We start from the raw sequence: 72,089 nt of genomic DNA, 5'->3' as shown, positions 1-72,089 counted from the left end.
AAGATGGAATGTTTTTCTCAGAGACTGGCATTTCATCAAGAGCAAGGCTGACAGAAGGGTAAGACCTTCCAACACAATGGGAAAAGTAGAACTCACTCAGGAAGTTTTAAACATGATTATGCTGAAAATGGCCTACATTGGCTAATGAAGGTTGCATTTCTTATTATCTGAACACCTGGAAACAATCTACTTCCAATGCTTGGGTCCTTCAGATAGTGGAGACAGGCTGCAGCATAAAGTTTATCTCCACTACTCCAGATACAGGGATAATTCTTACGTGAAAACCTCAATGCAAAGTCAAGTTGAAGGTCCTGAGACTTGTAACCGATACACTTCTTGAAAAGAGGGCAGTGACACAAGCTCCACTGGATCAACAGGGAAAGGGAACTTACCCAAGAATATTTCTGGTAGTAAAGGTAATGGGGGTTCTACCTGGTCATAGACTTCAAAGAAGTAAACAAATGGATCCCTCACATCAATTTCCAAATGGAAATATTGCAGAAGATAATTCCCTTGATTTGTTATCTGAACTTTCTCACTTCCATATACCTGATGGATGCGTACTTCCACATCCCTATGGCTTTAGAACATCAGCAGTTGGAGATTTTGGGCCAGATGTAGGTAATCCCTGATTACCGATTCTTAAATACCGAATCATACCGATTCGGTATTTAAGAACTGGCAATCGGGATGTAGGTATATTTACCGAATTAATTACCGAATCGGTATGATTCGGTAATTAATGAATCGGTATTTACCGATTCTGTAATTGCCATTGATTCCTATGGCCCTTGAGGCCCATAGGAATCAATGTCAATTACCGAATCGGTAAATACCGATTCGGTAATTGGGGGAAACATTGAAGGGTGGCAGGGTGTCACTTTGACACCCTAATGCACCCCTCAATTGTGCATGGGTGCACATGTTGCAGACATACATGCCCTTAGGGCATGTATGTCTGCAACATGGCACTGTTTAAAAAGCAGAAGAAATGCTTTTTAAAGGGTTTTCGTAATTTACCACCAACTACTAGTTGGTGGTAAATTAAGAATTCTTAAACCCCTGTAGCACTGATTACAGTGCTACCTACATGTCAAAATACAGATTCGGTAATTATACCGATTCGGTATTTTACCGATTCGGTAAAATTACAGAATCTGTATTTTAACATGCCCCTACATCTCAAAAACCAATTACCGGTCGGTAACGGCTGAAATCGGCCGTTACCGACCGGTAATTGGCGACCTACATCTGGCCCTAAGTGTTTTTGGTACCCATCATCAGTTCTTGGTACTGGCGTTTGGATCAAATCTGCCCCAATGGTCTTCACAAAAATGATGGCTCCTCTGGCCGTTACCATCCACTTGCAAAGTCTGAAAATCTTTTTGTATTTAGACGACTGGCCCTTGGTGCCGGATTCAAAACAGGAAGTGTTGGATGGGTTGGATCTTATGGAGAAATATCTACACTCTCATGGTCCTCTCCTCAATTATGCAAAATATCAGTTGGTCCCATCTCAAGAACAGACCTATATTGGAGCGCTCTTCAAATCCCAGGATGGCATGGCCTATATCCCTCAAAACGGGGGCTCTGAGGTTGAGATACACTTTTACATATCTGTTACCAAGCAACAAAGCTCCAGTGAGATTATGGCTGAAAGTACAAGGGCACAAGGCATCATGTGTCTGTCTGGTTCCTTTAGCAAGGTTGCATATGAGACCACTACTGGCACATCTACTCAAGAGTTGGAATCCAGCATCCATGGAGTAGTAGACACAAATTACGGTGAGGTCTCAAATGTCATCACAACTTCTATTGTGGATGAAAAACTCTTCTCTTTTCAAGGTTTCCTCCTGAATCCCAATCCTCAGGTCCTTAGGTCGGATGCCAGTCTGTTGGGATGGGGTGCGACTCTGGGAGACATCAGAGCACAAGGACTATGGTCACAGATTCAGAGACATCAGTCACCCAATTGGAGATAACTTTCAGAAATCTGGGCAGCTCTTCAGTTCTTCCAACAACATCTTCTGAATCATGTGTTGGTGAGGAGAGACAATGTGTGCTAATGGCCTATATCAACATAATGGGGTGGATGTGGGGGTGGGGTGTCAAAGTTCACATCCCTCAATCTGGTTGCCATGAAGATAGGGAATTAGGTGGAACAATTCATCCCATCTCTTGAAGCCATCTACATCAAAAGAAAGGACAATACTCAAGCAGACTCTCTAAGCAGGAAGTTTGAGACTTTTTGAGATCTGTGTATTTCATCGCCAGTATTTCAGGAGATATGTTGACGGTTTGGGGATCCTTTCCTGGCTCTGTTCACCCCCCCCCCCCACCCCACCCCCGAGAGCTCTCAACTGCCAAGATTATGTTCTCAAATTCCAACTGCAGGAGCAACAGATGTGGATGCACTTCTGATTCCATGGCCTCCCAAAGTTCTGTACCCCCCTTCCTGTAATCTTTATATTGTTGTTGAAAATTCTGTGGGAAAAAGCAGAAGTAATAGTAGTGGTACCGTTTAGGCCCAGGAGATCTTGGTTTCCTCTGTTTCTATTAAAGTCACTCCAGCCTCACTGGAGAGTTCCCTCCTCCTCTGGTGTCTTTGGGGTCTCTCCCTCTGACCCAGCTATCTCTTCCAGCTTGGAAATTCAAGATAAGAAATAAGGCAAAAAGGGGTTCCTGAGCCCTTAGCTGCGATCATCCAACATTCGAGGCGTCCTTCCACATCATCTCATTATTGGAAACATTCAAAGAATTTTCAGAAGGGGTGTGATGAAAAACGTCACTCTCGCTCTTCTTGTGAATTTGGGGTTGTGTAACAATTTCCTTTTGATGGATTTCATAAAGGCTTGACAGTGGCAACTTTAAGATCTCAGTGGGCTGCTATTGGTGAATTTCCAGATAACAGTCTTTTGGCGTTCAGGCTCCTGAAGAGTTTTGCTAGCTCCAGTTCTGTGATGACATCCTTATGTCCTCCATGGGATCTTCCGTTAGTGCTCTTTCTTGTCAGGGTGTTTCCTTGAGCATCTTTCCATGTTTGAATTGAAGTGGTTGACTTTATAGGTTTTACACGCAAACTCCTCTGCTCAATTTTAGAGGGAACTAGGAGCATCACTGTGTGAGTTTCCAGGATTGTGGATTTTGGATTGTGGATCTTGAGAACTGATCCAGGTTTCCTAACTAAGTTTCCCATCATGGCTCACAGGGAGCAAGACATTTTTCTGTGCTCTTTTTCTCAATCTTTCATCAGAGGAAGATAGGTTGTTGCATTTGCTAGATGTAAGAGAAGCCCTTCTGATTTATATGGATTGGGCTCTAACTGTCAGAAAATCAGTTTTTTTTTGTTGTTACCTTTGGAGGAGCTAACCACGGTAGCAAGGCTTCTAGCCTTACAATTAGTAGATGGATTAGGGAAGATGCTTCTGTGGCATATGAGTCAGCCAAGCGTTCTCCTGCTTCCTCTATCCAAGGATGCTCAAATCAGGGGGTGGCAGCTTCCTGGATAAACTTCAAGGGTGGCTTTTTGCAGGAGATTTGTCAGACAGGCACATGGGCTTCTCACACCGTCAGGCACCACTACAAGATTCAGCAGGGAGGGTGTTGATAAGAATGATTTTAGTCACAAAGTTTTAGAATCATTTTTAGATTCTTGAAGAATCCTTGTGCTTCGTTTTTGGGGGATTTCCATTTTTTTGTCTTTGTTTTTCTTTTTTTATTACACCAAAGATCATTCTGGGCAGTATTACTGAGTATTGTAATTCTTCGGCCAGTGTTGGCATTGGTATTACTCACAAGTAAATCTCTGGCAATGAGGACATAGGGATAATGCCTCAGTTACTTATCGGTAATCTTCATTATGTTTAGTCCGGAGTCCACACCACAGTCATTACGGCCCTTCGGCCATCCCTGGTACTACTGGCCTCAGATAGCTTGATACATACAGAAGGGGAATGGGATCGGAGATAACATACCATCCTATATTGGTGCGACTAAGCCAAGTCCACTACTACTTCTTGGTGCACCTCATGAGTAATTGACTGTGACAAGACTCCACACTAAGGATAATGCAAATTACAGGTAAATAACCTGGGCATTAACACATAATATGGGAAGTTTACAAATGCTCGTGGAGTCGGGGCAAATAACTGCCACGTTTGTCAAGAATAGTACTCACACATTCATGTGCTTCTCTGTCCTCTCTTCTGTGCTCACTTTTATTTGTAGACAGGTACCATGATATCTTTTCTTTCTCGTACCTCCTAAGAAAAGTTCCAAAAATTCATACGGGCGGCAACTGCAAGTTCCCAGGGGACCACTTAACTTGCACAACCATTACTAGGGACAAAATTGCCATCCCGGTGGGGAAGAAAAAACAAACATATAGAAAAGGTCAGGATCTAAAGAAAAGTAAGTGCAGACAATAAATTAAAACTAACTCAGGGATATCCCATATCTATTTTATTCAGGACTCCCTTGTTAGAGCTAAAAGGTACGTATCTCCATACCCAAGGATGGTTGTGAGGCTAGTGAATTATGCACCATTCACCCCTCCATTCTGCAAAGAAGTCGACATGTTTCAGTCGGATATCGTGTCTCTCCCGGCTTCCTTCAGGAGTATTAATCCATTGTCTTACTCCTTTTCTAATATACCTAAAACTGAATATTGATTACTACACCTGTAATTTGTAATTTTATTAAGGTCCTGTAATCACACTCCAATTTGGATCTGTAAGTGAGAAAAAGTTTATGTACAAGTGAAAAGAAAACTCACAATCAAAACAGTTTAAATATCTTGTGTGCTCTTATGTGAAGAAGCATTACTATCTTTGCCCCCCTCAACCCATTTGGTGCGATGCGGCCTGTTGATCACTCTATGTTAAACACCGCTCATTGGGTATCTGCGTACAGGTAGCCTGTTGCAGAAGATACATTTTAAGGACTGGTAATGACATAGCATAGGTGAAAGGCATTCATAGTGTAAGTCTGTAGTGCTTACTGAAAATCTGTTGTACTTAACAGAATTACAAATTACAGTTGAAATCTGCACCCACATACAATGTTGTCCCATTTAGGCCAACAAGGTTCAGTGAGTTATAAATCTTAGGGTAAATATGCATCCTGAGTGTAGGTCAGCAGTTACTTTTGTCATATCTACAATGCTTATGGCACTTTGAGGATTTTCATATTTCCCAGGCTCAACCATAATCAGATTCCAGGGCTTTTTACTGAGACAAATGGATAAACCAGCTGGCCTGCAGGAGGAGCAAAGGGCTCCCCACACAAAAGAGCAATTAACATTGCTTGATGAAGTTTGTGGGAAAGGAAGGGGTGGAGAGAAAACCTGTATGTGTTAATTAACTCCACACCTGGGCTAGGAAAGCCCAAACCCATAGAAATAAAGGAGGAACGTCAGACCTCTGGATCCAAACAAACTTGGTGGGACGGGATTGTTCAGCTGTGTCAGTTGGTGGCAGAGCTAAGGCTCCCATCGAAGGTCTTTCAATAGACCACTTGAATATTGCTATCTTAAAATGTTCCAGAGCACTGTGCCGGAGGATTGGGGCAGGGGTGGACTGATGATGTGGCACCCTAGAATTGGCATGGGGTTCCTGGCTTCTAGAACTTTTCACCTACACTTAAAAGACGCTATGCAGGGGAGAGACACTTGAGAAGACAGAGGACCTCGGAATGACAACGGCGGAAGAATGCCCAGCTGGAACCAGATGCCAACTGATATCCCTGCCAGGATAGACAGAAGGACTTAAACTGTAGCTAGCTGGCACAGGACTGGTCTCACCAGAGCCAGTGGCACTGGCCCCTCATACTCTCTGAGGAACAGGTGGAAAGTGGGCCTGCAAGGGGACCCCCGCATGGTTCCCTTAGGACATCTGTGTACTGGCCCTTGCCTCTGCTAATACACAGATGCCCTTCAGGTAGCTATGAGGCAGTGGGACCTGTGGAGTGTGGCAGGAAGGGTGTTCTCCTTGTTGGCTTTGGAAGATATTCCCGAGCCATAGAGAGCACCAGGAGCCCATGCAGAGGACAGGTCTGGCACAGAGATACAGAAAATTAGGTTTCCAACAAAAAGTGTCCTTTAGTTGCCAGGAGGAGTAAAGAAAATACTCCTTTTGGCTAGGGCTCCACCAGGGGGTACAAAGCTCAAAACCGCAAATCAGCCCTACATTTTTAATAGGGCTGAAGAACAGGCCTGGGTTAGGGGAAGGCGGAGAATGGGGCACATGGCACTCCGCTATCAAATTTACAACTTCTCCTGGGGATCGGAACTACCTTATTTTGAATTATGATGGGGAAGGGGCAAGCATGACCCCTCATCCTTTGCCCCAAGAGCCTATCACCTGGGGTTCAACGCAAAGCAAGATGTCCCAGGCACCCCATCGCTCCCACGACACAAAAAAGTGCAGACCACGTTGCCCACCCCTATTCGCGTGTCCCAGGGCCAGGGCACAACATCATAATGCTCCTCCTACCTCCAGGTGGGAACCAAATACAAGCAGTTTCCTCCGACCAAAGCAGGAGAAGGAAAGAGCGCTGCTGGCTCCAACTCCGGCTCAACAAAGGGGGGGGGGGGGGTTGGCAAACGCTGCTGGGCATATAAGCTTCCACCGTCCACGAACGGATATAGGATACGTGTGGGTTTCAATGGTGGCACCTGGGCAACCATAACAAAAAATGAAGAATGTGGAGCAAGGCCGCAAATCAATGCAACATAAAAAAGAACTGTGGTGCAAGGCTGTTACTAACATATTCAAGCCTGGGGCTAAAGGAGTGCCCCAAAAGCCCCTGTAATGGCATATTATTTGTATGTTGGCAGACATGGGGCACCGCCAATGTTGTTTCTGGAGTATTTGGAGAGCTGCAGGGAGTGCAGCAGCCCCCAGAAATCTTCCCTCAAAAGCGGACCTAAGTCGCCCAGGGGTCTTAAGCCCTTATTCTGGGAGAGGATTTCCAGATTTCTTGAGTGCTCGTGGAGCTGGAGCTTTTGGTAATAAGTTCTGGAGTGTGGGGACCCCACTTGATTATACTATGGCTGTAGAGGGGGCAATATAAAAGTAGAAATGAGACTCTGAAAAACATGTTATTCAAAACAATGCTTCATTGATAATGGTGATAGTTGTCCATACAAAGTTTGACATTATAATGAACAGCATTAAATGCTGCTACTGACCCAATGATTTCAATGCTCTTGCAATGGTGAAGTATAAAATGTTGCGGTTTTTATTAACGTAGTGACACCCTGACAAAGCCAGTAGGCCTGACGCATTGATTATAAGACCACCTTAAACTGTAATATTGCTTCTAGTATAGCTGGGGGTACTTTGGTTATAGGGTTCTGGACTCACTGAAGTGTAACTTGTTATAAGTGTGTCACCAAAGGTATTTCCATCTATCTGGTCGTATATATTTTTAATTTAATGTATAGTATTTCGCAGTGTTGTGTACTAAACATACTTTTTATAAGAAAAGGCACTGATTGAACAATGATTTATTGAGTGTTGTTTCAAACCAGCGAGCTGGGTTTCTAATCCACACCACCTCCCCTGAATAAGTGTTGGACAGCTCTGCTTCACTCAAGTGCCACAATGAGGTACCTGCTTCCCAGTAAAGAGAAACTTGCACAATTAATACTTGTGACTCAAATCATTCACAGCTATTAACCAGTGCTTAGTTTGTAATGAAATGAGTGCAGGTAGCCAACGCTCTGCTGCGAAACTCACGTCTAGTGCAATTAAATGTCGGCACACCGAATACCAAGGCTTCATTGTCTTGAATTCACCTCATGCCTCTTTAATCCACTGCCAGAAACTCGCTGCCCCTTCATCTCACTCTTGCAGGCTCCTCCTTTTACCCTTTATGATGGCTTTGCCTTCTTTCTTTCTGCTTTGTTTGTTTTTCCATCTCTTGCTCTTTTTTGCAGAAAAATTAGCCCTGCTCCAGAAATAAGTGCCGTGTTCCCCCCACCAGTAACCACAGTTTCAAATTAAGCACTGTTACTAACCCAATTTCTGACAGAAAGAGATAATGTATGACTCCTTGTTATGGGAGACAGAGATGTGTCGCATCAAAACCCTCTTCTAACACTCTTCGACACCTATGAAACAATGAAAGGAATCCGAATAGACAAAGTATATTACAGTAGCTTTGTACAGCAACTTTGTGACATCCATCTGGTGCTCCCCTAAACATGTTGATGACGTAATTAGAGGAAAAGAAGAAACAGTCAAGATTTTGTCAGCAGCACATCAGCATGTAATATTAATGTACAACAACAAGAGAATATCCTTTTACTCTCATTGTGGCAGAGGAAATGTAAAACAATTGATGAAGTAAAACAGGCTGCAAGAGAAAATTTTATTGTACATGCAGCTTCAGCCAGCAAAGCTGTGATGTGAATGAAAAGTGATCAGTCAGATTGTCCTGATAAAGCTCTTTAATGTTTTGATTCATTGAGGGAAGACTTATAACATCTGGGTTGTTGCATAAATAATCCGCTGAAGACAGAAAAGCGGGACAATGGGAAGGGTATGCTCTTCTTCAATTCCTTTCTGATAAATATAGTATAATAAGGAGGTGTGGCAGACTAATGTGCTTATTTTCCTTCAGTCAGCAACTCCTACTTACAAGACCGAAAGCATTCTTGGGTTGAGGGGCCTCATCTAGTAGTTCAGGATGGACTGTTCCCAGGAGAAGCCGGGTCGGTTAAGATCTGCATGGGTCTCTGTCAAGAGTGGACGAAACGTGATGGATTGGAATACTACCCAGAGATACTTAGAGTTATTGCCAGTGGTGTAGACTCTAGACAGTTTGCAAGCATTCCTGCTTCGCCTTTTGTTTGACTGTTGAGAAAATATGCTACATGGAGGGTGGAGAACCTTTGAAGTGGCAGATGAAGCATGGTGGGTGCATGGCACATAGACAATGTGATATGGTGACTAGCCTGGAAGTGGAAACTATGTGATGTTACCCTGGACTATGAAAGGGATTATAGGCAAGTAAAGATGTAGAGAATGCTGTCACATTTGAAGAGAAGAAATGTTAAAAAAGTAATATTGTACAATACTTATTTGACAATTGAAAAACATGAGAAAATAAAGTTGAGGTGTGAGAGCCCACTGGTATTCCATCTTTAATTAAAGTGCTATAGAAATATAGCAGTGAACACCTCCAATATAACATTACAGGAGGCAGATGTCATCAGAGACCCGAAAATGCGCTACATTGGTTTGTAGGGTATACCACATGGGAAGTAAGTTCAGCTACTGAATACCCTTGCTCCCAAATCTATAGTGGATATTTCTTCAAAACTAGCTGAGGTACAAATACCATATATTGATTACACTGCCATTATGTTGCAGGGTTTAATTGAATATTAAAAAGGCAATTGCAAAGCTCAAGGAATTCTGCTAGAGCTCTAGCAGAATTTTATTTTATTGAATTGTGGCACACGTTGTATGAGGTTATTCCTTCTGTTTTCCAGACAATAAATCATATTACAACCCTGGAAATGTGAGAGCTCCAAAGAAGAAAATGAAGCAGATCAGGGCCAGTAATGGAGGGGGGAGGGGGGTGAATACCTTGCTTCAACATTACAATGTTTGTCTTATTGTTTCTGCTTACTTTTTGTTGGGTCATTTTACCCTGAGTGGATGGAATGTTCTAATGGCATTATAGCTTTTCTGCCTCGGTCTATAACGGTTGTTAAACGCCCTGATACAGCCCTTTGCAGTGGGTTATAATGCTAATTAATGTATTCATTGTGCAGGGGTAATATACACAAATTGAGAAATTTCAGCATATAGAGTACTTTGAAAGGTCATTATCAGACTGTGCACCTTTGAAATTACGCTGGTTCCCAAATGGGATTACTTCAATTACGATATGGTACTTGCAGAGTAAGGCTTTGCAGGAAAGACAGAAAATAATTAATGCTTTTACCATAATTTTTTTTTTTAAACTAACTTTATTGAAAACCTCAATTTGGATTCAATATGTCTTAGCGAGTACTTATGGTATTTTCGTTTTTGTTGTTTGTTATCCAAACTTTACCAATAACAGCTTTAGACAGACTTTAAATCACATTACATCATGTAGTATACCATAATAAAGTCATTACAGATTGAAGACATTCAATGTATAATATAATAAGAAAATGTGATTGCAGTTTGTACTTTAGAATTATGTTGCGAACTGAACTTCACCCCCTCCCTCCACCGTCTTCCTGGTCTGCTAGTCTTCCACCATCTGTCCAGCCTGGTATACTTAGTCTATTATCTTTGTCAAATCAAATTCAAAAGTACTTTATTCGGGTTTTTTATATACAAAACCATAAAACTTCACAGTACAATAAAAATAGCATTCCGAGCTACAGTTAAAAAACAGACAAGAAAAAATACAATATATGGGGAACCTACAATTCATGGTATTAAATGTTTTACTATTGCACATTGAAAGAGAAGCAACATGTTAGGTAGATTTGCTCTTAATTGTTCTCACATATCCAGACATTTCCTATATTTCATGGTACATTTTAAAAAACCCGCCACGTGGGGTATGATTACTGGGTTCAGCATTTGTAGATAAACTAATGCAGGCCATACTTGTACAAAGTTCATCCTTTTTAAAATGGGTTTAAGATAAAAGATCCTAGGGAATTCATAATATTTACAGAAAAACATGAAGTGAAGCAAGTCCTGTGGAGACTGGCGGTCGCAGCCACAGGGTGCTAACAGCAACCCCTTATGACATCCCCTAGGAACTGCCAGTAAAAGATGAAACATATTAAGCCTGAACCTAATTAGAAGAAAACGGTCATATGCTGGTATGGGCCAGAGTAGGTATTGTTCCTCCGCAGGTGAAATAATTGACATAAAATGGAGGCGCACACTAGGCTTCAGTAATTCCCTACCCTCTCTATCCAGCTTTTTGCGGGTAATGAATTATCTTTGTTCAATTCCATTGCTGCTGGTGTACAGTAGTCTAATCAATAGGGTCTGTTTGGGCTTTTGATTCTGTTATACCCTATTTGTCAGAGTTATTCTTGGCTAGGATTGACGTGTATGGGTAGGAGATCTAGCCGTTTGAGTTCTTCCAACATGATGTCCCATTCCATAGATATGGGGTGTTTTCGTAGCCCTCGCGCTTCTTCGAGTCGAGGCGGCAGGCATTGGAGGTTCTGCCCTGGCCTGGCTCAGCTCTTTTTTGAGCGATCGCTCACAGGCAGTCCACCTGGCAAACTTTTACTCCGAGGCCCGCGAAGTGCAATGTGGCGTTCCTCAGGGATCCTCTTTTTCCCCTCTCCTTTTTAATTTGTACATTTGTCCGCTTATCTCTGCTCTGCAGAGGATGGAGGTCACGGTGTTTAATTACGCCGATGACCTCCAGCTTATTTTTAACCTCTCTGACTCCCCTGACTCTATTTATAATTTTCAGTTGGTGATGGTCTTTATCAGGGATTGGATGAGCTTTAACCATCTTAAGCTCAACCCTGATAACTTCTTCTCACTGGCGGTAAACTCAACCCTTGGTCCCCCATTTTCTGGCCCCCCTCTGTTGGTCCCTCCCCCTCTCCCTCTCCTTCTGTCAAAACTTTGGGAATCTCTTAATCAAAAACTCACCTTACACTCTCAGATTAGCACGGTGGTTTCTTCCTGTTTCTTTACTTTGCGCACCATTCGAAAGATCTCACGTTTTTTTTCTTTTTCAGCCCTTAAACTGATCTTGATGGCTATGGTCCTCTCCCGGTTAGATTACGGGAATGCCCTATACAACGGTGCCCCCGCATACGCCATCTGGCGGCTCCAACTGGTGCAGAACCAAGCTGCCCGCCTGGCTTATGGTTTACCAAAATCACACCCCATCAGCCCCCTTCTAAGATCCCTCCACTGGCTCCCAATTAGAGAAAGGGCCCTCTTCAAGATGGGATGCATTAAGTTCCAGGCTCTGGCGGGAACAGCTCCATCTTTTATCACGTCCAAAATCGTACCCTACATCCCCAGCAGACAACTGCGATCTTCCTCTCTGTCCCTCCTGGTGGTGCCCAGGTTCAAGAAGAGCAGAATGGGAGGCTTTAAGTTCTCCGTCCTTGCGCCACAGTTTTGGAATTCTCTACCTATCCAAATGAGATCAACATTATCCTATCCGGAGTTCCGCAGCACCCTGAAAACCAATTTGTTTGCACAGGTTTTTAAAATCTAAACCGCTCCTCCCTCTTTACTCAGGCATCATTCTCCTCTACAGCGCCATGAAACCGCCTGGTGTACGTGCGCTCAATAAATACTTTTAAATTCAAATTCAAAAATTCGCATCTGAGTGCTGCGCTTTCGGCGCTGCCCCACTGGGCTACCTCATCCCGCCATGCTTGCGGTGAAGGGCTTCTATGGGATTTCCAACGCATAGTAATTGCTCTAATGGCCAAAATAAATGCAAGGTCCAAGAAACTTAAGTGGACCTTCAGGGCGCTAGTACGTTTGCGCAGACCCAATAGACATTCCATTATGTTGTCTGTAATTGTGAGGTGTGTAATCTCCCCAAGGGTAGTCTGGATCTTTATCCAATAATCACGGATATGGGGGCAGGCCCATATCAATGCTTTTACCATTATATAATACAATTGAATCAGCTGGAATGCTATGAAAGGTTTAAAGTTCACATACATGGACCTCTTACATGGTCTTCTGGCATGATTTGGCATATACAGTGACTAAGCTGGAAACTAAAATGATGGAGTTTTCAAAACAGACAACATAGAGGGCTGATGTCCAAGAGGTATTTCTGGCCAAAGAGAGAGAATTTTCTGAGGCAATGTATACACTGGCTAGCAAAATTGTTGGCGATACATGAAGAGACAACACAAGAGTGGGGACAAAGGCAGAAGGCTACTTGCATGGATAATAAACAGAGAGAGGGTCCAAGGGCATTAGTGCAATTAACAGTAAACAGGAGTTGGTAAACCAAACAGTGATCAACCATAGGTTTATGGAATAGGATGGAAAATTCTATACACACCAGAACCAGGGGTCCCCAATGCAATTTTGGCTGAAGCTAAATAGTAACAACTCATTTACAGGCGGGACCAATAAATGTGGAAGATATCAAATTGTCAATAAACAGTTTAAGGACTGCTTAGGCCCCATGGGAGTCTACCCATTGAAGTTCATACAGATTCTGTGGTATACTTAGCTGTATGGCCTTCTGGATATAATTATAATGAGGAGTTAACAAAGCAACGATTGTCTGACTCCATGAGAGAAGTGATTATATTGGTGTTTTCCAATTCAGGAAAGCTCTCCCACTAATGTGATACTCACAGCACTGTTGCTGCTAAAAGTCAACAATAAGGTGGTGGGAAAGATACAGGCAAACTGATTAACAAGGGTAAAACACACACATATTGGCTAAAGATGACCAAGAAGGATTTATTTGAGGGAGAAACACAGTCCCACATATCATACTTGCGTGCCATCTAATGGAATACTTTAGTGTTAACCAAAAACCATGTGCCTTACCTAGTATAGATTGAACAATGAATACTAAAAGGTTGGCTGTTTTTTAAGTAGAAGTCACTGCTTGGATACCAATTGAGTGAAGGTGTCGCACAACAAGACTCATCACTGTGTAATGAACTTGTGGTAAGGGTCATTACTAATGGTTTGATTTCAGAGGTGTGGATGACTGCTAAATGATATGATTTTGGAAAAAGGGGGTGGTGATGGACAGAGTTTCTGAATGATGCAGAATACTCTTACCAAGTCAAGAGATCATGGTTTTAATCCATCACCGTTTTTTAGCTCAATGCACCATCCCAGCTCAGAACCTGGCTATATGCAAATTAGTCTGTTCCTGTCCCAGTGCATGATGGGAACAGGGCAAACCAAACTACCAAGCCAATTCTTATACTGGGAAGGAAACAAGCTTCCGGGGACCGGTTTCTGGCATCACAGCCTTCGTCGGCCCGGCTTGCTTGAATCCTGATGGTGCAATGAGCAAGGGACTCACGTCTGAGCATACCCTCCCACACATAGTGTGGATAAAAGCGATTTTGGAAAAAGGGGGTGGTGATGGACAGAGTTTCTGAATGATGCAGAATACTCTTACCAAGTCAAGAGATCATTGTTTTAATCCATCGCCGTTTTTTAGCTCAATGCACCATCCCAGCTCAGAACCTGGCTATATGCAAATTAGTCTGTTCCTGTCCCAGTGCATGATGGGAACAGGGCAAACCAAACTACCAAGCCAATTCTTATACTGGGAAGGAAACAAGCTTCCGGGGACCGGTTTCTGGCATCACAGCCTTCGTCGGCCCGGCTTGCTTGAATCCTGATGGTGCAATGTGCTAAATGATATGATTCCATATGCCACGAGGCGCAGCCTTTTAAAAAAAATAGCATTATTGAGAGATAAAGAAACTACGGAGTAAATGAGAAGAAATCTAAATATTTCCTACTAAGAACCAAAACAGAGAGTACCCCCTGTGAATGACAACAAGAAAATTGTACGGGTGTGGAGTTCTTATAGCCCCACGCACAGGACATATTGTTTGGGGTCAAGGGCAACAGGTTTTCATGTTTATTTTGTCATTGGGACTACCAGGCCCAACCCCCTGCAGCACAAACACTTAGGCTGACAGATCACAGTACCACATCATTAATCAGGGAAGGGCATTGTCTGCAGTTAAGGTAATATTTGTGTTCATATGATAATGCTGCTCAAACGAGTATGTATGGTTCATTAATACAAAGCATTTATTATAAATGAGTGCTCTAAGGACATATTGAACGTTCAGACAGCACTACCGGCAGTGGTTCCAGTATAAAAAACTGTACACATGTTTGCAAAGTTTATGAGGCTACGTATACTGCTTCCAGGATGCTCTCTGATTATCGGTATGCCCAGATGTGGGTCCCGTGCTCTCCATGCCACTGGAGTCAAGCTATCCTGGCTGATGAGGGCTGAATGCCCGAAACTGTTCCTAGGATGCATGTTTCCATTCCAGGGAGGACCTGGACTGGCAGTTCGGGCTGGAATGTTCCCATTGGGAGCAAGGTCAAGACTGATTTGCATATGGCTGGGTCCAAACTGGAATGGCATGGTGAGCAAAAAAACGAATTTAGATCCAGATCTCTGTACTGGGGTGAATGTATGACATTGTTCTACATTCTGTCCATCAATTGTTCTTTTAGCATTTGCCACCCCGAGTGGGGTGAGTATGACCAGACATGGGTCCCGTGCTCTCCATGCCACTGAAGTCAAGCTATCCTGGCTGATAAGGGCTGAAAGCCCCAAACCGTTCCTAGGATGCTTGTTTCCAGTCCAGGGAGGTCCTGGACTGGCAGTTCGGGCTGGAATGTTCCCATTGGGAGCAGGGTCAAGACTGATTTGCATATGGCCGGGTCCAAACTGGAATGGCATGGTGAGCAAAAAAACAAATTTAGGTCCAGATCTCTGTACTGGGGTGAATATATGACATTGTTCTGCATTCTGTCCATCAATTGTTCTTTTTGCATTTGCCACCCCGAGTGGGATGAGTATGCCCAGACATGGGTCCCGTGCTCTCATAGCCACTGGAGTCAAGCTATCCTGGCTGATGAGAGCTGAAAGCCCAAAAACGGTCCTAGGATGCTTGTTTCCAGTCCAGGGAGGACCTGGCCTGGCAGTTCGGGCTGGACAGTTCCCATTGGGCGCATGGTCAAGACTGATTTGCATATAGCTGGGTCCAAACTGGAATGGCATGGTGAGCAAAAAAACTATGGATTTAGGCCCAGATATCTGTAGTGGGGTGAATGTATGACATTGTTCTGCATTCTGTCCATCAATTGTTCTTTTTGCATTTGTCATCCCGTGTGGGACAGGTAGTCCGGTGCTCTCCATGCCACTGGAGTCAAGCTATCCTGGCTGATAAGGTCTGAAAGCCCGAATCCAGTCCTAGGATGCTTGTTTCCAGTCCAGGGAGGACCTGGCCTGGCAGTTCGGGCTGGACTGTTCCCATTGGGCGCAGGGTCAAGACTGATTTGCATATGGGTGGGCCCAAACTGGAATGGCATGGTGAGCAAAAAAACGATGAATTTAGGTCCAGATCTCTGTACTGGGGTGAATGTATGACATTGTTCTGCATTCTGTCCATCAATTGTTCTTTTTGCATTTGCCACCCCGAGTGGGATGGGTATGCTCAGACGTGGGTCCCGTGCTCTCCATGCCACTGGAGTCAAGCTATCCTGGGTGATGAGGGCTGAAAGCCCGAAAACGGTCCTAGGATGCTTGTTTCCAGTCCAGGGAGGATCTGGCCTGGCAGTTCGGGCTGGACTGTTCCCATTGGGCGCAGGGTCAAGATGATTTGCATATGGCTGGGCCCAAACTGGAATGGCATGGTGAGCAAAAAACACGATGGATTTAGGCCAAGATCTCTGTACTGGGGTGAATGTATGACATTGTTCTGCATTCTGTCCATCAATTGTTCTTTTTGTATTTGTCAACCCGAGTGGGCCGGGTATGCCCAGACGTGGGTCCAGTGCTCTTCATGCCACTGGAGTCCAGCTATCCTGGCTAATGAGGGCTGAAAGCCCAAAAACTGGTCCTAAGATGCTTGTTTCCAGTCCATGGAGGACCTGGCCTGGCAGTTCTGCCTGGACTGTTCCCATTGGGCGCAGGGTCAAGACTGATTTGCATATTGCTGGGTTCAAACTGGAATGGCATGGTGAGCAAAAAAAAGATGGATTTAGGCCCAGATCTCTGTACTGGGGTGAATGTATGACATTGTTCTGCATTCTCTCCATCAATTGTTCTTTTTGCATCTATGCAAATATATGCATAACCTTGAAAGCAGGATAGATGATTCATTGCTTTCAAAATAAAATGTTCATTAAATTTCCAACTAGGAAAAAAAGTTTTGCTAAACTACTGTGAAATTGTAGGTACCATTTCTTTGAAGCATCATTTAGTAAAATCCTGTAACAAAATCCACTTGTCCCTTTGGTTCCATGTAGTGCGGCAAAAAATTATGGCAGGAATCTTATTATATAAGTTCTCTGATAATAGCCTCTCTGATTATGAAATAGCTCATACAATAGTAAGGTTTGAATACTAGCATGTCCCTTTTTTGCCACCTTTCCGCACATCTAAATGCAGGGGCTGGAGGTAGTGGTAAGCAATAGTTTGCCATGATTGCAATGTCCTTTTATGTCTGTGCAAACCTTTGGTTTTTTTCAGTGAATTTCTAAGGTTTTTTAATTCAATTTCCTAACTATAATGTCCCAGTAACATTCGGTTTTGTCAGTGAATTTCTAACGTTTTTTAAATTCTATTTCCTAACTATAACGTCCCTGTAACCTTTGTTTTTTTTCAGTGAATTCCAGCTTTTTTTAAAATGTTACTTTCTAACTATAACCTGTTGAGATTTAATTTCTGTGAAATTAGCATCATGCCAGAATGAATCTTCCTCTGCATATCTATCCAAGAATAGGTTACTGTTTTGTGCAACACCACTCCCAAACTTAAGCACTTGCTTTGTTTATAGTTTATATCTGTAAGTACTTCCCATTGAGGTTTAATTTCTGTTAATTGAACATCGTGCTAGAATGAATCTTGCCCTGCATATTTATCCAAGAAGACATCACCGTTTTGTGCAACACCTCTACCAAACTTAAGTACTTTCTACTGACTAATTAGGAAGTGCTACCCTGTTGCGTAAATGTATAGTGCATCTCCTACACTACAGCTTTGTAAAGAACACAGAGGAAACGTCTCCAATGACCTTGTCTGTCTGTAACTTTACCAATGTGATTGTTGTTGAGTGTCTTCAACAGATAACTTCACAAGGTGGATGTGAGACGGCGACACGGACCTCCCTACCCAGAGAATGCCCTCACCCACCTGTATCACCCTCCTTTCCGCGGGGACTGCGTCCCCACGAACGCTTCCCCAGGACAGTAATAGGAGTAGGCGCTACAACCATGACCAACGGAACTCCGCCCTCCTCTCTCTTGCAGGAGCCAACCAGAGACCTGCAATCAGAGGAAGTACAACCCTCTAACCCCGGAAGTCGCACCCCCGTGACAGCGTCAGAACAGGGAAAAGCCGAGACCTGGGAGAAGAACGCCGTTGGAGTATCGTGGCAGGACACTCGAGCTGGAGTCGTGGAGGAAAAAGAGGCGACCGAAGAAGACGTGTGGACGGAAGACTGGTAGAGACCCGAGGAGGTGGCTGAAGAGCGGCCGTGACTCACTGGAGAGTCACGGCAGACCATGTGAGTACCCGTAAACTCCCCCTCAGAGCTCGCTAGGTGCTCGTTGTAGAAACCGTGTAAATATCTGTCCTCCTAGTCACGAACGTAGTAGTGATCACACTGTATAATTACTGTAAAGCACCCTCACTGTGTAGAAAGCCTTCCCCTCCTCTCACGCCCGTACCTGACACGCTCTCGCTCCCTCCCTCCCTTCGCGATACCTCCCTTCCTCACGGTCACCCCTTTCTCTCCCTCACCACCCCGGTGACGGTGGAAGTATTCTCCCAGGAATCCCCGGCAGGACTAACATATCTCTTGTATCTCTTAATGCCCTCCGAGGTTCCTCCCCGACGTCGGACCCACCAGAAGACCCTGAAGAAAGGACCTGGACCCAAGCCCGAAGCAGAACCCGGACCCTCTTATGAGACTTTTGTTCTCACGACCACCCTCTTGCTTTCTGCCTTGTATATAAATAAACCCCGGCATAGCCCACTATATCCGGCCTCCTTGCCTGCTTTTCCAGCCTGCGGCACACCCACCACCACATCTGGTGTCAGAAGTGGGATCCGCTGGAAGCATGGAGGCCGTTGTGAAACAAATGACGGAATCCCAGGAACAGTTCGGGAAACTGATGGAGCAGTTTTTAAAGACCGCGGAAGATGACAGGGGACAGCTTCACAACGTCCTTAAAGGCCAGGGGGTAGTCCATGAACAAGCGATGGGTAAACTGACCGAAGCCATGGGGCAACAAAGGCCCATGACCTCGCTGCCTTCCGTAGTTCTACAGAAGTATGTCCCGGGAGAAGACGCGGACTACTTCTTCACCAACTTCGAGGGACTGGCCCAAGCCACCAACTGGTCGGTGGACCGATGGGGCCAATACCTCGGACCTCTTCTAACCGGCGACCTGCAGGCCGCCTATCAACAGGCCAATGTGCAGGGAAATACACCGTATGCGGACATAAAAAAATGCATACTAGAACGTCTTGGTATAGACGACGACACCTATAGGGTAAAACTGAGACAAGCGAGAGAGAGACCCCAAGAGAATCCCAGGGCCCTCTCTTTTCGTATCAAGGATCTCGAAAATCGATGGCTCAAACCCGAGGCCTCCACAAAAGAAGACATCCTGGAGAAAATATATCTCGAACAGTTCCTGAATTCCCTACACATGGCGACCCAACGCTGGGTACGGCAACATTCCCGCCCCACACTGGAGACGGCCATCAAAATCGCCTGTGCCTTTAGTAGAGCCCAAGAACAGCAGCGGGGCAAGGAGGAACAACCACACAGGCCACACAACGTGACGGCTCCTCGTCCTCCACGACCCCCGAAGAGCCGAACCACCTCCTCTTTTGCCAGCACCGGTCCTGTTCCGGCCCCCCAAACCCGGACCCCAGTGCTATTCATGTGGGGGGTTCAGACACATTGCCCGCGTATGTCCCCAGAAGGAAGAGCCGATGGAGATCGGCCTTGTAAGGAACTATGTGTGCACCACTCCAGGGACCTCACCTCCCCCCTTTCACTGCCCTGTGTCTATTGATGGACAACGAGTCTTGGCCCTTGCTGATACCGGGTGCCGTCAGAGTGTGCTCCGACCTCAGGACCTAGACCATCCGCTTGGTAACCCTACGGGTATCGTAGCTATTCAATGTGTCCACGGAGACACCAAACGATACCCCACTACCCAGGTGCGAGTTCAACATCAGAAGGATCCCGGAACCTACCTCACCGTGGGTCTTGTGCCGGCTCTTCCGGAACAAGCCATATTGGGGAGCTATTACCCCGGGCTGCCTTCGCTCCTCCAGGACACAACCGACTCTCTGTCCCAGTGGTGGAAGGAAGCCCCTTATTCGAGGGGTGAGGCATTCCCGGATACCGAACCGAAACCACACAAGCCCAAAAGCCAGAAGAGAAGAGAAAAAAAAGACTTTACAAGTGCATATCCCGCTCTCACGGAAGACCACCCCTGGCAGACAGACCGAGAATTCAGGGCAGCACAACAAGAGGATCCCCTCCTACAAGAAGCATGGGGAAGGGCCTTAGAGAACGAGGACCCCTTACAAGGAGGTCCCTACTTCTACAAAAAGAACGGGTTACTATACCGAAAAGGGGGGGCACAACAGAACCCACAACTATTAGTCCCCGCTCCTTTCCAGGATAAAGTCCTTTTCTTGGCTCACAGTCACCTGTTAGGGGGCCATTTCGGTGATGATAAGACTAGCCAGACGGTCCTCGAGAAGTTTTACTGGCCAGGAGTATACCAGAGAATTAAAACCTACTGCCGCGAATGCCCGGTCTGTCAAAGGAATAGCCGTTATCGGCCCCCTAGGGTACCCTTGCAACCCCTCCCCATCATTGACGTCCCGTTTAGCAGAATAGGAATGGACATCATAGGACCCCTCTTGCCCTCACGAAGCGGGTGTCGCTATTCGCTGGTCATAGTCGATTATGCCACTCGCTTCCCCGAAGCCATACCTTTGCGCCAACCCACAGCCCAAAACATCGCCAAAGCCCTTATTTCTATATTTTCCCGGGTGGGGTTTCTCCGGGAAATTCTAACCGATCAGGGCACGCCTTTTGTTTCTGCGCTCATGAAAAACGTTTGTTCCCAATTGGGGATCAAACAAATCAGAACTTCAGCATATCATCCTCAAACCGACGGTTTGGTAGAACGGTATAATGCCACAATCAAGCAAACTCTAAAAAAACTATTGGGGTTAGAAGCAAAGCGTTGGGAAGATATGCTACCACTGGCCCTATTCGCCATTCGGTGTAAGACACAGAGCAGTCTGGGATATTCCCCATACGAATTGTTGTATGGGCCTCCCCCTCATACCTTGCTCGACATGGCTCAGGAAGCCTGGGAAGCGGAACCAGACCGTACCCGTCCTCTCCCCGAATACCTAGAAAACCTGAAGACCCACCTGTCGGTTATCCGGGACATAGTCCGGCAGAACCTGGAGTGCGCCCAATCCTCCCAGAAGAGGCAGTATGACAAAGGCACCAAAAACCGTGTCTTCGCTATAGGCGATTTGGTCCTCCTCATGATGCCCTCCTCAGACCAGAAGCTCCTGGGTCAATGGCAAGGCCCCTACACTATCCGTCAGCAGATGACACCGGTTACCTACGAGGTGGAGCTGGACCCCACTCGGGGTACGTCCCAGATATATCATGTGAACCTCCTAAAAAAAATGGGAAGGACCCCGTCCGGTGTTATCCGGAACTGGTCTCCCACCTCCATACCCTTTTGAGCCCTGTCTTGATCCCAAACTGAACCCAGTACAAGCTTATGAACTCCGGGAGGCCCTAGCCCCTGTGAAAGGGGTCTTCTCCACCACCCCGGGCAGAACTTCTATCACTGAGCATGTGATATCAACTGAACCAGGGAAAGTAGTTCGATTACGACCCTATAGGGTCCCTGAGGCTCGCAGGATAGTCATAAGACAGGAAATAGAGGAGATGCAAAGAATGGGGATCATAGAGCCCTCAGTAAGCGATTGGAACTCCCCTATCGTCCTTGTCCCGAAGCCTGACGGGTCTGTCAGGCTCTGCATTGACTTCCGAGAAGTCAATAAGGTATTCACTTTGACACCTATCCCTTGCCCCGGGTCGATGAGATGATCGAGAGGATTGGAAAAGCGAAATACATATCCACCCTTGATCTCCGTAAAGGGTATTGGCAGAGACCCCTGTTATGTTTTTAGTCCTCAGGATCAGTTTGTAGAATGGTAAGCCCACCTCTAAATCGAACCAATGTCTGAAAAGCCGTGACGGCACAGAGCATTGACCAGATTAAGTGAGGGGATAAGAAGAGCAGGGAAGGAAAGGAAGGGGACAGCAGGGAGGGAGATCTGAAAGACAGGAACAAAAACACAAGCATAAGACCAGAGTTCTTGAACCGTGATGAACACACTGTAGCACAAGTGACTATAGCTATCTATACCTGTAAAGGAATACAAAATGCCTTGTGGATGTGTAGAGGCGACGTAGGGGTTGAAATGATGCAACTAAGTAAAGGTATAAAAATAAGACAGCAATGATATACCTGACAAGGGTGAGCAGCGTTCATATGCAATACATAGCACACAAGATACTGTAACATACCCTAGTAATGAATCCAATAAACATCATTGAGTGGAAGAGTGTAGCCACACCTCCTATACCCCTGTTAATAGAAGATTCAATTACAGTTACTACTTTAAACAAATGAAATGTTCTCCACACAATTCTGTATTATCCACAAAGTTCCACTGGACTCATGAGAGTTCACAATACCAGCTAATACCTCTTAGCTGGCCTTTCAGTATTTTGTCCAACCAAAGCAAAATTACACAAATAGCCTGAGATGCTATCAAAAGTCTGATAACACCTAGTAACCACCACCGTTGGCCGATATGCCAACCGAATCAAATCACCAGAGTATCCAAAACAAACAAGAAAGGGCTTGGAAACACGAGCAAAAGTCACCACTGGTATCCCAAGTCCAAAACGGACTATGAAGCTGAACACAGCGAAACGCTGTAAGTCAATCGCGGTGCAAGCACCCTTACCGCACTGGAACCTGGACTAGAACGAGGCACGAGCAGAATGACCGGAATTCCCGATACCCATCCTCCGGCCGCCATTCTCTTTATAGCAGTCCTCGCGAGAATGCGGCGCGTCGCGAAGGATCATGGGAGTAGTAGTTCTTTCCCAGAGCATGCCGGGTAATGTAGTTCGCGTATCCGCGATTGTGACAACCCCTTAGAGAAGAGGACAAAAAGAAAACCGCCTTTTCCATTCCTGAGGGGTTGTACCAGTTTAAAGTCATGCCCTTTGGGCTTCATGGTGCCCCGGCTACCTTCCAGCGTGCCATGAACCACGTACTACGACCCCACTCCCAGTACGCCGGAGCCTATTTAGACGACATTGTCATTTTCAGTGATAGCTGGACACAACACTTGCTCCATCTTTTCAACGCTGTCTCTACCCTTGGCTCCTTTGGCTTTGCTATCAACCCCGCCAAAACCACCCTGGCAGCAAAAACAGTGAAATATCTGGGCTATCTCCTAGGGGATGGCCTGATAAGACCCCAAGAAAGTAAGACAGAGGCCATCCATTCCCTGCCCTTCCCTCAAACCAAGAAAGACCTTCGAGCCTTTTTAGGGCTTCTGGGATATTATCGAAGGTTCGTACCCAATTTTTCACAGAGAGCAGCACCCCTCACCGATATACTAAAGAAAACAGTCAGAGCCGAGGAGATACTAAAAAACCCCACTCCCATTTTATGGCAGGCTTTCATGGACCTAAAACATGCCCTGACCTCCAGTCCGGTCCTGGTAAGACCTGATTACTCGCTTCCCTTTATTTTGCAGACTGATGCTTCCGACCAAGGGTTAGGGGCGGTGTTGTCACAGAAGGATGTTCTAGGGAACAAAAAAACCTGTTCTCTATTTGAGCCGCAAGTTATTCCCTAGAGAAAAAAACTAAGCTGTGGTGAAAAAAGAAGCCTTGGCAATAAAGTGGGCTGTCGAAAGCCTACGATACTACCTGGAAGGCAGAGACTTTGTCCTCTATACCGATCATGCCCCCTAGGAGTGGATGGCCCGGAACAAAGGGCAGAATGACCGTGTCCTCCACTGGTTCCTATCCCTACAGCCCTTCCACTTCAAGACATTGCACCGAAAAGGGTCGGACCAAGGCAATGCCGATTACCTTTTCCGCTACCCCCTTACTCCAACCCCTCCAACCCGTACAAGAAGGACAGCAAGGGGAAGGGGATGTGAGACGGCGACACGGACCCCCCTACCCAGAGAATGCCCTCACCCACCTGTATCACCCTCCTTTCCACCGGGACTGCGTCCCCGCGAACGCTTCCCGAGGACAGTAATAGGAGTAGGCACTACAACCATGACCAACGGAAATCCACCCTCCTCTCTCTTGCAGGAGCCAACCAGAGACCTGCAATCAGAGGAAGTACAACCCTCTAACCCCGAAAGTCCCACCCCCGTGACAGCGTCAGAACAGGGAAAAGCCGAGACCTGGGAGAAGAACGCCGTTGGAGTATCGTGGCAGGACACTCGAGCTGGAGTCGTGGAGGAAGAAGAGGCGACCGAAGAAGACGTGTGGACGGAAGACTGGTGGAGACCCGAGGAGGTGGCTGAAGAGCAGCCGTGACTCACTGGAGAGTCACGGCAGACCATGTGAGTACCCGTAAACTCCCCCTCAGAGCTCACTAGGTGCTCGTTGTAGAAACCGTGTAAATATCTGTCCTCCTAGTCACGAACGTAGTAGTGATCACACTGTATAATTACTGTAAAGCACCCTCACTGTGTAGAAAGCCTTCCCCTCCTCTCACGCCCGTACCTGCCACGCTCTCGCTCCCTCCCTCCCTTCGCGATACCTCCCTACCTCACGGTCACCCCTTTCTCTCCCTCACTACCCCGGTGACGGTGGAAGTATTCTCCCAGGAATCCCCGGCAGGACTAACAGGTCTCTTGTATCTCTTATTGCCCTCCGAGGTTCCTCCCCGACGTCGGACCCGCCAGAAGACCCTGAAGAAAGGACCTGGACCCAAGCCCGAAGCAGAACCCGGACCCTCTTATAAGACTTTTGTTCTCACGACCACCCTCTTGCTTTCTGCCTTGTATATAAATAAACCCCGGCATAGCCCACTATATCCGGCCTCCTTGCCTGCTTTTCCAGCCTGCGGCACGCCCACCACCACAGTGGAACTACACTTGGATGATTTGTACTTTACAGAAGTAAGTGTTTCTTTGTTTGGTGGAGATGCAATCGAATTTCTAGGCATCAAGGCCCTGTCTCCAAAAGTGGCGGGAAAAACGCTCAGGGGCCTTTAACTAAGCTGTCCATCAATCAATCAATCAATCAATCAATGGAACACTTATGAAGCGCGCGGCTCCCTCGAACTGAGGTGTCCCGGAGCCATCATCCTGGGAAAACAGCAGAAAGACATTGCATACCGCTAATGTATATGGGGCGGGTCCATACGGGCGGGCTTCAAGGCAAGTTTACATACTTCTACTGTTTAAAAGTTTTGAACACAATCTCTGGTCTCAGCAGTAGATGACAAGAAAGAACCCCCTTGTGACAGCGACTACTTGAGCTATTGTGCTCGAGAAAAACAAGGATGCAAACACCATCACAGATTAAAGATAACTTTTCATGGGAAATGCAGAGAAAATCTACTTGCTTTGCCTTTGGCCAGGCGTACAAAGTTAGGATGAATAGTACTTTCCAGAAGTGGAGCTTTAACGTGGGCGCCTGCTTTGTTTGTTTATATCTGTGCTTCCCATTGAGGTTTCATTTCTGTTAAATGAACATCGTGCTAGAATGAATCCTGCCCTGCATATTTATCCAAGAAGACACCACCGTTTTGTGCAACACCTCTACCAAACTTAAGTACTTTCTACTGACTAATTAGGAAGTGCTACCCTGTTGCGTAAATGTATAGTGCATCTCCTACACTACAGCTTTGTAAAGAACGCAGAGGAAATGTCTCCAATGACCTTGTGTGTCTGTAACTTTACCAATGTGATTGTTGTTGAATGTCTTCAACAATTAACTTTACTAGGTGGAACAGCAGAGAAAACACACTTGGATGATTGGTATGTTATAGAAGTGTGTGCCATTTTTTTAAAACTATGGAATCGACATAGGAAACGCAAATTTGTTGATCCCCTTCCCCTTTTTATGCACAATAAGAATCACTGGGTCGCCTAATTTTGGAAAATTGTCAAGACTCGTCAACCGGCGCCAAAGATATAGGCAAGTCAAAAAATGCTTTTCCTAGGGAAACATGGTCCTAACTATAAGTACCTTCTGGCAATCACTAGTAGGTTAAAAAAATAATTATATATATATATATATATATATATTCACTGAAAAAAACATAGGTTTCAGGCCTTATATAGTTAGGAATTAGCATTTAAAAAACCTTTGAAATTCACTGAAAAAACCATAGGTTTCAGGCCTTATATTGTTAGGAATTAGCATTTAAAAACCTTTAAAATTCACTCACAAAACTATAAGGTTTAGGAGTGTTATAGTTAGCTGGACATTTCAATCATACAAAACCATTGAAATTGCTCCTATATAGTTAGTTGTACTAACTATATTTCGCGCATCCGCAATCCACTGCTGATGATGTCACATATTACATAATTCATGACATGGTCAGTGACATCACTGATGACATCCCAAAGGACATCACTGATGACATCATCCAGTGAATGTGGTTTGCTTCGTTATTTAAATATGCATTATATATATATAGCAATTTGCATTGAAGAATGAGTGGATATATAAAAATAAATATTTGGATGGAGGATTTAGTAGCAGTGTAATTGACTGTTTACTTGACCAATTTATAGTGTCTCACTAAATATAGTGGATAGTGACTAAACTGTTTGAATATCTGTATCACTTTGTCAGTTGTTGTGTAAACTGGTTCTCCAGTTGGTTATTAGCTATGTGAAAGTCTGTATTAGTTATTGATTAGTTAACTGAGTATTTGTATGGGAGAGTGAATGTGTGTGTGGTTCGGTGGGGGGTGTGACTGCCCAAAGATGTGTGAATAGTTGATTCACTAGATATATGAAGTTAAAACTACATGTTCTAACAGTTGTTTGGGTGAGTGAATATCTTTATGGCTGTGGTGATGAGCAAATATATTATTCAATGGTACATGTCCAACAAACTAGAAAAATAAAAGGCAGTGTATGTGTCAGTTGTTGTATATTAATAAGTATAAATAAGACTCAATGATTGTGTGAGTGACTGTATGGATAACTTTATACTTGTAATAATGATTTTATAATTCACTAAGTATGACTTACTATCTAAATGAATAGATGAAGTTGTGTTTGTATAAGTGTGTAGCTAAGTAAATATGTAAGTATGATCCATTGTTTTCAGTGAGTAGGATGACTTCATATGTGAATAGGATGTGTGCTGGTGTGTAATGTCGATTTAGGTGTATAAGTATTTTTGATAGTGTTCTATTGTTCATTGACAGCATGTATGAGTGAATCTACAGGTAAGTGATTAGAAGTGTGTATACATCTAAAATCACTGAGTGGGTTTTTAGATACTTGTATTGCTGTAACAATGGATTCAAATATGATACTCTTTATTTTACAAAGAATAATGAAAGATTGTACTAGTGTATGAAAAGGTGTATGTGATTGTCACGTGGATGATGTCATCAGTGATGTCATCAGTGATGTCACTGACCATGTCATGAATGATGTACTATGTGACATCATCAGCAGTGGATTGCGGGTGCGCGAAATATAGTTAGTACAACTAACTATATAGGAGCAATTTCAATGGTTTTGTATGATTGAAATGTCCAGCTAACTATAACACCCCTAAAACTTATAGTTTTTTAAGTGAATTTTAAAGGTTTTTTAAATGCTAATTCCTAACAATATAAGGCCTGAAACCTATGGTTTTTTCAGTGAATTTCAAAGGTTTTTTAAATGCTAATTCCTAACTATATAAGGCCTGAAACCTATGTTTTTTTCAGTGAATTTGCAAGGTTTTTTAAATGCTAATTCCTAACTATATAAGGCCTGAAACCTATGTTTTTTTCAGTGAATTTCAAAGGTTTATTTAATGCTAATTCCTAACTATATAAGACCTGAAAGCCCACCAGGAATCTCCAGTATGCGCCAGGGGACTGCATTGCAGAGAGGTGTAATGAAGCCACGCCCCTTTTTACACCTCTCTGCAATGCAGCCCCCGTGCATATTTGAAGAGGGGGAACTAATTCCCCTTGCATACTGGGGGCCCCTGGGGGCCAACTAGCCCACCTTGAATCTCCAGTATGCGCCAGGGGGCTGCATTGCAGAGGTGTAATGAGGCTTTGCCCCTTATTACACCTCTCTACAACGCAGCCCCCTGGCGCATTTGCAGAGGGGGAACTAATTCCCCTTGCATACTGGGGGTCCCTGGGGCCAACTAGCCCACCAGGAGCCTCCAGTATGCGCCAGGGGGCTGCATTGCAGAGAGGTGTAATGAGGCCACACCCTTTTTTACACCTCTCTGCAACGCAGCCCCCGTACATGTTTGAAGAGGGGGAACTAATTCCCCTTGCATACTGGGGGTCCCTGGGGGCCAACTAGCCCACCTGGAACCTCCAGTATGCACCAGCGGGCTGCATTGCACAGAGGTGTAATGAGGCTATGCCTCTTTTTACACATCTCTGCAACGCAGGCAACTGGCGCGCTTGCAGAGGGGGGACTAATTCCCCTTGCATACTGGGGGTCCCTGGGTCATATCTGCCCAAACGCCGAAATTCCGAACAATTGAAAATGACTTTTCTTGAGAAACATTTGGATTTGGATTATCATGTCCTATACTTTGGAATTTTTGAAAGACTGACTTTGAGGATGCTATAAATTACTCAAGTCTGCCCGAATTGTGTGGGTAAGATTGATACCTAGTCACTTTGAATAAGAATGTACTTACGTCTCGTCTAACATTTGGAAGAAATATCTAGTTATATGACAACAGGATACTGACATAACTTGAAGGAAATAAGAACGCCCTGAAGAAGTTCTGTTGTACAGAACGAAACGCGTCAGCTGGCTGTGGTACATAAACTTAAGGAAAATAAAAGCATTTGAATATACACCAAGATTCAGCGCTTCAATAAGGACTCTAAGTGATATGATTTGATTGGACTTATTGTGCAAGTTGTGCTGTGCCAAACTTTGGAATATTCTCCACTACTCTCTACTACTTACTGTCTACTACTCCACTACTCTCTAATACTCACTCTCTACTACTCATTCTCTACTACTCTACTACTCTCTACTACTCTCTCTCTACTACTCACTCCCTACTACTCACTATCTACTACTCACTCTCTACTACTCTCTTCTCTCTACTACTCACCATCTACTTCTCTCTCTACTACTCACTCTTTACTACTCACTCTTTACTACTCACTATCTACTACTCTCTACTACTCACTCTCTACTTCTCACTCTCTACTACTCTCTACTACTCACTCTCTACTACTCACTCTCTACTACTCTCTACTACTTACTCTCTACTACTCACTCTCCACTACTCTCTACTACTCACTCTCTACTACTCTCTCTCTCTACTACTCTCTCTCTACTACTCACTCTTCTACTCTCTACTATTCTCTCTCTCTGCTACTCACTCTCTACTACTCTCTACTACTCACTCTTTACTACTCTCTACTACACACTTTCTCCTGCTCTCTACTACTCACTCTACTACTTACTCCCTACTACTCTCTACTACTCACTCTCAACGACTCTCTACTACTCACTCTACTATTCACTCAACTACTCTCTACTACTCACTCTGTTACTCTCTCTACTGCTCTCTACTACTCTCTACTACTCACTCTCTACTCTATTACTCACTCACTTCTCTCTACCTCTCTACTTCTCTCTCTACTAGTCTCTACCTCGCTACCTCTACCTCTCGACCTCTACCTCTCTACCTCTACCTCTCTCTACACGCACACATATACACATATATATGCATATATATGCATATGCATTTATGTATGTGTATATATATATATATGCATACATATATAAACATATATAATCTGCATATCTATATAAATACAAATATAAATGCATGCATACATATACATATATGCATACATATGCATGTTATTTACATGAAAGTTTTAAAAACACTAATAAAAGCAAAGCTAAAAAGCCACCTCATTACAAACAGAATGGCTTTAACTTAAATGAGGGCGAGATCTATTGCATTTTCAATGCTTGTTTACTTTGGTTCCATCAAGAAGGCATTCAGATGTGTCACACATTTGCCATAAATTCTGAATGTTAGCACTCTAGTTGCTCATTAGATCGCTGTAGTAAAGCTACTGCTCACCAGGGAAGTCTGCTGCTAGTCATACTTTCTATGGCAAAATGAACCCCCTAATTTTGTTCCTTTTTAAATTAAATGTTTTCAGATTTACCACTTCATTCCAATCAAGATGGCTTCTGGTGTGCCATACTTTTGTCATAAGTAAGACTGTTAGCGCTCTAGTTGTTCTTTAGAACACTCTGGGACATTCTGTCATTGGGCTATACTTGGGCTACATCTGGGTGATATTTGGGCTACATTTGGGCTCTTTTGTCTCTGGTGGCCATCTTGGGAGACTGCATGTCAGAATTTTTTAATGAAATAGAAGAGGATTTGGGAAGTGACTCAAAATGTGCCCTAATTTTTTTTCTTTCTGCAGCACTAATCATACTTTCTATGGCAAAATATACCCCCTCATTTTGTTCCTTTTTAAATTAAATGTTTTAAGAGTTACCACTTTATTCCAATCAAGATGGCTTCAGGTGTGCCCTACCTTTGTAATAAGTAGGACTGTTAGCGCTCTAGTTGTTCTTTGGAACACTCTAGGAGGCTGCAGTAGAACACAAAGAAATCAACTGACCGTCTCTGTCCTTGTTGGATGTACATGTTTTACTGAGAATGTCAGACTTCATGCTCACATGACTGAGAAAGATATGTGAATTTACAGAAAATATGCTTTCAGTTTAGCTTATAGATCCCCTTCCAAACCACTGTGGGAAAAGCATGAGATAATAGTTTTCTTTCAAACATGATTCATGATATCCCAGCAGAAGGCTTTTTTACATGGTAAAATCACCTTAGAACACACCACAATTCCTAAAATGAGTATGGTACCATCAACAAATGATTTATAATGTAACTAAAGTCCAAAACCCTCTATTAACTACAATGCTTTTTAATGAGGTGCTATCATGTATATTGGTCCCAAGATGGCTGCCAACACTTCTTGGATGAAGTGCTGACAGCCAATCAGATCTCACGATGAGATGTGTGGTTAGGCCTCGCCCAGATATATATGTGTTTTTGAAGTTAATTTTCATAAAAATCACTGGAGCAATTTTCAGCCAATATAGCAAAGGCACTTCTGCGTACCAGTCCCTACAATTCTGCCAAGTTTGGTGTAATTCCATTCAGCGGTTCGGGCTGTAGCCTTGTCAGAACGTCCAATGGAAATTCACATATGGAAAACACGTTTCGGGACCCCCTTTTTTCTCAGCCCCCATTTCACGAATCCCCCCGAAACTTTCAGGGAAGGAGCGCAGCGGAGCTGGCCAAAAGTTTGGAAAATTACACGCAAATTGCTCAACCGGCGCCAAAGTTATTCCCAATAGAATGTGGCGGATTTCCTATGGTAGCTAGGTCCTAACTATATATACCTACTGGCGATAGGTAATATATATATATATATATATATATATATATATACATCTTATATACATCTTTTCTTTTGTAAAATAAAAACTTTTTCCTGAAATAGATCCCACGGAGTCAGCGCCTGGTTTGTACCGCCAAAACGTCAGGTTTGGACTTCGTATATATATATATATATATATATATATATATATATATATATATATATATATATATATATATATATATATATATATATATTACCTACTGGCGGTCGCCAGTAGGTATATATAGTTAGGATTTTTTCTCTATGGGTTTTTTGAAAATTCTATGTCTAATAACTTTGGCGTTTGTGGACGGAATTGGCTGAAATTTTCAGGAAAATGGCACATTTTGTTTCTGAGCAGCCCTTGAAAATTTGGGGGGGGTTCGTCCAGTGGGGGCCGAGAAAAAAGGGGGGTCCCAAAACGTGTTTTTAACATTGAGTTTTCCATAGGGCGGTTGGCCTCACTTTTAGCCCGAACGGCTGAATGGATTTGCACGAAACTTGGCAAAATTGTAGGGACTGGTAGCCCGATGTGCCTTTTGTAGGTCTCAATATATGTGCTCCAGTGGATTTTGAGAAATTAACGTTTAAAAAAAGATATATATCTGTAACAGCGGACCGGGCAGCGCTCTGGTTCGCGGACTTTTCGCGCAACGGAGCTTTGTGAAGCGAAGCTGATTGGTTCTCCGGCGTCTGTCAACATTCCAAACAGTCCGTAGCGGCCGCCATCTTGTCTCTCGGTAGGATCGAGAGACAAGAGGAGGTCAAAACAAAGGGGGAAATAACTATAAGGGGGCATAGTAGATCCTCGCTGACCCCCTAGGTTTGATGTGGAGGTTTTAAAAGGGCCCCGCGGGGCAAAAAAAAATAATAATAATAATAATCGAACGGCTGAATGGATTTGCACGAAACTTGGCAAAATTGTAGGGACTGGTAGCCCGATGTGCCTTTGCTAGGTCTCAATATATGTGCTTCAGTGGATTTTGAGAAATTAACGTTCAAAAAAAGATATATATCTGTAACAGCGCACCGCTTCGCGTACTTTTCGCGTTACGGAGCTTTGCGAAGCGAAGCTGATTGGCTCTCCGGTGTCTGTAAACATTCCAAACAGTACGTAGCGGCCGCCATCTTGTCTCTCGGTAGGATCGAGAGACAAGAGGAGGCCAAAGCGAAGGGGCAAATGACCATAAGGGGGCATAGTAGATCCTCGCTGACCCCCTAGGTTTGATGTGGAGGTTTTAAAAGGGCCCCGCGGGGCAAAAAAAAATAAAAAATAATAATAATCGAACGGCTGAATGGATTTGCACGAAACTTGGTAAAATATTAGGGACTGGTAGCCCAATGTGCCTTTGCTATGTCTCAATATATGTGCTTCAGTGCATTTTGAGAAATTAACGTTCAAAAACAAGATATATATCTGTAACAGCGCTCCGCTTCGCGGAGATAAAATTATATCTGTATTACCTAGCTGTTGCTAACACCAGTTAGCGACGGCTAGTAGGAGATAGCGACCATCTTGGGTCCCACTTTGCATGTGAGTGATATTTATCACTAATGACATGCAAAGTGGGCATGCCAAGATGTTAGCGACTGGAAACAGTCGCTCACATCGCTATCTCCTATTATCAACTTTTGGAAATATTCGAGATAAGCGCGAATATCTCCGAAAAGTAACAGCTGCCCTGAGCAGTTCTTAGCCATGTTATCCAATGGGAGGTGGATAACATGGCTAAGAGCATTAGCTCGGTAATGCATGAATATCGCGGAGTTTTCAGCGATATTAATGCATTGCGCTCGTTTTTTATCGTATTTGCGATAAACCTTGATAATAGCAAGGTTTATCTGCGATAATTTCTGACGGTAAAAAAATCTTTGCAATGCATCGTTAGGGATAAATATCGCTTAACTTTGGTAATATGCCCCAACGTCTGTTAACGTTCGATTCGAAGGAAATCAGGAATTGTTGAAAAACATTGTGTGCGCCATCTTGTCTTTTTTCAAATGCCACACTTTTGTCGTGCACGGCAGCCATTTTAGATGCCTTGACCAGACCCACTCTGTGCACGCTGTCGATCCTTAGCATGGCTCCCCACCCTCGCAAGCATCTCACCCAGGCAGTGGTCACCCCCGCTCTCTGTCTTATGCATGGGTAATAAACCTCCCCCCATCTGCGCTGCTCTTCCCTGAGAATCACACCCTGTGCCCGCCCGACACCTCCCTTTCGCCCTATTCACTACCGCACCCTCTGACACTCCTTTTCCTCTGTGTCCGATTGTCCAGGCCGGTCCTAGGCTATCAGCTAGCCCTGCAGATGTAGTTTATGGCCACAGCTGTAAAGAATCACCCCTCTTCAAAGGAGTTATAGTAGATCAAGGCCCACACTCGATGAGATCCGTCACAGCAGAAGCGTTGCTATTATCTGAAAACCATCCTGTATTGTGATTGGGGAGGGGACCGAGCGTGAAGCGGAAGATTCCAGGGATGACTCTTTGTACATCAAAGTTTTTACAATTATGTGTCACATTAAAAATATATAGCACTCCGACAAAGTAGTAAGATTATAAAACTTTAATAATTTATAAATATATACAAGAAAACAAAAATAGTAATAACATATAAATATTTTTAGGGAAAAACAACGAAGTAGCGGTTGGCTGTGCGAATAGTCCCAACGCAGCACAACGTCCAGATTTCCGGCGTGGGGCGTCGCGGGGGGTGGGTCATCAGTAGCAAACTGTTGTGCGAATAGTTCCAAGGCAGCAGAACGCGCCGAAATCTAGATGACACGAAAGTGATGTCTAGTAAGTTGCCACCCAGCAAATAACGGCGTGGGGCGTCGCGGGGGGTGGGTCATCAGTAGCAAACTGTTGTGCGAATAGTTCCAAGGCAGCAGAACGATGGCACCAAGGTGATGTCCAGTAAGTTGCCGCACTGGTTTTGGTATCCTACAATGCTGCTCCGAATAACGGCGTGGAGCGCCCCGGGGGAGGCGGCGTGAACGGGCCTCTCCAGGTGGAGTCTCATCTGTTTTAGTGGGGCGCCCCTTTACCGTTTCAGTTGCCATTCCGTCCGCTTTTGGTCCACTGTGTCAAAATCCGCCATTCAGCTGAGTTGCGCCCACTCTTGCGGTGCAGCGATAGGCGGCTGCCACAGGACTCTCAAAATGGCGGCAGGCTCTTTCCTTTTTGGGCGTGGTCCACTGAAATGGCCCTGGGACACCTTGGAAATCGGACGCTTGTCTGCTAGGTCTTGGACCCCATTCTCGAAAGCGTCCCCTCCGCCTTGAGAATTCATCAAAAGTTTTGGGGGCCCCGACTCCTGCAGGCTTCTGGTGGGGAGCGGCTGCCATGATTGCTCGCGGAATGACCACGACGGAGCTACGAGATGGTGGTGCTCTCATGCTGACGCCAGTTTAGTCTGAAACATCCAGAAACAAGGTGGGGCTTTCATCGTTTGGGGGAAAAAAAAAGTTTTCATCCAATGAAAAGTGTTGTTTTTAGGTCATATGATCAAGCCTTCCATCATTCGGAAACCAAAAGTAAAATGAACCAATGAAAAGTTTTATAAACAAGTCACATGACCTGTTATGCGGCATAGGGTATAAAATGCGGAGAAAATACGTTGGCACGTGAGGCGGCGTCAGTAGCGGACCGATGTGCGAATAGGCCGAAGGCAATACAACGCGCCAAGATCCGGATGGCACCGAGATGGTGTCCAGCAAGTTGCAGCACTGGTGTGGCCATCCTACAATGCTGAAAGTCGGCGTGGGGCGCCCCGTTGGCCTGTGAGTTTGCGTCAGTAGCGGACCGATGTGCGAATAGGCCGAAGGCAGCACAACGCGCCAAGATCCGGATGGCACCGAGGTGGTGTCTAGTAAGTTGTCGCACTTCTGTGGCCATCCTACAATGTTGAAAGTCGGCGTGGGGCGCCCCGTTGGCCTGTGAGATGGCGTCAGTAGCGGACCGATGTGCGAATGGGGCCAAAGGCAGCGCAACAATATTTTCTGACTGACACCACAAGGCGCTGAGATGCCAAGATCCGGATGGCACCGAGGTGATGTCTAAGTTGCGGACTGATGTGCGAATGGGGCCAAAGGCAGCGTAACAATATTTTTTGTATGGAAGATACCACTAGGCGTTGAGATGCCAAGATTCGGATGGCACTGAGGTGATGTCTAGCAAGTTGGTGTGGTCATCCTACAATGCTGAAACTCGGCGTGGGTCGCCCCATTAGCCTGTGAGATGGCGTCAGTAGCGGACCGATGTGCGAATAGGCCGAAGGCAGCACAACGCGCCAAGATCCGGATGTCACCGTGGTGGTTTCATAGTTGAGAGGCACTTCATCTGCAGTGGGGCGCCGAGATCCGGATGGCACAGAGGTGATGTCTAGCAAGTTGCTGTACTGGTGTGGTCATCCTACAATGCTGAAACTCGGCGTGGGTCGCCCCATTAGCCTGTGAGATGGCGTCAGTAGCGGACCGATGTGCGAATAGGCCGAAGGCAGCACAACGCGGCAAGATCCGGATGGCACCGTGGTGGTTTCATAGTTGAGAGGCACTTCATCTGCAGTGGGGCGCCGAGATCCGGATGGCACCGAGGTGATGTCTAGCAAGTTGCTGTACTTGTGTGGTCATCCTACAATGCTGAAACTCGGCGTGGGTCGCCCCATTAGCCTGTGAGATGGCTGTTCTTTGGATTTGGGCCTGGTCCACCAAAATGGCCCTGGGACACCTTAGAACTCGGACGCTCGATTTTTTTTTCCTTTCCTGTACATGCAAAAAAAGGTAAATGCCCGGTACGTTACACGCTTCATCTGCCACGATGAACTCTCCAGAGGAACCGAAAAAAAATATAGTTGTGGTAACTATACCATGCATCGTCATATGGAGAGGTGGCACCAATTAATTATAGTGCTGCATAAAAGAGAGATTTGGAGGAGAACCCCTGACCTGCTAGTACATTCATCAAAGAAGTGGCACTGAGAGCTTCAGAGGCAAGGGAAACGGTCCCAAATATTTAGAAGAACTTTGGAAAGATTAAAATGACATGTTTAGATTGTGGCAAATTAATTTCATGTGGACAGATGAGTGTTACTCTAATAAATACAGCATATGAACATCATCATAGTCGATGGTTGGTAGAGACATTTTGACTATATCCTGGACCTGCCCGTCCTCGCCCAAAATGGCGCCGGAATAAATGGGACTCGTAACTCCTTGTTGTGTACTGGTTGCAGAACCTTGAAATCACGAGATACGTATGCAGTTTTGAAGCACATGGCGGGCGGGGACGAGAATTGATTGAATATTTCGACATCCCTATTGATATTAAGTTCTGATGTGTTATTGATTACTGTACTGTTGAAAGTTCGAATTAACGTCACCCATGGTACTTGCCCGCAAATGTATATCTAGATAATTTTATTGTAACTGGCCCTGTCGTATTTTAATTATAAAATGTACGTCCACCGATTCCGTAACTGTTAGACACCTTAGTTCTTGCAACCTAATGGCCCGCCCGTTACGTTCCTCTACAGTGTAAATGTCTATTCATCATATACGATTACAGTTTGCTCTGTGGCAGGCCCACGTGGTTATAGGCTCGTATTTGTATAATGAAATTTTCACAATAAAGGTTTTTAAAAGAAAACATGGTAGTAGTATATACATTGGTAAAGTTTTTAATAATAGTGACTGTTTTAGAATCATTAAAAGGCAAGTGAAATAAAGCAGACCAATTACATGAAGGGTAAAAGGTATAATACGAAGGAACGCAGTAAAGATAAATGGTCAAGGGCTGTTGTGTTTTCTATTCCTGCAACATAAAGTGATCGATAAGAATCTCATATTCAGGCGTATCGGCGACTAAGACAGCAGGTCGACCCTCTTTTGCTCAACGGCTCCGTCATGGGACGAAGAAACGCTCTTTTTCTCGAAAAAAGAATATATTTTACTTGCAGGACAGTTGTAAAATTTCCGGGAAAGTACATTAGCCTGGAACATTATAACATATATTTAAGAAAAAATAATGTTCGGAAGTAATGAAAAGCGTAATTTTTAGGTCATATGACCAAGCCTTTCATCATTACAATAAGAAAAGTAAAATGAACCAATGAAAAGTTTTATTAACAAGTCACATGACTTGTTATGCTTACGTTACGCGCTGCGCGCCCCGGATGACTTCCGGATGCGCTAACGCGGCGCGTCATATGACGCATTACGCGACAACGCAGGTACAGAATATAGTCAAAATGTCTCCACCAACCAGCGGTCGGAACACAACCCCTTTCAGCAGGCTAAATAGTTCTGTTAAATGACAACAGAAGGGACAGGCAACAAGAACCATCAGTCAAAGAGGGGAGAGCTAGTTCTTCTCTACCGGGTTACATTGGGGCGCTACCGGAACTGATCGAATTGGTAGTCTACAGTGTTTCTGGATGTTTCAGACTGAAGCTGGGGTTAGCATGAGAGCAGCACCATTTCGTAGCTCCGTCGTGGTCATTCCGCAACCAATCATGGCAGCCGTTCTTTATCGTTATTTTGGGCGGGGTGGGTGGCGGAGCCGAGCTGTTTTGCAGCCATCATTGTGTGGAGTTCAGTTCATCTCACTAGTTTTGTATTTGTCATGAGGGGTTGTTCCTAATGTTTCTATTTTAGCGAGGTCAAAAAGAGATCCCATTAGTGGCCTACTGATTTTGCTCGATTCCTTTTCTTTTTTTTTTACACGATTTTTCGTTATCTGCAAAGACTAAACAGAGTATTGCGACTCTGTGTTTGTTTGTAAATAGAGAATGAACCAAAGAGAACTAATTCTAAAACAGTAAATACTTGGATAACAATCAATCAAATGGAGAGAGAAGCAGGCACGACGGATTACAATGGGGGCAAAGACCTGCGTTAACTACCTTTCACTATCTGCAAAGAGAGAGTACTCCTAATAGAAATGAGGGGGGGGGGGCACCATTCAAAGCAGATCAGTGTGCATAAACACGAAAATGTTTTCACTTACCACGTACTTGACATTCGACAGCTTATGATATTTGCTATTAAAAAACCATTGAAATTCACTGAAAAAACCATAGGTTATAGACCATATATAGTTAGGAATTAGCATTTACAAAACCTTGAAAATTCACTGAAAAAACCATAGGTTATAGACCATATATAGTTAGGAATTAGCATTTAAAAAACCTTATTTTACTCACACAAAACCATTGAAATTCCATATATAGTTAGTTGCACTAACTATATATCGCGCACCTGCAATCCACTGCTGATCATGTCACATATTACATCATTCATGACATGGTCAGTGACATCACTGATGACATCACTGATGACATCTCAAATGACATCACTGATGACATCACTGATGACATCTCATTTGACATCATTCTTGTGCTAATACGATAAACCTCTTCAGACTCTAATATAACCTTAGATACACTCAGTGTATACAGACACTCACACACTGCCACTCATCCATGGAGTTACTCACACACCCAGTCAGTCATGCAAAGAAACAATCTCATCTCCATTTCTTCAACTATACAGTTAAACACACCTTACTTATTGAAACATATACTAACACATATTTACTCTCTTATACAATCCCTGATACAAGTTCACAATGATCGATACAACCACTCACTCATTCGGTGGCTCTCATGCACAGTTATTTATATATGCCAACTCTCACATGTACTGTGTTTTACATATGTACTTACTATGACATGTAGCATTGAGATATCCATTCACTCATCAATACACTCATGCACACAGTCAACTGCCCATGTAGCTGTTTCCACATGCACTCTTGAACTCATACACCTAGTGAATAAACTGTTCACACATCTATGCATAGAGTCACACACCTTCCAGCCACCCCCACACAAACTCAATCTCCCATAGAAATACTTGGGCAACCAATTAATAACACATATAGCCTCTCGTATAGCTAATGATCAACACATGCAGCAGTTTACAGAACAACAGACATAATGATGCACAAATTAAGACAGTTTAGTCACTAACCCATGCATTCAGTGAGACACATTTAATCACTCACTCATACAGTCAGTCACGCACCTACTAAATCCTTCATCCAGACACTTATACATCCACTCATTCTTCAATATGTAAGACATATTTTAACTTTACAGAAACATACAGTCACTGGATGTTGTCATTAGTGATGTCATCAGTGATGTCATTTGAGATGTCATCAGTGATGTCATCAGTGATGTCATTTGAGATGTCATCAGTGATGTCATCAGTGATGTCACTGACCATGTCATGAATGATGTAATATGTGACATGATCAGCAGTGGATTGCAGGTGCGCGATATATAGTTAGTGCAACTAACTATATATGGAATTTCAATGGTTTTGTGTGAGTAAAATAAGGTTTTTTAAATGCTAATTCCTAACTATATATGGTCTATAACCTATGGTTTTTTCAGTGAATTTTCAAGGTTTTGTAAATGCTAATTCCTAACTATATATGGTCTATAACCTATGGTTTTTTCAGTGAATATATATATATATATATATATATATATATATATATATATATATATATATATATATATATATATATATTTATTATTTAATTTTTTTACAACTCCTCTCTAAGTCATTATGGAGGTTTGACTAAATGCCCAGATCGTGTCCTCTGAGGCTGGGAAGAGAGGCATCCTTGAATCCTTGACTGGTACTGGTGATGTAGGGACAGACACATTCAAGGGGCTCTCTGCAGTCTCAATCAAACCAGTTATTGTTGACATCAGGTACTGAAGTGCAAACAATTTCTCATAATGGACTTTCCAGGACAGTGGGCAGTCACCATGTGTCCTTTACCAGAAAACAACTTTGAAGGGTTCAGCATCAAAGGGAGCATCATATTTGCGTTTTGTCTGTTGTTGCACCAATACTGGATCACCTTTCTTGAAAGTAATGGCTTTAGCACATTGACGCTTGTTGACATGTTCTTTCATTTTTACTTACAGCAAAGTCTGTTTGACAAAGTTCACTATCTGTTGTTGATCTTCTGTTGGTCTATTGTGGTAACTTGGTTGCCCTGGCTCTCCCGAACATCAGGGTGGCAGGACTTTCACCTGTCTTTGAATGAGGAATCAACTGGTAAGGTCGAAGAGCAGCGTGGAGAGCAGACTTCAGATCAAGCTTCCTCAATGTAGCACACTGGACATTATTTTTAAGTGTGCTCATTAGGTGTTTGACAAGGCCATTTGCTTGTGGCCAAATAGGTATACTTTTCTGATGCTTTACATTGAGATGATTAAGAAAGTCTCTAAATTCTCGACTGTTGAATGGTGGGCCATTGTCAGACTTTAGAATTGAAGGAAGACGCCATGTTGCAAAAATGTTATCCAACCTATGGATGACTCTTTCTTGAGTGGTCAATGAGAGATCTTCTACTAATGGAAACCGGTAGTAGTCATTGATAACCATTATCAGATGATGTCCATTGTCAAGAAGACCAAAGAAATCAACAGCAATTCTCTACCATACATGTTTTGGTAAATTAGACATATTCAGGGCATGATCATTGGTTTTGGGAGACACAAATGAAAGGCCTTCAACTCTCTCAAGATAAGGAAACCAAACTCTATCTCGTGCTTGTTTAGTGTCTAAAATTCCATGATGTACTTCATGGGCCACTTCAATTACTTGTTGTCGTGAACTCTTCGGTATGACATTTCTTAAACCTCGTAAGACAATACCTTCTTGATTAATGGGCAGTTCATCTGTCACATTTTTGAACTTTTGATGTTCATTATCACATGTGAGAGTTTGAATATGCTGTTTCCAAGATTGATGTGCAATAATGTATTTAAGCATAAACATGTCACTATATTTGCTCATTGCAGCAATGATTTATTCTAATGAAATAGCGGCAGGTGTATTGGACCTTATGATGAAGTTAATGTAGGCTTTGCTTTGGAAGGGTTACCAGAGCAGTGTACTGGCACTCATGAAAAGCCGTCAGCAGGGTTTTGATCTTTCCCTGGTTGGTGCACGATAGTGTAGTTACATTCTTGTCAACGATAACCCGAACGTTCAATCCTAGGAGGTATCTTGGCTTTTGTTTGCCAAAGATGGGAAGCAATGCTTGATGATCCGTTACAAGAGTGAAAGGTTTCCCATATAGCAATACATGGAAATGTTCACTAGCCCACACCACTGATAAACTTTCTCAGGTTGTGAATAGGTACGTTCAGTTTGTAACAGACTTCTGCTGCATATGCCACAATGTACCTTCATGCATTTGGGTGTCCACTATGTTGAACAAGGATCGCACCCAACCCAACCGGGCTTGCGTCAAAAACGACCTCGGTATGGAGCTTCGGATCAAAGTAGGCCATTTCAGTGGCGTTCTCAAATGCATACTTGGTTTTCTTAAAACTTTGTTCACATTTTTGTGGCCAGTAAAATGAAGCATTTCTTTTTGTTAAGTCTCTGTGGAAAAATCACGTATATATCTGGAACAGAAACTGGCCATGTCAAGGAATGAACGTAACATGGTAACTGTTAGAACTGGCTATTTCTGGTAGGCTAAGGCTGACGCCAAAGCCAGGCAGAAACCACCATTCTAGTCAGGGCAAGGAAGTCACACGCCAAGATAACCCCTGCTCACCCCCTTGGTAGCTTGGCACGAGCAGTGAGGCTAAACTCGGAGGCAATGTGTAAAGCATTTGCGCCAGCGCACAACAGCAAAAACATCCTAGGCACACCACAAAAGGGACTCCACACAAGGTTATATTAAAATAACTTTTGTATTGTAAAAACATATCAGATAGAATCACACATATACATTGTGCCAACTGGCACGGACAATATTCACATGGGATTATTTACACAGGACAGGGCCACATGGGCCACAGTCATAATCAGCACTTTTAGAAATCGAAATAGTACTTATAGAACTTAAAATAAAAGTATATAAAATCACTGTAACACAAAGTAACAGTCATAGATCACATCCAGTAACTACTGGGAACAGGTAAGTACCTCCTACGCAACCCTAAACACCTTAGGAGAATGTCATGCAGGGGACCAGGACCTCACTAGGACCACCTGTACTAAAAAGAACGACCACCTAAGTATCACACAGCATTTAGGGGTCTAGGAAAGAACACATTACCCATGATGCATAAATCACATTCAGAGGAGTAGTAAAGGAAAACCATAACGTATAAACCTACACATTCAGCGGTGTTAAGAATAAAGCACATGATGCAATAAAAATACATTCAGAGGTACCAGAACAAGGCAGTAGCGCAAAAGTCACATGATGTCTAAAAACATTCAGAGGTGCAGGACTAAAAACCATACAATTGCGCAAAACCTACATAAGCCACCACCTGTGGCAGTCCCTAGGCCAACTGGCCTTGTTGGGGATAGGATGCCCTGAGTCTCAATGTCGGGGCTCGCTGCCATGCAGCGCCAGTCTCAAGCACAAGCCTAAACGATGCAGGTGCCCACTACTTGCTGGGCACCTGGGAACACATAAGACCTAAACGGTGCAGCTGCCCACTAATTGCTGGGCAGCTGTGAATCATCAGCAAAACTGTGGCAGGGCCCTCACTGACCCTTTGGGACAAACTGCGCCCACTGCTGGAGCCACACAGGCTCTGGAAACACTCTGCACGCGTTGGAGCCCCACAGGCTCTGGCATAACACTTGTGTCCCCCAAGAGCCTCACAGACTCTTAAAAACAATTATGGCCCATGGAGCCCTCAGGCTCTGCAAACATGGCCCCTCGAGCCTCGCTGGGCTCATAAATACCACTGCCCTCAAGAGCCTCACTGGGCTCTAAATAACGATGTGGGCCCTGAGCCTCTCATGGCTCTATTCACGTTGGGGCGACCCACTGCCAACCGGGGCCGCCCTTGAAGCCCTCGTGGCTTCCCATTGACAAGGAGCGCGAGCTCGCGCTACTGGGGGGGCGGACACCGACAATGTGTCCCGGCGCCCCTCCCTTGCTCCTGTCCCACTCACCGGTCGGTCAGACGATCGGCGGTTCTCCCCCTCGGGGCTCTCCCTCCATTCGGGGAGCCTCGCGGTGGGGGCAGGCACCAGCAATGTGCCTCGCGCCCCCTCGGCTCGTTTCTACAGGCCGCTCCTCTCGCTGCAGGGCTCCCTCCGCTCACGGGAGCCCTGCAGACCAGCCGCCATCACTCTTCCTCCTTCCCCGGGCCGGCAGCCAATCACAGCGCGGCCCGGGGAAACATCACCAGACAATCCCGGACCGGCCAGCCAATGGCAGCGCGGCCCAGGGGGACGAGCCCCCAACAGCGGGCCAATCCTAGCGCGGCCCCTTCGGTGCTTCGTCTCGGGCAGCGGCGGTGATTTTTGAATGCAGAAGCAGCAAATGCCGGGTGGGCACCGGCCTTAAAAATAAAGCGCTCCCAGCGCTCGGGAAGTCCTCGGTTTCGCTGGTCATGCCGGGTGGGCACCGGCCTCTGCAACCAAAGCGCTCTTAAGCGCCAACGGGCAATCCACGGCGCTCCCAGCGCTAGCAACCAGACAGAGCGCTCCCAGGCGCTCAGGGAGACCCACAACGCTTCCAGGCGCTAGAAATACGAATCAAGCGCTCCCAAGCGCCAGCAGGCAGCAAAGAGGGTTCAAGTAAAAATAAAGCACTCTCTGCAGGGAAATGCAGCTTCTCCATGCTGCAAAGGTCCCAGAGCTTCCCAGGGGGGCAAAGCCAAGTCCCCCCATCAGCCCAGACAGGGCAGAGGGGTCCCCCAGGAGTCCAGGAAAGTCCATCAGGAGTCCAGGGGCTGGGCAGGGCTCAGGGTTTCCCCTGAGCCCCAGCAGCAGCACGCCCCTGGCAGATTCAAGTCCAAAAACAAGAACATTTTGGGAGGGGACACAGCCCCTTCTTATACACAGAAACGTCTTTGAAGTCTTTGTGTAGGCAGTGTGAGAACCAGCCAGACTAGTTTAGAGGAAATAATTTCAATAAAGGGGGTGGTGATGGACAGAGTATCTGAGTTAATCAGAACACTCCTACCCAGTCAACAGATCAGGGCTTGATCCATCACCGTTTTTTTAGCTCACTGCACCATCCCAGTTCAGAACCTGGCTATATGCAAATTAGTCTGTCCCTGGCCCAGTGCATCATGGGAACAGGGCAGACCAAACTACCAAGCCAATTCTCACTGGAAAGGAAACAAGCTTCCGGGGACCGGTTTCTGGCATTACAGCCGTCTTCGGCCCGACTTGCTTGAATCCTGATGGTGCAGTGAGCAAGGGACTCATGTCTGAGCATGCCCTTCCACACTTGTGGTGGCCAAAATAATTTCAAAAAAGGGGGTGGTGATGGACAGAGTATCTGAGTTAATCAAAACACTCCTACCCAGTCAACAGATCAGGGCTTGATCCATCACCGTTTTTTAGCTCACTGCACCATCCCAGTTCAGAACCTGGCTATATGCAAATTAGTCTGTCCCTGGCCCAGTGCATCATGGGAACAGGGAAGACCAAACTACCAAGCCAATTCTTCACTGGAAAGGAAACAAGCTTCCGGGGACCGGTTTCTGGCATTACAGCCGTCTTCGGCCCGGCTTGCTTGAATCCTGATGGTGCAGTGAGCAAGGGACTCATGTCTGAGCATACCCTTCCACACTTGTGGTGGCCAAAATAATTTCAAAAAAGGGGGTGGTGATGGACAGAGTATCTGAGTTAATCAGAACACTCCTACCCAGTCAACAGATCAGGGCTTGATCCATCACCTTTTTTTAGCTCACTGCACCATCCCAGTTCAGAACCTGGCTATATGCAAATTAGTCTGTCCCTGGCCCAGTGCATCATGGGAACAGGGCAGACCAAACTACCAAGCCAATTCTTCACTGGAAAGGAAACAAGCTTCCGGGGACCGGTTTCTGGAATTTTGCTGTAATGCCAGAAACCGGTCCCCGGAAGCTTGTTTCCTTTCCAGTAAAGAATTGGCTTGGTAGTTTGGTCTGCCCTGTTCCCATGATGCACTGGGCCAGGGACAGACTAATTTGCATATAGCCAGGTTCTGAGCTGGGATGGTGCAGTGAGCTAAAAACTGTGATGGATCAGGCCCTGATCTTTTGACTGGGTATGAGTGTTCTGTTTAATTCGGATACTCTGTCCATCACCACCCCCACTTTTTGAATCGTTTTGGCCACCACAAGTGTGGCAGGGAATACTCAGATGTGAGTCCCTTGCTCACGGCACCATCAGGATTCAAGCAAGCCGGGCCGAAGACGGCTGTAATGCCAGAAACCGGTCCCCGGAAGCTTGTTTCCTTTCCTGTAAAGAATTGGCTTGGTAGTTTGGTCTGCCCTGTTCCCATGATGCACTGGGCCAGGGACAGACTAATTTGCATATAGCCAGGTTCTGAGCTGGGATGGTGCAGCGAGCTAAAAAACGGTGATGGATCAGGCCCTGATATTTTGACTGGGTACGAGTCTTCTGTTTAATTCGGATACTCTGTCCATCACCACCCCCACTTTTTGAATCGTTTTGGCCACCACAAGTGTGGCTGGGAATACTCAGATGTGAGTCCCTTGCTCACTGCACCATCAGGATTCGAGCAAGCCGGGCCGAAGACGGCTGTAATGCCAGAAACCGGTCCCCGGAAGCTTGTTTCCTTTCCAATAAAGAATTGGCTTGGTAGTTTGGTCCTGCCCTGTTCCCATGATGCACTGGGCCAGGGACAGACTAATTTGCATATAGCCAGGTTCTGAGCTGGGATGGTGCAGTGAGCTAAAAAACGGTGATGGATCAGGCCCTGATCTTTTGACTGGGTACGAGTGTTCTGTTTAATTCGGATACTCTGTCCATCACCACCCCCACTTTTTGAATCGTTTTGGCCACCACAAGTGTGGCAGGGAATACTCAGATGTGAGTCCCTTGCTCACTGCACCATCAGGATTCAAGCAAGCCGGGCCGAAGACGGCTGTAATGCCAGAAACCGGTCCCCGGAAGCTTGTTTCCTTTCCAGTAAAGAATTGGCTTGGTAGTTTGGTCTGCCCTGTTCCCATGATGCACTGGGCCAGGGACAGACTAATTTGCATATAGCCAGGTTCTGAGCTGGGATGGTGCAGTGAGCTAAAAAACGGTGATGGATCAGGCCCTGATCTTTTGACTGGGTACGAGTGTTCTGTTTAATTCGGATACTCTGTCCATCACCACCCCCACTTTTTGAATGGTTTAGAGGAAAGTCCCTTCAGTATCAGGGACAGAGGTGACAGTCGCCCAGCGGGGGGGTGGAGCCAGCATTGTGGCAGGCAGGCACAGCCCTTCACTATCAGGTGCTAATCTCCTCCCACTTCCCTGGCAGCAGATGCTGCCTTTCATCCACAGCTGACTCAGACAACCATCTGGGGGCTCTGCAGCCCCTGTCACACTCAAACCAGACAGTCAATCCACAAGCAGGCCCAGGCACTCCTGGGCCAGGCTCACCAGCCAATCACGTGCCAGCAGACTCACTACACAAATATGCCAACTTCTAAAAGTGGCGCTTCTAGACTAGACACAACCATGCCGCATACACCATTACGCAGCATTCATTTTCACGAGTTCACACATATCAAACTCGACCCTGCACTCCCCACACATCAGGAACTACCATGGGCATACATATTCCCCATTCATTCCTATGGGAGGGCAGGTCACTCACCACACATACACAGAGAGCACACGCACTTTACACTGTACCACAGTGAAAAAGTGCGCAGAGGCCTAAAATCACCAACCCAGGTTCCAGAAACAGGCTAGGAAAAAGCAAAAAGTCTCGGGGTGAACCTGCAAAAAGGGCCGGGGGTCCAACAGTAACATCTTTTGGGGGATTGGTGCTGACAAAGCTGGTACTATAACTGAATCAGGCATCCTGCCACCATCATAAAAGATATGGCCGAAGAATTAGAGTTTTGTTTTGTGGAACTCACATTTCTCAGCATTCAAACTTAAACCTACATCAGCAAGTAAAGGACACACTTGTGTAAGAGCTTTATCATGTTCCTTGAGTAGCTCCAAAAAAGAATATGTCATCGCTGTAATTTAAAGCATTCATGACAGGTTGTAAGATACGTCAAATGAATTCTTGGAAAAGATCAACAGCTGATGACACACCAAAACGTAATTGTTTATATCTGATAAACTAAAATGGGTAGAAAAGGTGGTAAGGTACCCCTTTTTTACTTCAAGTTCTAATCGATGATATTCTTTGTTCAGGTCAAGCCAAGGGAAGACTTTGGCACTGTTTAGATGTGTGATCGTGTTGGAAACGAGCGGATTGGGATGTCATTCTCTTTCAATTGCCTTGTTGGCTTGATGCATATTAACACAGATGCGTACAGCTTCTTTACTGTCACTTTTTGGCACTTTGGGCGAAACCCACAGAGTTGGACTAGAAGATTGCTCAATGATATCATGCTTTAGTAATGTCTCAAGTTGTTTCTCTACTGCTTCTTACAGATGAAAGGGAATTTGTCTATGTATTTGCTAAACAGGACGATCATCCTCATTGATATGCAGCTGCACTTTCATGGTCTTAAGTTTTCCCAATCCATGAAACAACTACTAGGACTGACTTACTATTTTGTGATGAGCATTCATGTTGTAGTTCATAGATATCAGTCTCATATCAGCAGCAGTATTGAAACTGAGTAAAAAGAAGCTGAACACAGTACCTTGAGGCACATGAATGGGTGCTTGTACTTTTGTTTTTTTGTATTTCATGGTTGCTAAGAATGAAGCTTGACTCTTTTGTAGCGCTGATGCAGCCCATGTATGCACTTTAGTCGATGACGGTGTAAGACAGGGTAATGGAGACAGTTCATTATATTTTTCCTGACTTAATGTTAATTGACGCACCACTGTCCATAGTAAAAGTTATGGTGAAACAGTTTACTATTAGTGTAATTTCCAGACAATATTTGAATGAATTTTGCAATTTAACTCATCGACTTTCCTTTCATTCTTATTTTTCTCTGCATGCGGCCAGTCCAACATGCCCACGGTTTTCTGAGGTGAACATCGATGTCACACATCCATCTTACTCACAGTCACTTGAGAAGGAAACTGAAGAACTCTCGGATGACGATTTAGACGACAATCATTTTTTCTGTGGAGAAATCAATTTGTGTCCTACAGCTTTGTGCTTCTGCTTACTTTTTATTTTCATCATGACTGACTCATTCTGGGCACCTCCGGCCTCTGTGTTAGCAGCTTGTCGATCAGTACGTTCCTCAGCTCTGGCAGCCATGAGAACACGCACCAGACTAAGGGTTTCTCTCAGCATTTGTCAAAGGAATGAATCTGTCACACATCAATCAAAAACTCTTAGATAGCTTCTTCATCATTGAACTTACAATGTTTGATGAGCGAATCAAGTCTCTCAACAAATTTGTTGATTGTTTCACCAGCTTTCTGTCATTGCTGACTGAAAATATTCTTTCATAATTGACAATTGTCATTGGATTGAACTTAAGATTTAACGCTTCTTTGATTTGACGGAATGTTACTTAGTCAGTTCGCTGCATTTTTTTATGACCTTTTTATACTCCTTCCCCGGAAATATTTCTAAGGGATTTGACAATCTTTTTGTTGTCTGTTTCTTCCAGAGAATTGATGAAATCATCAAACGTCTCTATCCAGGCAGTCCATATGTCATAGATATTCTGCTTTTTAGCAGTGTTGAATGGTGGTGGTGGTTTCAGGAAGGCGGCAGCTATATAACCAGTTGTGGAACTCACTTACATTGAGAGTCTAGGCTGCTTACCTGGATTTGCACCATTCATACCATCGGAAGTGCTTGTGACATGCTTGCTTCAGGGTCATTATAGCCAATCAGGGTGGGCAAAGCTTCCTTTTGCTGAGCCATTAGAGCTTTTCAGTTCTTGAAGGACTTTCAGAAAGCACCCAACACTTTTGGTTGTGTCCGCTTTAGGGTTCAATAGCTCTGTATTCACAACCCTGGCTATTCTACTTTGGTCACTGTACCTATAGCGGTGGTATGATGACTCTCTTTACTCCGCTTTTGGTAAGTACCACAATAATTTTGCAACCTGGTTTTAACTGCCTTTCACACTTTTCTATATTTGGCTCTTTCACTGCTAGCACTTTTTCACCCTTGTCTGTCACTGCTGCTAGCGCTTCTGTCCCCGGTGGCTGATGCCTTTAATGTTAACGCTGTTTATGTCTTATGGTTCTATGTTAAGTTATGGTGCAATATCTTTTTGGCGGCCTTAACAGCAGGATTCTGGCCAACAATGAGTATACTTGTCGTGGTTGTCAGCAGCTCCAGGTAAGAGGTGTGCCACTAACCGGTCTAGTTCAGCAAGCAGGAACGATGCCGTGAAGAGTAGCCTCCCTCCTGCCCTGAACACTACCACCTCCACACTGCTATGATGACAATGTAGGAAATGGGAGTACCCAAGGGAAAAGGGAAGGGGATAAAATAACAAACAAAAGATCCTATTGCGTCACAGGTCTGGTCTGGAGCGCCTGCCTCTGTCTGGTATGCTGTATAGTAAGACAAGTAAGAAGACAGTCAAATTCACAGAGAACATGCATCCATACACACAGGATTCTTAGTACTGCCACACTCACGTAATCAGGCAGGCCCTCATAACCTTAATGTGCAGAGAGGATATCCAGAGTTACACCAGAGGAGCAGGTTTAGAAGGTAGGCAATTTCAGTGTTCAGTGCGTAATAGAGTTCACCTATTCATGCATAGGCAATATACCATCCTGCAAACCCCCACAAATCACTTGCTTTCGATTCAAAACGGAAACTGGTTCCAAAATACATGCCTCCTATTACGAGGTACAGCCTGGCAAATATATACAAAAAGTGTCTTGGGAATTGTCATGACATCAGAGAGCCTTTCAACATGGGACTGCAGCAATACGATATTCGCCACCTATGGATCAGTCATGCGAAAACAAAAACGGAAGCGTTCAGAGAGCAACTGCTAACGCTGGTTGCCATGAGCGACGGCCGGCTTAAACAATTGGAAGCACTCTGCGCGTTTCGAGAGGAGAGCTCCTCCGGGAGCAGTCTTCCACTCTCGAAGACACGCTTCTGTATACCTGAATGCGAGGCGGCTAGACGCTTCTTGCAGGCTCTCTCCCTCGGGTCAGGGCGATGAACTGCAACGTAGTGAGGCGGATTCCTCCAGCGGGGAAGCACCATCCGCTCACGTGCTTCAGGGCAGTTTGTCAAGCACCATTTTCCTCCGGGGGTGGGGCTAAATAGTGAATGGCCATGCTGAATCACTTGACTCGCTTCCTAACACAGCGCCCCTAAGCCTTCTGGGAGTTGCAGTTCTGTGATTATAATGATGCGATGCGAAGGGCACATTCAAAACAGGGAAGCGTGTTGCGTGTATTTTCCCTGCCTTAATCCTTTTCCGTACTCGTGAGCCTATGATCGCGACAATACTTTACAGTGAGGCTTTTGTTATCATCAAATTCTTCACAGTAACTGGACTGGCGCTTTGACTCCACATACGCGAAACGTCAATCTTCATTTCAACTGAAGCACATTGGGCATGCACGATCAGTTTGCTTGACCACAGCAAACTCTGGGCGAGCACTGTCGATCTTAAGGTTATGTATCCCCTATCTTGTCGCTAAATGTAGCATGCTCCCCAGCCTGAGCAAACAGGCTCTCAGGTAGTTCTATCAGAGCAACCTGGAATTCCTTTATAACGTTGAAACAGTGGAACTTACCTTTTACCCATTATGAGCTCTGTAACCCAGGGTTGCTATGTCACAGCAGGGAATTATCAGATTTAGAAAATGGCATTCACACTAATGGCTCTCAGTGAGAACCATACATAACATATAGAATAACAGATGCAGAATAGTAAATAGCAGGGTTGTTCTTCACCCAGGTGTTCTGGGTGGAATCAAATAGAAGAGAGCAAAGCTCGATTTGTCTATAATGTCACTAAGAGCTCCAGGTAAAAAAACATTCCTATTACATATTTTTTTACCCATACATAATTTTCGCCCTAAAATCATCTGTTCATGCTTCCAACTGCTACGGGCGTGCAGAAAAGGAATAGGATGTCCTCTCTGCTATGTCCTAAATGTATAACACCCTCACCACACTCTGTGCCCTATATCCCCTTCCTGTAGCTCTGCTCTCTATTCTCCATGATAGCACAGAGTCAACTCTGCGCTGACAGCCGTCAGTGTGGCCTTTATGGGGTACTAACAGTGGTAACTTAAGCAGCTTCTATTTCTTACTGATGTTACGGCACAGCAGTGTTTACCAGATTTAGAATCTGGTATTCCTGCTAGTAGTGCTTAGTGAGTGCCATAAATAATATAAAGATTGATGACCTCTTAGGGAGGCTGCAGTTTAATTTAACTCCCTGCAAACAGGTCTTTGAGGCACAAATCAGTAGCTGCGACTCAATTCGTGTGTATTTATTTATTCATCTTGTGCTGTTTCACACTGTTCTCTTGTGTCAATTTTGTGAAGTTTGTGGCACACCTGTACCTTAGAGTGTAGAGCACTGTGTATCTCATTGAAAACAAAGCAACACTGTACTAGACTTGTAGGCTCCATTTAGAAAAAAATATAGATTATTTTATTGGAGAATGTTTCCTCATCCACATAAGTAAACTACCAGTTTTAGATGTTATGTGGACGGTCATAGCATGGGTATGGTTAAGTTTACGTTTGCACTAACAGTGTTCCACGGAGGGAAAATTCCAGTGTTGTAGTTGATTTAATGTACCTGCTCTGTATTTGAAATGTTATTGGTTTACGCAGTTTTTTAATAAACACTTAACTCCTCATGAAATGGTACACCTATTCACGCTCTGCTATGGCAGGGTAAAACAATAATGCAGAGGAATTGTTATGTTATGTTATGTTATGTTAAATTATTTTATAAAGCGCGGCTAACACCATTAGGTTTCTTGGCGCTGTGCTGAGGAGTGGTGAGAAGAATGTGAGGCAGAATCTAAAGGTATGAGGTGGTGAAGAGGAAAGTTTTGAGGAGTGATCTGAAACCAGAATATGAGGGTGCAAGTCTGAGAGGAAGTGGGAGGGAGTTCCAGAGGGATGGAGCCAGAAAAGAAAACCTCAGGCCCCCATGTTTTTTCCTCTTGAACCTGGGAACGGATAACAAGGCCATTTGGGATGAACGTAAGTTGCGGGACGGAGTATAAGGATGGAGAAGGGAAGAGATAAAGGAAGGACCCTGACCGGAAAGGGACTTGAAAATAGTACAGCCTAGCTTAAATTTACAGCGGGCGGATACCGGCAGCCAATGAAGACTCTTTAGAAGTGGACGGACGTGCTGATCTTTCGGCTGGTGGTAAATCAAGCGAGCAGCTTGATTTTGGATCAGCTGGAGTCTTTTCAGTTGGTACTCAGGAATGCCAACATACAATGCGTTAGCATAATCAAGTCGGCTGATCACCAACGCCAGGAGCGCTAACGTGAGCGCTTCGGTAGTAAGGAGGCGGGAGATTTTCCGGAGTTTCCTGAGTTGGAAATGGCTGGCGGACACCACTGCGCTGATCTGGGGGGTCATAGAGAGGTCATTGCTGATAATGACGCCCAGACTTTTAGCAGAGTTGATTGGAGAGGGAGGGCTTCCAAGACTGGCAGGCCAGATGGAAGGCTGCCAAGGGTTGGAAGCTCCCCCGACAAGAATCAATTCAGTCTTGTCGGGGTTGAGCTTCAGGTGGTTTAGGCTCATCCAGTTGCTGATGAAGCAGAGTGTGTTTTGAAAGGTGGAGATAGAATCCTCGAAGGAGTCGATGTTAAAAATCAACTGAATATCATCCGCGTAGTTGAACGCGGTAACGCTCAACCCGCGAAGGGCACGGAGTAACGGGGCTAAATACAAATTAAAGAGGAGAGGGGATAATGAGGAACCCTGGGGGACACCACAGGACAGCTCAACCTGGGTGGCAGAAAACTGGGACAGCCTGACAGCTTGTTGTCGTTCCGTCAGGAAGGACTGAACCCAGTCCAGGGCGGTCCCATGGATGCCGGCCTCTCCGACACGGTCGACCAGGATCCCATGGTCGACCGTGTCGAAGGCGGCCGATAAATCCAGAAGGACAAGGGCTTGTCGAGTGTTAGCATCAGCCCCTCTGCGCAGTTCGTCCATCACGGAGAGAATGACAGCCTCCGTGGAATGCGCAGGTCTGAACCCTGCCTGCTTAGAGTCTAAAACACACGAGTCCTCAATAAAGGAGCTGAGTGTTTGCGTAACGTGCGATTCCAGGACTTTACTGAGGAAGGGAAGGAGGGATATAGGGCGGTAGTTACTCAAGGTGGAAGGATCTGCCGAGGTTTTTTTTAGAATGGCAACCACCTCGGCCTGTTTGAATGAACAAGGGACTTCCCCAGTGGCCAGAGAGTTGTTTATAAGGGCCAGGGGGAGTTCAGGGCAGGAGGTGAAGGCTGCTCGAAGGAACGAGGGGGGGCAGCAATCACGAGTGGAGCCAGAAGAAATTTTGTGCAGAAGTGTGAAGAAATTAGCAGTCGAGATGGGGGGGATCGAGGTAAGAGTATGAAGATTAAGGTATTTAGGAAGCTCAATAATCAGGGGATAAACAGACGGAGTTTGGGCAGCAATACTAGATTTGATTTTAACTATTTTTTTAATGAAGAATTCATTCAAGGAATCACACAGGAGTTGGGAGGGAAGGGGCCCTAATGTGAGTCTAGCTGGGTTGGATAGTTCCTCTACAATTGAAAATATGTCCTTCGATTTATTTGTGGAGTCCATGATTTTATTTGAGAAATAGGTGGATTTGGCCAACACTATGGCAGTTTTATATTTTTTGAGCAAAGAGGAAAATACCTCCTTAGTCTCAAGGGAGTACCCCCGGCGCCATCGCCGTTCTGCTTGGCGAAGGCCTAATTTTAAAGCTCTCAGGTCCTCGGTGAACCACCTTTGAGCATCGTGGCAACGTCTGGCTCTAACTAATTTTAAGGGAGCTACTACGTCGGCAGCAGAGGTAAGCCAACGAGTAAGATTTGACGACTGAGCGTCAATAGAAACAGGTGGATCAGAGATGGGAGGGACTGAGGAGCTAAGGATAGAACTATAAACGTTTAGGTCTGACCTATTCCAATTACGGGCCAGGAAATTGGTTTCTCGAGGCTTGATGGTAGGCCTGGGTATCCCCAGCGTAAAAGTAATTAAGAAATGATCTGACCATAGGCATGGCAGGACGAGAGGGGCGGATATATCCAGGCAGGATGTTCACACCTGGTCTAGAGTGTGCCCTTTTATGTGCGTGGGCGAATGAATATGCTGTGTGCAATTCAGGCCTGACATGAGGTCTGAAAAGGCCAGTGAGCTAGGGGATTCGTGGGCATCCGATGGCCAATAGTTAAAGTCTCCCAGGACCAAAACGTTGGAATTGTTAATGGTAAACTGGGAGATGAGGTCACCAAACTGGGTGGGGAAATTGGGCATAGGTTGAGGGGGGCGATAGATCAGAGCGCATATAAGAGAGGACCCTGGCAGTTCCAATCTAAGTACCAAGCAATCTATCAGAGGGATGCTGGTAGTAGGCACTATAGAAAAGCGAGTTGGGTGCTTAATAACAGCGGCAACCCCCCCTCCGGTCTTGCCAGAGGCACGGTTGGCTTGTAATATATAATATCCGGGGGGGATGGCAGCCAAGATATCAGGAGAAGAATCATCTGTTAGCCAGGTCTCGGTCAGGAATAGGATGTCCGGTTGCTCTGACTCCAATAGATGAAAAATATCTAGTTGGTGACTGACCAAAGACCGGGTATTGAGGTAGGACACGGAGAGAGCAGGGTGGGAGGGTTCAGGAGGAGGAGAGAATTCAGACAGAAAGGTCTGCTTCAGTCCTTTAAAGGGCTGGTACTCACAGGTACTGAGCACCTGCACTTCTTTCATTTTAAAGGGAGAGTTCCTGTTCTTCTCAGTGGGAATTCAATACTTTTTTTGTGAGAGTACCAGCACTTCTCAGTAGCACACAGGTACTCTGGGCACTGAATGCCTACACTTCTTTAATGCCACTTCAACCACGGGTCTGCTTTATGAGAATAACCAGGCGCCCTGGTTTTGCCTGGACTAATCCTGGTTTTACACTATCTGTACAGGCAAATATAAATATATTTTGCACATGTCCCGCTTTTCAGTGACCAGGTCCCCATGCTTGCTCACCCTTGCTGCCTCGAGTGTTTTGCCTAGTAATTGTTTCCCTGATATTGTTTCTGGTTTCTTGTCTTTTGCCGTTATTGATTTTTGTTACATTCTGCTTGTGCTGTGACCTGTTTGCCCTCATTGCTTTTGTTATTATATTCTGCTTCACTTGTGAGTGACTACTTTGCTTGATTATTTTGTTTATTTGCGTCTACCCCCCCGCCACCGGCATGCTTCCTGCTGTTTCTCCCTCCCGCTGGCCCAGCCCACCGCCTCCCAGCAACACTCCCAGGACCAACTTAATGGAGGTTGTAGTGGACCCGTTGGCGACTCTCCATAAGCAAGCCTGTCTGCACTTGCGCACAGCGTCAGTAACCCTGGCCCTCCTACCACCCATAGATATTCTGCCGCAGAGCACCAGGCCGTGGATTCCAGACACCAAAACAACTGCTGCATTGCATCTCATTGATCAACGGTGGGATCTTTCACCTGCCGCTGCCGCTGCCTCTTTGTTTGCAACTCAGGATATCCTGCCCTCACGGAAACCCCGGCCACACCCACCTCACCGACAACGACCACCCGGAACTACTCCACTGCCTCCTGCTCAACACTCAATCACCCTGCAAACACGACATGGAAATCTGTAATACCATCACCACTCTCACCCTGATCTTATCTTCATTGCAGAGACCTGGCTCAAACCCTCCTCTGCCCCGACATCACCACTGCAACGCCTTTTGGCTACAAGAGGATACACCGGGACTGCACCAATAAACACGGAGGGCGCATCACCATCATCCACGGAGAAACCATCCATTGCAACACCACCTAAGATGACAATAAACCTATCATGGAACACCTCAATTTACAATGCCACAGCTTCCACAACGTCATCCTCGAATTCATCGACCCACTCGCCATTGACTCCAAGCACTACTTCTTCCTCTGTGACCTCAATTTTCACATTGATGGCTCAAAAGACACAAACTCCCCCAAACTCCTGGAATGCATGAGCAACAGTGGCCTAACCCAACTGGTCACCAACCCTACACACAGCGCAGGATACATTCTTGACTGGATCTTCACTGCCAACGACAGTCAAGTGCAGTCATGTCACCAAATTCACTTGCAGCGACCACGCTATTGTCCACTTCACCATTGCAGGATCCCCATGCGCCACCACCAGGCCTCCAAGCTCCTCCCATCACAGCTGGATCACAGCTGGAACAAAGTGACAGAGACCCAATGGACAGATGCCTTCAACACCACCCAGCCTGACTCGGCAACCAACCTTGAACAGGCGGTCCACCTGGGTCACCAATTGCGCAGACAGAGTAGCCCCCATCAAGTTAGGCAAGACCAGCAGGCCCGCCAAACAGGTCAGTCGGTATAACCCAAGACCTTAGGACCTTGAAACGCAACTGCAAACTGCTAGAAATAAGATGGCACAAGCAGAGATCCTACAGACAAATCCACCTTCAAGTCAGCCCTCAACAAATAACACCAACGCCTAAAGGACACGTAAAGAAGTGCCTTGGCAGACCACGTTGAAGCAAGCTCTAACCACAGCAAGGAACTCTTCAGCATCATAAGAGAGTTCTCCTACCTGTGAGCCACCGAGAAAACGATCCCCCCTTCCAGGAAGTCTGCGACACCCTGGTGGACTACTTCCACAACAAGATATCCACCATCTATAGTAACATCGACCCCCAACCCACTGACCTGTACAGCCTCCTTACACCAACTGATGCCACCCACAACCAGCCGCTCACTGCATGGGGACAGCTCACCACTCAGAGCATCACAGCCATCATGAACACCATCACTCGGTAGCACCCACGGACCCTTGCCCTTGCCTCCACCAACCGCCAACTCACAAAACACCAGGAGTGAAACAACCTGCTGGACACCTCCCAATACGGTTTCCGCACCTACCACAGCACTGAGACCGCCCTGATCACTGCTAACAACGACATTAAAACCCTCCTGTACCAGGGCGAAACCGTGCCCCTGACCCTCCTCAACCTCTCAGCAGCATTTGATACCGTATACCACCGTACACTCATTAAGAGACTCCGCCACATCAGGATCCCGGGAGACGCCCACAAATGGATTGCATCCTTCGTTACAGGAAGAACCCAGAGAACCCATCTACCACCCATCATTTCGGTACTCAAGAACACCATCTGCGGCGTCCCTCAAGGTTTATCTCTCAGCCCCACCCTGTTCAACACTTACATGACACCCCTGACCAGCATCGTCAGAATCCATGGTCGCACCATCAAATCCTACACAGACAACACCGAGCTCATACTCACGCTCTCTGAAGACCCCTTCACCACTAGGACCAACGTCTACATCTGCATGATGATATTCACTTACTGGATGAAGAGGCCAACTGCCTGAAGCTCAACACTGACAAGACAGATGTGCTGATTTTTGGGAACAACAACTTCCTGTGGAATGACTTTTGGTGGCCCTCATAACTCTGACCTACTGTCGTAATTTGGCAGCACCTGAGTTAGCGTTTAGCTCAGCAATACAACCTTTTTCATTTAACTTGACTTAAGTACGGGGGCCATTTTGTGTTTTGTGGCTTCCATTTTGTACGAACATGCGGCCTCGTGGTAGAGTGTCCTTTTGTCCTTTCTTCATGCCAATGAACCTTCCCTTTGCCCAGCAACAGGCTATTTTTAGCGATGGTCAGTTTCTCGCATGCGCACACACGATTTCTGGACTAAGAGAGTGGTCATTCTTTAGGAATGTTCCTCTAACTGGCCAGTGGTATTAAGCTCCTCCCACATGCTGGCTGTGCGCCAAAAATGTCCTTATATGTACCTAAAACTGTTCAAATGTGTACCGCCTATCTTTTTATTACCTTTAAACTGTATAAAAGAGGTCGCGCACCGATGTTCGGTGTGATACTTCTTGCATTACCGAAGGGTGCTGTAGGAGTGTACCACCACCCCATGGGGTCCTAATAAACTTGTCTCTTTGCATTTTCAGTTTCCGTGCCAATTTCCGTCTATGGTGTTAGAGTGTTTCTGCAGAGTATGTAGGCCTGACAGAACCCGATACCTCAATTGGCCACCACGAAGGGACTCATCGGCAACTCGGATGCCCGAAGGAGAGGTCACGACGAAGGATTGGAAACTCGCTATGGACGCGTACGCTGCCACTGAGTGACCCGAGTCTCGGCACCCACGGTGTTTTTCCCTTCCTTCTGATCTGACCTTCCAGGTGGCGCCGGTCTTCGACTGAGATCCTGATCGGTTGGTTTGTCGTGTAGTGCCCGTTTTGGCTGATTCGGCTACGGAACTTGGCAGTTGGAAATCTGGACACTTTTGAAGATATTTGGTAAGCTTATGTTTGGTAAGGTAGTCTACTGACACTTACTGTGGCTTTTTGAATTTGAATTTGAATTTGTATGAGTTAGCTAACGTTTGGACCTATGATTTGAATTATATGTGGAGTGCACCTCACATAGGCAGGCATGTAGGGATATTTCTCTGATTTTGAATTTGTTTGAACGGCACATCGTAAGTACCTTTTAAGTGCCATTTGTTGTAATATCACGTTTCTGTGATATTTTTGAACATGCCTGTTTTCAGCACACTCCGAGGAATGTGCTGTTTTGGAAATGGTACCAGTTATCGATTAAATGAATCGCAGCCGGCTCCCCCAGAGGGGACTCCTAACCGTGAAATGTACATTAAATTTGGCCTTCCTCCCATAATGTATAGCACGTTATGGCATAAATATACGAAATCTGATCGTGAATTGCAATGGCCACTACATGGGTCCAGTATGTAGAACAATGTTTGTTCCAGCGCAGGTCTAGACATGACATGTTTGATTGTGTACGTATGTGGGAGAAAGCGGTGCGTGAACGAATGAAGCGTGAAGAAGCCTTGGCAGACAAAGAGCAGCGCAAGGCTGCTCGGGATAAAGCTTTACAGCTACAGGAGAAGGAATTGCAGGAACAGAAAGAGAAAGAGAGTCGAGAACGTAATTTACAGGTTAATGGTCAGTTTCCTATTAGACGTTCTCTCTATCCTGTCCTTACTAATGAATTAGATGATTTTTCATTGTTAGATCGTTGCCCGCCTCCGTATGTTCAGCCTACGGCTCCGGATGAGGAATCAGACGAGGATAATCAGGATAAACAGCGTACCAGGTTACCGACCCAGCGTATGACGGAATTGCGTTCGATCGCTCGCAAACTTAACAGTAATACTATAACTGTTTCAGAGGTTAATGATTTTATGAGTCAGTGGTCTGACAAGGAACGATTGTATTTTTTAGATCATTTTGCAGATGAAGTTGTTGAGCGGTTTAGAAAACACTCTCCTGAGTTGGAACCTAAAGATATATCAGTTGGTCGTGAAAATTTTCGTAAAAGTATTTTTGCTCTTTCAGATGCGGACGAATTCTTCCGGCGGTTGATTCAGTTACGAGATGAGGCGACACGATTGCGAGCGGCGAAAAAGGCATCGGAGCAATCAGCGTCCGGATCGACGGAAAATTCTCGAGTGTGCCCTATCTATGGATCAGATAAGAGTGTTGCGATTAATGTAATGCCTATGCGGGAAGCCGCGCCTTTGTATGTCCCTCCTAAAGGGGACGGTACGGATGATGATAAGATGTCTAAAGATTCAAGGGGCTATTTTGTGTACAATTGGGTTTATACGCCATGGAATAGAGCAGATGTTATGGCACTTAAGAATGCTCTGCCTGTGCGGGGATTGGATCCGGTGGGCGTGAGCCAACGGTCAGAGATATCCTGGCAGCCCTGAGATCCCTGCACGCATCCCTGGCCCCGGGCGTCTCGGTGGGTCCGCCACGATCTGCCGCCATTTTGGGAGGCCGTTTCTTCTTATCGCCCTCCTGTTTCACTGACTCCATTGCCTCACCCCCCACGATTGACTTGAGTGTTTCCACCACTGATCGAAGATCGTGTAGTGTGCCGGTGACTTTGGGGCGCCCTGTTTTTCGAGGTTCGGGCCCCGGGGACTTGGACGCTGTGCCGCGGCCCTGTTCGACATTACTGTCTGGAACTACTGGTGGACTGCATCCTGTGCCTGCTCCGATGACTTTGCCTGTGTCGATACCAGAAACCACCCCGCCCGCTCCAGTGGTGAAACTGAACTCCTGTTTTTCATTACTCGTATTGCGATTGTTGATGCATCTACACTTTCTGTTTGGACTTCTGCTCCCTTTCGGACCTATCTACCCCCCATGTAGTTATGCTGGTCGCCATTTTACTCGATTACATGCTGATCTCGTATTTAGTACTTGGTTTTACATTGACATGTGGTGGGTGGGGTTTGTCGCTCGAAAGGGTTGGGGGTGATATGTACGACTCCTGTTGGATTTCTGGTATACGATTTGGTAGCACAATTGTTTCTAACCATATAAAGGTGGAAGGGCCCCTTCTCGTTATGTTTTGTGGCGCAGGATGGGGTGTCGTCCTGGTCTGTTATTGGCTGTGCTTGTCTGGTTGGGCGGAGGGCGGTGGCCGACCACTCTGATTATTGTTATCCTGCTCCTCCCTCCTGTATTCTTCTTTCTGCTTCTGTTCCTCCTTTTTCTTGTTCTTCCTTCTTTCTCTCTTTTTGCTATATTTCGGGTTCTGGTTTAGGGCGACAGGCACGCTGTTTGAAGGGTAGGCCATAGCCTTCTACAGGGGTGCAGGGTGGGACGGGTGGGTTGGGTTCTACTTTTTGTTTGTTTTCTAGTTCTATGGCCCTTCTGTGTCTCTTTTTCGTGAGGCCGCGTCTGTCCTGACCTCCTGTGGGGTGTTTCGGGTGGGGTGTGTGGCATCGTTAATTCTCCTGCTGTGTCTAGGCTGCCTTTCTCCTCGATCGCCATACCCTCACTTGTGCTGCTACTCCTGTTGTCTCCTATTTTCCCGCCACGGGGGCCTGTGTCGGCGTGTCCTCTTCCTTTCGTTTTTCTATTTCCTTCCCTCCCCTTTTTTTCCATCGTTTTTCTTGTCCTCCCTCCCCTTTCCTTTCCCTTCCTCTTCCCCCTCCCCTTTTCATCCCCTTCCCTTTTCCTCCCCGTTTCCTAGAGGTTATCATGACGGGCTGGTTTTGATGCACTGTTTTTCCGATCCCTCTGTTTTGGCTTGGTTGTGTCTTGGGTGGCGGGCATGTTACGAGGATAATGCTCTGGGGCCGAGTATGTCTCACATATCCTGATTTTCTCGAATGCATTGTTTTGTCCCCCCTGTGCTGCGTCTCCATGCCCCCTTATAACTGTTGAGGTTGGTTACGAGATATCGGATGTCCCCACATTGAAAGTGAGCCTGTCATGCGCCTTTTTCCCCATATTATAAAATTAAGCCTATTTACTCCTGTGTCTTAGCCCTTTGATTCTTACGTTTCTTCTCCCCTTCTACGATTGTACGGCCTCTGCTCTGTGCTGACTGACTCTGTAATGTTTGTCTTGAGACCTCTACTTGCCTCGCACATTGCGGCCGGCCGGCTTGGTTGTAGGCCTCGACTTGTCTCTCCTTTTGATGTTAATAAAGGTTTTTAAAAACAAAACAAAAAAAAACAAAAAAAGAATGCTCTGCCTGATCCCCGTAAAAATCCAGCAGCTTTCTATGAAGGAGTGGAGGGCGCTATTTCTTTGTGTATTATGACGTTAGTTGATATTGATCTTTTCTTTGGGTTGATATTGCCCCCTGACATGTGGAGAGCGATTCGTAAGTTTGACGATCGTACGATATTAGGTGCAGATTGGGAGGAGATAGTGAGAGCTGACCTAGATAGGGAACCTGCATGTAAGCCGTGCCAGTTAATTTTAGACTTACTGACGGCTATCTTGACTAAATTAAAAACGCTTGTACCCCCTAAAAAGATAGATTGGACAGTATTGGCATCTTGTAAGCAGAAGCTAGATGAATCAGTTTCCGACTTCTTTTCGCGATTCGAGGAAGCATTCCATGATTACAGTGGGCAATCATTAACAGAGGAGATTGCAAAACGATTAAAGGCTAGTGAAAGTTCATGGACTACTGCAATGCCCGCTTCTTTATTAACAATGGCTCAGTATTATGAACAACAGGAATTAGAGGCAAAAGAGAGTAATGATAAGAAGGTGAAAGACTTAAAGACGAAGGTAATGTTGGCACAAGTTCATGTTACGCAATCGAGAGGAAATGATAGGGACGTCTCCCCCGCGTTCCGACATTTCTGAGGACCAGTGTGCATACTGTAAACAGTTTGGACATTGGGTTGCAGATTGTCCGGTACTTCGTGAACAGCGTAGTCAGAGGGGTCGAGGAAGTGGAAGGTCACGGAATAGTTATTCAGGACCGAGAGGTGGAGCGAATGACCGTGGTAGGTTTGAAGAGAGGGGACGTGGTCAGGTTGAGCATAATACTTTTTATCGACGGAATCAATATCACGTAACTGAAGGAGAACATATTGAGTCACAGGATAATAGACATGCCTAGGATTGCGTAGGATGGGGTGTGGAATCGGTTGAGGTACCAGTCGATCAGAGGGGTCCATATATATTAGCACATGTTTTGGGTTCTACTGATCAGTTTCTGGTTGACACAGGAGCTACTCGTAGCGCTCTGTCCAAACACTTGGTTCCAAGGGCTCCCCTGTCTGGCGAAATAATTACAGCAATAGGGTTCGATGGAACACCTTCTCTAAGCCCACTGTCTCAACCTCTTACCTTTCATGTTGACAAATTCACTGCCCCATGTCCTTTTCTATTATCCCCAAATACACCAGATAATATTATGGGACTTGATATGTTAAAGCATTTTCGTGCAACAATACGCTGTGCCCCCGAAGGGGTGCGGGTTATTTTGAATGAAAACTACCCAGAAATTGAAAGATTGTGCCTCATGCAAGAGTCCGATGCATTAGCTTCCCTTCCAAGCACGTTATGGGCCGATTCTGATACTGATGTGGGTAAAATGATCATTCCACCTGTGCACATTACTATGAGGGAGGGAGCGATATTACCTCGTGTTCCCCAGTACAAGATCTCTAGAGAAGGCGAACTGGCTTTGACACATATTGTGAATGATTTGATAACAGCAGGGGTGGTGGAGGAAGTTCCCTACAATGTTTGCAACAGTCCAATCGTGCCGATTCTAAAGAAAGATACAGACTCCAAGGTTTATCGTTTCATTATTGATTTGAGAGAAATTAATAAGATAGTTGTACCCCAGTACCCAGTAGTGTCAGATATCACCACGTTACTTACTCTGGTTCCACCCACAGCTACTACATTTACAGTGATCGATTTGAAAAACGCTTCGTTTCGATTCCTATTCATCCTGATAGCCGATATTTGTTCGGTTTCACATTAAATAATAAATCCTATAGATTTTGTCGAGTTCCTCAAGGTTACACAGAAAGTCCTAGCATTTACAGCCAGGCTTTGAAGCGGCAGCTTGATTCTTTTGATTTGCAGTCTGGGGTGGCGCTTATCCAATATGTTGATGACATCTTGCTTGCGGCAGATACACAGGAGCAATGCGAGGAAAGTACGCTCTCCCTGCTTTCTTTTCTTGCTGACCATAATCACAAGGTTTCACGGAAAAAGCTGCAATACTGTAGACCAAAGGTGACATATATTGGTCATCTTTTGTCTAAGGAGGGACGTGCATTAACATCAGACCGAATTCAAGCAATTTTAGATACACCAGTCCCTTGCACACAGAAGGATGTTCGTGCTTTCATAGGTTTGACGTCCTTTTGCAGGCAATGGATACTAGGATTTTCATACATTGTAAAACCTTTGTTAGCATTGCTGTCCAAAACTGCACCAACCTCCCTTGAATGGACGGATGAATGCCAGAATGCTTTTGAACAATTGAGACAAGCTCTTTGCTCAGCACCAGTGTTAGGTACACCAGATTATACAAAGCTCTTTACACTGTACGTGCATGAGAAGGATGGATGTGCATTGTCAGTCTTAGTGCAGTTACACGGTGACAAACAGAGACCCTGTGCATATTTTTCAGCGGTACTCGACCCTGTGGCTCGAGGACTGCCTGGATGCCTTCGAGCAGTTGCAGCAACAGCAGTGGCTATACGGCAGAGTGAGGGAATAGTTTTATCGCACAAATTGTTGGCGTTAGTTCCCCATGCAGTAGATGCGCTATTGAACCAAACAAAAACGCAGCATCTAACCAGTGCCGTTTAACAGGATATGAGTTAACGCTGCTGGCGCCACACATTACATTGAAGAGGTGCGCCACTCTGAACCCCGCCACTTTATTGCCATATCCTGTTACTGAGACCCAGGAAGAAGAACAACATGATTGTGTTTTTCTGACTGATGAACAAACAAAGGGTCGCGTCGATTTACAGGATACGCCACTTCCAGATGTAGACGGGGAACTGTGGGTTGATGGATCATGTGTGAGATTGCCAGATGGTACAGCTTCCGCGGCCTATGCGATCACGACACTTAAGACGGTGGTAGAAACAGCACGGATACCGCAGAAATCGGCTCAAGCAGCTGAATTATTAGCCTTAACGAAAGCATGCGAACTAAGTGCTGGATTATGTGTGAATATCTACACCGATAGTCGTTATGCCTTTGGAGTAGCGCACGATTTTGGCCTACTCTGGAGGGAACGAGGGTTTATGACTTCACATGGAACGCACATTATGTACGGAGAGTTGGTATGTGATCTCCTGAATGCACTATTATGCCCGAGGAAGGTGGCGATAATAAAATGTAGTGCACATAAAAAGGTAACAGACAAAATAGGGCAAGGAAACGCTTTTGCAGACCGCATAGTGAGAGAAACTGCCATGTTGCAAAATTACTCCCCTATGTATGTGGTGAGATCGCAAGCCGAGCGATGGCATGATGCTAGAGAGGAAGTTTTAGACATACAGAAATCAGCGTCTGAAGCGGAGCTTGCAGCATGGGCAATAGAGGGAGTGTTGGATGATGAGGGTTGCTGGAGAAGCAAAGAAATGAAGAGATGGAAATTACCTGCTGCTTACTTGCAAGCAATGGTTCAGATGGCACATGGGCTGGCACATATTGGAGCTCTTGCAATTACTAAATTGCTTACGCGAGTTTGGGAGCATCCTGAGATTACCAGCACGGCTAGGAGAATAGTACAGACCTGTCTGATATGCTTACAGTACAATCCTGCTAAAGGGACCTCTACTCCTAAAGGAGGGTTCGTTCCACCTACTGCACCATTCGAAGTACTGCAAATGGATTACATCCAGCTGGAGCGCTGTAATAACCTCAAGTATGTCCTAGTGGTGGTGTGTGCTTTCAGTAAATGGGTTGAAGCCTACCCCACGAAGGATAATACAGCACTAACAACAGCTAAGGTGTTACTGAAGGAGTACTTCCCACGTTATGGTGTTTGTAAATTTTTGTGGAATGATAATGGTCTTCATTTCGTTGGGAAAATAGTGGAGCATGTCCTGAAAGGTTTGGGAATACGACAAAAGTTCCACGCTGTATTTCACCCGCAGTCAGCAGGTCTAGTAGAAAGGTATAATGCGACTCTGAAGCTGAAGCTAGCAAAGATCGTGGCATCCACGTCTTTGAAATGGCCGGACGCTTTGCCATTGGCATTGTTGTCTATTAGATCAGTGCCACACTCTCGAACTGGCCTCACACCCTATGAGGTGGTGTTTGGAAGGCCGATGAATATTTGGGGAGTTCCAAAGCCTCGTTTGATACATGATGTGCCTTGTATAATGATGAACGATTATTTGGCACGATTAACAAATGATTTATCTTCTATTTATCAACAGGTTCGAGAAGTGCTCCCCGACAATTCCATTGGAGAGGCTCACAATCTTCATCCTGGGGATTTTGTGATGATCAAGGTGTTTGAGAGATCCAGCAGCTTGGAGCCGAGGTGGCGTGGCCCTGAGCAAGTGCTGCTGGCAACGCGGACGGCTGTGAGGGTCACGAATAAGAAGCGGTGGATACATTCAACGCACTGCCGGCGTGTATCTCCAGATCTGGTGACTACTACTGTACTGTCCGACTACAGAGACATCTTGGACGCGGAGAAGAGCCCAGCTGTTACGCCTCACGAGTCGGAGGGAGCCTTCCCGGACCACACTGTTTCTGGTGGAGTGAAGTACAATCTGCGGCCAAGGAAATAATTTTTTTTTGTATTTTTCATGACTGGTTGGTTACCGTGCTGAGGTTTGTGAAACGGAAGCCGGGAATATCAAGGGGGGGGGATCAGTTCTGGCCAGTGTAGCGACACCCGTCTTGAATCTCGGAGAAAAACTCAACCGCAGCCTCGGTTCTCAGCACCATATTTTTATTTTTTTTAGTTTGCTTTCTTGAGACTTCTGTTCACTGTACCATGGCACCTATGACACTGAGAAATAGAAGACTTTTGGGTGCGGTTCTTTTTGTTGCGACAATAGTGGTGATAGCAGTAATAGCTTGGACTACAGAAAGACTATTTCCTGCACGGGACTATTTACTGCCTACCACTCCAATTCCATCTGAACATTTTCATTTTACTTTGCCCTATCACGAAGAAAGACATAGGCAGACCTATTTGAATAATAGTTTCATTCAGATATTGCATCACACGCACAATAAGACCAACACGTCCAACTGTTGGGTATGTGGGATGTTACCCGGGCATTAGAAGAAGGGAGGAACCCCAATTATTCCTCTTCCTTTCTCTCATAATGGGTCATGCAATGCGTGGTATACTCTTCTCTTTACTTTGAGATGACCAACAAAAGGTGGACTACTTTTCCGACTGAACAAAGTCTGCTACAATGATCGAGATGGTTATCCACAAGCAGAAGGAACTAAGTTCGAGTGGGAAGAATATCGACCGGACAATGTATCTGCACCTCGCATCTTTACTAATCAGAGACTTACAAATATGTCCAGTTTACATGTTATTACTGTCATTGATACGAAAGCAGATCTCTGTATTAGGAATAAGGGGATTATTCTGGTGGGGAGAAGTGAGTGCAATATCACTCTTGCTTTTGATACTCCCAACGGTATTTCATTTGTGGCCTCACGAAACACTTATTTTATCTGTGGTAATAAAGGCTATCATCGTCTTCCTCTTGGATGGTTAGGCACATGTTACATATCCTTTGTATTACCCCCTGTGTTTATTGCCCCACCTATGTATCATAATGATTTTGTATTATATCATGATTTTATTTTGAATAGAGTTAAGAAGACATTGGACATTGATGGGGTTGATCAAACCGACACCTCCCTACAACAATATGTGGATTTTAATTTAGGGTTATTTTCTTTTGTGGGCGCTGCTCTAAATAGCAGGCAAATTAGGCGGTTAACACGTGTTGTGGAGGCAGTTGCTAATGAAACTGTTTCTGCTTTAGGGAATATAACTGAAGAGCTCCAGATTACTAGAATTGTTACGCTTCAGAACCGAATGGTTATGGATGTAGTATTAGCTGATCGTGGGGGTGCATGTCGTATCATCGGAAGTAGTTGTTGTGTTTATGTCCCTGATAATTCGCCTTCTGTGTATGATGCTATTTCTAAAATGCACAAAATTGCCTCTGAAATTCACACTAATGGTACCTGGACTTTTTCAGGTTGGTTTTGGACTCTGCTCAGTACATGGGGTTGGAAACTGTTAACGGTTCTATGTGTGATTATTGGGATATTTTTCTTTTGTTGCCTATGTATTCAATGTGGCCCTACTTTATGTACTGTATGTATTACGGCCTGTATCCCATCCAAACGAGCTATTGCTAAAAATGTACAAATGAGTAATATTGAAGTGAGGCGGATCATGATGATAGATGTCGAGGATGAACATCCGGATTATTTCCATTATGAGGTAGCTTTAGCTAAACGCTAAAAGGGCCGTCTGTCGTAATTTGGCAGCACCTGAGTTAGCGTTTAGCTCAGCTACACGACCTTTTTCATTTAACTTGACTTAAGTACGGGGGCCATTTTGTGTTTTGTGGCTTCCATTTTGTACAAACATGCGGCCTCGTGGTAGAGTGTCCTTTTGTCCTTTATTCATGCCAATGAACCTTCCCTTTGCCCAGCAACAGGCTATTTTTAGCGATGGTCAGTTTCTCGCATGCGCAAACACGATTTCCGGACTAAGAGAGTGGTCATTCTTTAGGAATGTTCCTCTAACTGACCAGTGGTATTAAGCTCCTCCCACATGCTGGCTGTGCGCCAAAAATGTCCTTATATGTACCTAAAACTGTTCAAATGTGTACCGCCTATCTTTTTATTACCTTTAAACTGTATAAAAGAGGTCGCGCACCGATGTTCGGTGTGATACTTCTTGCATTACCGAAGGGTGCTGTAGGAGTGTACCACCACCCCATGGGGTCCTAATAAACTTGTCTCTTTGCATTTTCAGTTTCCGTGCCAATTTCCGTCTATGGTGTTAGAGTGTTTCTGCAGAGTATGTAGGCCTGACAGAACCCGATATCTCACTACACCCACACTGATAGACCACGCCTACAACCTTGGCATCATCCTGGACAGAAAACTCACCGTGAAACGCCAGATCAATGCAGTCTCCTCCACTTCTTTCCACACCCTTTGCATGCTCTGAAAGCTCTTCAGATGACTCCCTGTCAGCACCAGAAAAACTGTAACTCAAGCCCTAGTCACCAGCCTACTGCACAACAACAACACACTCTATGTAGGGAATCACGACCCACCTCTGGAAGAGACACCAGACAATACAGAACTCAGTGGCCAGACTCATCCTTGATCTTCCCAAACAGACCTACTTCACCCCCCACCTCAGGAACCTCTGCTGGCTCCCCTTCCAGAAAAGATGGCAAATCAAGATACTAATACGTGCCAACAGGGCCCTCCACAACTAAGGGCCAGCATACATCAACCACCACCTGATCTTCCACCAGCCCTACAGACAACTGCTCTGTGAGAAGTTGGCCTGGTATATGCTGTCCACTAGTTAAAGTGGGCACCTTGTACCAGTCTAAACAACCCTTATGTTGACTAGGTCAAAGATAACCTTTATTGAAAGCTATCCTAGTAGTAGCTATGGAGAGAAACCTTCAGGCTAAGTCTTGAAGGATTGTTAAGCACCTTGTTTTACCAGAATGCAACCTTATAGTATTGGTTAAATGAAAGGGAAACCACACAGTAGTTATAAAAATATGTATTTTTTATCTATAACGCTGTCTAATATCCTCTACACGAGGACAGAACACGAATCAAATAATACAGTTGCAAAGAGTCAAACATAAGTAGCACAATACACAGTGGGCTCCCGGGGGAGACCAAACTATATACTAAATAAGTGGTATAAGAACCACAACTAGGGACTAGACCTAGTCTAGAAGGTGTAGAATCTCTGGGACCCCAAGGAACCACCCAAGGTGAGTGAGTAGGAACCCCACGGAGGACGGGTGCAGAGTGAGAACACGTACAATTCAATGGGAAAGTCGCGATTGGAAAATTTGAGATTAAGGACCCTTCCCAGCAGATTATGAAGACAACCCTTGGAACTTAAGAGTTGGGAGAGCCACCCAACCCGTGGATACCTTTGTACCAGCGTTACCTATCCCAGAGGAGCCGGGTGCATAGGAAGGAAGTGGCATCGGAAACCCTTGTTATTCTCTATGGATGTCGACAAAGAAATTCTGCTGCTGGAAGCAAGAAAAGTGTGGGGTGGAATCCAAACGTGGATTCTTGATGAGAAAAACCTGAAAGCAGAGAGGACAGGGTCTGGGTCACTTTGGAGTAACCAGAGGCTCGGTAGACGAATGCCCACCGATGTTGGGTGCTTCAGGTGCGTTGACAGTGATCTTGACTCTTCAACTGCGAGGACCGGAAACGTCTAGGACGACCAGGAGCTGGAGGCGAGCTGTCCCACGATGGATGTCGAGTGCTGAAGGGTCAGTGTCTGGCGGGAGCACCAACAAGCCTTGCAGCGGCAAGCAACGCAGAAGGTCAAATTCAGCTGCGATCTGGCCCAGCAAGGACCAGGAGATTCACCACAGCAAGGGGAGTCAGGGCAGGCCTGGAGCAACCAGGCAAGCCCAAATAAGGCGGTGTTGACCCTCTAGTGGACCCACAGAAAGAAAGGCACTGGAGTCACGAGGGGACCTCAGGCGGTTTCACAGGATACCAGCTAGCAGGGCACAGAGTGCGAGGATGCCGGAGTCCTTCTCAGAAAAGATGCGCTGGGGTCAGGACTACAAATTGCCCAATGCATTGAATTGTTGTATGACAGCAGCTGCAAATGAACTCAGTGCACAGGGGTATAGGTATACGGTCCTCAGGGGGGATATCCACCTCAATCTTAGTGAGAGGGCAGCTCAACCTCGGAGACCTTCAGAAATCCACCTCCTGTGTTGCTGGATCCTTCGAAGTCCGCAGAAGCTCAGGATCAGCAAACCGGTCAGATGCGTTATGGTGCCTGCGATTGCAGGGGAGTGACTCCTTCACCCCAAGGGAGATTCTTCTGTTGTCTTGGAGGTCCACAGGGTCCTGCACGGAGCCTGTATGGATCATGGACAGTGGCGAGACTGGGGACGGCAAGGGAAGACGAAGTTGAGCCCAAGAGAGGTCCAGCAAAGTCCAGCGTGTCCAGACGGTCGCAGTGTAGAGGTATCTTATTGCAGAATCTTGTCCACGTAAAATGTAATGTCCTGTAGCCAGATAACCCATTTTATACCCATAGGAAAGGGTAGGACAGATTCTATGGACACTCCTAGGGGAGGGACAGGACAGAGGGGTGGCTACACCCAAGTCCTTTGTCCAGTTTAGAGCCAGAGCAGGAGCAAATGGCTCCCAGAACTGGTTTGAGCTGGACTATGCACAGGAACACCAAATGTGCCCCTGAGCCAGACTTTCTGGCACTGTGACAGTGCACCCTCCCAGCCCCAATACACTAAATCCTGTCTGGGAGGTGGTCACACCTCTCTGTGATAGGATACCTATTGTGCTGCCTTCCCGTGCTCGAGCTTGGCTCATCAGCAGGAGGGCAGACTCATGTCGGTGGCTTGCAGCATCCATTTTGTGCTGTAAGGCTCAAGAAAGTTGGTAACGGTAGACTTAGGTACCCCCAGAACCTTGGTTCTGAGGGGAGGAATCATACCTCCTACACCAGTTACTGGTGTGGAGGTATGATTCCAAGGTGTTTGACACCAAACACAACATACTTCGTAGCAGTCGATTTCCAGAGAGCATTTACCACAAGGTTATAATGCACCTCTACCTATATGTCTGGCAGTAACACACACAGATCCCGGGAGAATGGTCTCCGAAGGCTGTAGAGGGGATCTGCTCATACAGGAGCACCCTCTCACGTAAAACCCAGCACCCTGCCTTCAAGATGGATAAGGCCTTCTTTGGGGGTGACTTATAAGTAAGGCCCCCGTAAGGCCCCCTGTTTTCCGTTTTTACTGATTTTTACAGATAAATACAGACAGAAAA

Source organism: Lissotriton helveticus, chromosome 5_1 (genome assembly GCF_964261635.1).
Source record: "Lissotriton helveticus chromosome 5_1, aLisHel1.1, whole genome shotgun sequence".
Taxonomy (NCBI): Eukaryota; Metazoa; Chordata; class Amphibia; order Caudata; family Salamandridae; genus Lissotriton; species Lissotriton helveticus.
The sequence above is the reverse complement of the archived record's forward strand: the minus strand, read 5'-3'. Positions refer to the sequence as shown.